This window comes from Panicum virgatum, chromosome 3K (genome assembly GCF_016808335.1).
Source record: "Panicum virgatum strain AP13 chromosome 3K, P.virgatum_v5, whole genome shotgun sequence".
NCBI classification, from domain to species: Eukaryota; Viridiplantae; Streptophyta; class Magnoliopsida; order Poales; family Poaceae; genus Panicum; species Panicum virgatum.
In genome coordinates, this window is record NC_053138.1 from 19,997,820 (window position 1) to 20,066,755 (window position 68,936).

At 45.7% G+C, this 68,936-nt stretch overlaps 7 protein-coding genes and 1 non-coding gene across 10 annotated transcripts; 5 read left to right on the top strand and 3 right to left on the bottom strand.

Annotated features, from left to right (window-relative positions):
* The first annotated feature begins 3,175 nt into the window (after positions 1-3,175).
* LOC120698205 (sulfite reductase [ferredoxin], chloroplastic) lies at positions 3,176-7,816 on the top strand. The gene is made up of 8 exons (XM_039981734.1): positions 3,176-3,465; positions 4,135-4,917; positions 5,021-5,317; positions 5,553-5,750; positions 5,985-6,119; positions 6,210-6,326; positions 6,440-6,598; positions 7,481-7,816. The coding sequence occupies exons 1-8, from the start codon at positions 3,304-3,306 to the stop codon at positions 7,538-7,540; spliced, it is 1,911 nt and encodes a 636-aa protein (XP_039837668.1). The 5' UTR covers positions 3,176-3,303; the 3' UTR covers positions 7,541-7,816.
* A 716-nt stretch (positions 7,817-8,532) lies between these two features.
* On the top strand, positions 8,533-10,806 carry LOC120698207. Of its 3 annotated transcripts, none has more exons than XR_005684755.1 (4): positions 8,533-8,790; positions 8,884-8,994; positions 9,162-10,333; positions 10,403-10,806. XR_005684755.1 is itself a non-coding variant. In XM_039981735.1 (3 exons), the coding sequence occupies exons 1-2, from the start codon at positions 8,894-8,896 to the stop codon at positions 9,853-9,855; spliced, it is 795 nt and encodes a 264-aa protein (XP_039837669.1). In that variant the 5' UTR covers positions 8,797-8,893; the 3' UTR covers positions 9,856-10,333; positions 10,403-10,806. The 3 variants fall into 3 exon arrangements, 1 of the variants encoding a protein (XP_039837669.1); XR_005684754.1 differs by having other exon boundaries at positions 8,534-8,790; positions 8,880-8,994; XM_039981735.1 differs by lacking the exon at positions 8,533-8,790 and having other exon boundaries at positions 8,797-8,994.
* A 2,269-nt stretch (positions 10,807-13,075) lies between these two features.
* Positions 13,076-14,763, bottom strand: LOC120698208 (serine/arginine repetitive matrix protein 1-like). Its single transcript, XM_039981736.1, has one exon. The coding sequence runs from the start codon at positions 14,348-14,350 to the stop codon at positions 13,454-13,456; it is 897 nt and encodes a 298-aa protein (XP_039837670.1). The 5' UTR covers positions 14,351-14,763; the 3' UTR covers positions 13,076-13,453.
* Positions 14,764-16,029: 1,266 nt separating this feature from the next.
* On the top strand, positions 16,030-23,015 carry LOC120698209 (secretory carrier-associated membrane protein 3). The gene is made up of 12 exons (XM_039981737.1): positions 16,030-16,187; positions 17,004-17,102; positions 17,388-17,450; positions 18,034-18,067; positions 18,481-18,603; positions 18,926-18,988; positions 19,096-19,189; positions 19,285-19,330; positions 19,436-19,503; positions 21,638-21,686; positions 22,387-22,452; positions 22,596-23,015. Exons 1-12 carry the CDS (start codon positions 16,131-16,133, stop codon positions 22,680-22,682), a joined length of 849 nt encoding a protein of 282 aa, XP_039837671.1. The 5' UTR covers positions 16,030-16,130; the 3' UTR covers positions 22,683-23,015.
* Positions 23,016-52,886: 29,871 nt separating this feature from the next.
* On the top strand, positions 52,887-56,480 carry LOC120698210 (H/ACA ribonucleoprotein complex non-core subunit NAF1-like). The gene is made up of 3 exons (XM_039981738.1): positions 52,887-53,793; positions 54,240-54,317; positions 55,029-56,480. Exons 1-3 carry the CDS (start codon positions 53,017-53,019, stop codon positions 56,271-56,273), a joined length of 2,100 nt encoding a protein of 699 aa, XP_039837672.1. The 5' UTR covers positions 52,887-53,016; the 3' UTR covers positions 56,274-56,480.
* A 213-nt stretch (positions 56,481-56,693) lies between these two features.
* On the top strand, positions 56,694-59,620 carry LOC120698211. The gene is made up of 6 exons (XM_039981739.1): positions 56,694-57,249; positions 57,906-57,983; positions 58,232-58,266; positions 58,349-58,404; positions 58,834-58,941; positions 59,107-59,620. Exons 1-6 carry the CDS (start codon positions 56,797-56,799, stop codon positions 59,163-59,165), a joined length of 789 nt encoding a protein of 262 aa, XP_039837673.1. The 5' UTR covers positions 56,694-56,796; the 3' UTR covers positions 59,166-59,620.
* A 402-nt stretch (positions 59,621-60,022) lies between these two features.
* Positions 60,023-60,094, bottom strand: TRNAD-GUC. Its single transcript has one exon. It is a non-coding gene; the product is annotated as a tRNA-Asp (tRNA).
* A 419-nt stretch (positions 60,095-60,513) lies between these two features.
* Positions 60,514-67,246, bottom strand: LOC120698212 (probable 1-acyl-sn-glycerol-3-phosphate acyltransferase 5). The gene is made up of 4 exons (XM_039981740.1): positions 67,084-67,246; positions 62,094-62,825; positions 61,597-61,727; positions 60,514-61,103 (listed from the first exon to the last, which is right to left on the bottom strand). The coding sequence occupies exons 2-4, from the start codon at positions 62,720-62,722 to the stop codon at positions 60,664-60,666; spliced, it is 1,200 nt and encodes a 399-aa protein (XP_039837674.1). The 5' UTR covers positions 62,723-62,825; positions 67,084-67,246; the 3' UTR covers positions 60,514-60,663.
* Positions 67,247-68,936: the final 1,690 nt, after the last annotated feature.

Here is a 68,936-nt window from a genome sequence, read left to right on the forward strand (position 1 = left end):
AGGAGTTGGAACTCACTCTATATATATGAGAGGAGTTGGAACTCCCCTCATATATAAAAGAAGCTATAGTAGAAACCGTTGGAAACTATTTGCTCTATTGCTCCCTTGATATGCGGTGGGGGAGGGACAGAGGGCTCCGTTGGAGCCCCTGTATTGTTGTTGTACTGGTGGTGGCGTTGATCCGTGTCTGGCAGTGCCGTGCGATTAGGTGGTTCTCTTCTCTCGCTGGAACAGCGGCGCCGAAGTGTTAACAGCCTGCATCCCGCACATACTCGACTTGACAGCTAGTACTGCGTTGCTGTTTCAGCTGTCAGCGTGTCACTGTCCGGTTTTTTTTTTTTTTTGAGATTAATCACTGTCCGGTTTCGTGAGCTGATGGACTTGGCCATTTGGCATCAGCCTGAGCAGACATGGTGGGCTGCCAGCCTGCTATAGTATTTGCTAGGCGAGGCCCATACTGTTGGATCGTGATCGAATCCACGGCGCCGGTGCCACAGCGGCCCAATGATTTTCTGGATGCGCACGGGAACTTTGTTGTTCCGGAATTCGGCCCGCAGTTTAACTGACGCGGGCCGTGGCTCCGCCAAATGCCGCCGGGAGACGCGAAGGGCCGGCCGACGGCTGGCAGTGAGGGAGGAGGAGAGACGGGAGAGCGGCAGGGCTGCCAGGCGAAAAAAAATCCAGCCGTATGACGTACAGTATTGTGATCTTCAGAAATGGCCCAGCAAGCAGTGAGAACTAATGATCATCTTTCCCCCCATTTTTTATGCCTCTGGCCCTGACAACGATTTTCCTAGGCTCCTTTAAAAAACGATTCTCCTAGGCTACCAGAGCACTACTAATTCTTTTTGAGAAGGAGCCTGCCAGAGTTTGACCCTGGTTTCAACCTTGTAGTTGTGCAAGAAAGCATTGCTCAGATCATATGCTCCCTCACCCTCTCAAAAAATCCAACAAAAACCGATTATCCGTACTCAACTGTCGCTAAGATTCTGACGCGCACTCCTGAAAACGAAAACGAGGGTGACGTCGACCGTTAAGCCTTGACACAGCACTAGCCAATAGGCATCCCAGCAAAAAGGAAAAGAAAAAAAAAACAACAACGTGCGGACGCAGAGCTTTGTGCCACCACAGGGAATCAGCACCGCGCATGTATGCACGTACGCATCCAGCCGCGGCCGTGCTATTCCGAATTCCTGCCAATAATTAAGCTGACACCCCCAAATTTGCCTCAAAACGACCTGCAAATTGTCCGGTGCTGCGCCTTATCCTAGCGCAACAAGGGACACGGAAAACAAGCGTCACGCGGCAAGCCCAGCCCTACCAACGGATCGGATACGGATACTACTGATATCGTATTTGTTTTTATATTTATGTTCGAATACGGAGTCGGATACGAATAATATTAGTTTTTGTCGAATAGAATTGTAATAGATATTGACATCATAAAAATGTTACTTTTGAGCATTCAGATACGGATCAGTTACGGATATTAAATACTCGGAATCAGATACGGACGGATAAAAATTCTTTCATAACGGATCGAATTCGAATACGGTCGAAAAATATTCGTACCATTTAGATTCCTACCTGTCACTGTGCTATGGCTGGGCATTCGGGTAACCCAAAAATTTTAACTCGGGTTTTTTGGGTTTTCGAAATTTCAAGTTTTGAGAACTGATATCCGAAATAATAGAAACCCGACATTTCGGGTACCCAAAAATTCGGGTTCGGGTTCGAGTAACCCCGAACTACCCGATTTCAAGCCGGAGTGCTACAGCCTGCAGCAAGAGTGGCGGCGGCTCCGTCAAGGTGCCCCGCGGGGCAAGAGGCGGGGGCGTCGGCGGTGCGACAAGGGCGGGGTCATGTAGGCGCTGTGGCGCGGAGTTCGGCGGCGGCAGCAGCGCGGCGGGGGTGGGCACGAGGAGGCGCAGAGACTGACGGGGCGGGGGCGGCGGCGCCGATTGCTGCGGCTGGTCGGGGGCGGGGGGTGTCGTCGCGTCAAGGAGGCGCCGCGGCGGGGCTCGTGCGCCGGCACGCCCTGCCGCAGTGCTGCACGGGTATGTGGCACCCGCCGCTCGGGGCAGTGCCTGGACGGTGGCGTGGTGGAGATCCAGCCATCCAGGACCAGGTGCGGGGGCGGCTGTAGGGAAGGGGGGTTTACTCAGGTGGGTGACGACGTGGTGTGGGGGTGTTGGGCTGGTGGGCTGCTTAGTGTTAGGGTTAAGAAGTTTGGTAAGCTGGGCTGCAGTGAATAAACATATTTGGGCTGGGCTGTTTCGGATAGTTCGGGTACCGTGGTTCGATATCCAAAGTACTCGTAATAATTTCGGGTACCATGGGTTAGAATCCGAATTAGTGTTCGGGTTTTTCGAGCTTGGATTTTTCGAGTTCAGACTTGGGTTTTTTGGGTACGGGTTTCGGATTTCGGGTATTTTGCCCACCCATACACTGTGTGTCACGGCATCACACCGGGAAACAGAAGGCAAGCGGCCACACGAGATCCAGGTCCACTGTGCTGTGCCACCAATGGAATACTTGCCTCTGATCTCATTTCTGACCTCACTTCCGTTCAGCGCGGCTGCGCGCGGAAAGCGAATAGGGAATGTCGAGTGAGGAAGGAGGAGGGGAATCCAGCTTTTGGCAACGAAAAAGACGTCCAGGTTCAATGCACCCACACAAATCCAGGGCCATCCCGGTCGCGCCTGCACGGTCGGGCGGGCCTGCACGGCGGCGCATCTTGGCCGCCCCGTGGTGGAGGCGAGCACATAAAAAAAGTTCGTCGAAATCCCGAAGCTACGGGGCAACGGGGAGGGCTCCCCTGATTTCACCGACGCGTGGGGCCGAGCTGTCCAGGCCTGCCTGTCAGTCCCCCATACGCGACGCGTGGTCGGCACAGTCGTCAGGTGTGGACCCCGGGATTGCATGACCGCTGCCGTTCCCCTCTTCCCCACTGCAAACCCCGCCACGCTCCCACACCCGCACCGCGTGCATACATCCGCGACCCTGGAGTGTCCCTGACATGTGGGTTCGACAAGTGAGTCTACCAGGCAAAAATCGGAGCTTTTCCATAGACCACGTCCATGACCATGATCTCCGGTTCTCCACCCACTTTCCCCGGTAGGGCCAGGGTCGCTCGTCCCGTCCCCAATAAAGCCCCGTACCCGTCGTCTCGACCCCCCGACCGTGCGAAGCGCCCGCCCGCAGGCCGCAGCGCCACGAACAAATATCCTCCGCCCGCCCGCTCGCTCGCTCGCCACTCCGCCGCCGCACTCCCGTCCAACCGCTGATTCCGGGCTTCCGGCGATGTCGGCGGCGGTCGGTGGCGCCGAGTTCCACGGGTTCCGGGGCGCGGCGGCGCAGCTCCCCAGGTCGCGGATGCTCGGGAGGCCGCTCCGGGTGGCGCCACCCGCCGCCGCCCCGGCGGGCGGGGGCGCGTCCTCGGGCAGCATACGGGCCGTCTCCGCGGTGAGCCTGCATCTCTAGGGTTTCATGCTTTTTTTGTGGGGAGGGATTCCTCGGGTCGGGCCGTTTGGAATGGCGCCATTTTACGGGATCGTGGTTTTTTTTAAAGGGAATTAGGAGGTGGTCTGTTGAAAATGATACGGCGAAATGTGATTCGAACCTGCGCTTTTAGGTGGATTTTTTGTGGGTTTAACTTGAGTATGATTTACGGTTCGCTTAACGGTGTTAGTGATTTTTTTCCAGTGGTGGTGTCGGATCGCGTGTCGACTGTTATTATTATGATTCTCTGGAATTCATTCTTTCTGGGAGGGATTCTCAGGAATTCTAGTTCTATTACTAGTAAGGAAGTGAGAAATTTTATAAAATCGGTTGTTATTTCAAGTACTGTTGTTCTATACGAGGGTGGCTCATGTGAGTTCAATCAGATAAACTCTTGTGTTCAGTGCCAAATGTTGCATTTGAAAACGTTAATTAACTCCAACCCGCCCCCACCACAAAAAGGGGGATGCCTAATATTCGTTGTATTTTGTTCCTTGCAATGTTTGTTGGAAGTTTGAACTGTTGCAGTAGTAATACTTTTTTTATTTCACTTCGTAACAGAATGCTATGCTATTGAACAACACTTGTGTTACCTGAGTTCTTAACCCGTTAGCATGTGACTCGTGCCTGCAGCCTCTGAAGAAGGATGCAGCTGAAGTGAAGCGAAGCAAGGTTGAGATAATTAAGGAAAAGAGCAATTTCCTCCGGTACCCTTTGAACGAGGAGTTAGTCTCAGAGGCCCCAAATATCAACGAGAGTGCTGTCCAGTTGATCAAATTTCATGGAAGCTATCAGCAGACTGATCGGGATGTCCGTGGGCAGAAGAATTACTCTTTTATGCTCCGGACAAAGAATCCTTGTGGGAAAGTTCCAAACCAGCTTTACTTGGCTATGGATACACTTGCTGATGAGTTTGGCATTGGTACACTCCGTTTGACCACAAGGCAGACATTCCAGCTGCACGGCGTTCTTAAGAAAAACCTGAAGACTGTTCTCAGCACTGTCATAAAGAATATGGGATCAACGTTGGGTGCTTGTGGAGATCTCAATAGGAATGTGCTTGCACCTGCAGCGCCTTATGTGAGAAAGGATATCCTTTTTGCTCAACAGACAGCAGAGAACATTGCGGCACTTCTTACACCACAATCTGGAGCTTATTATGACCTGTGGGTGGATGGAGAGAAGATAATGTCAGCTGAAGAGCCTCCTGAGGTCACAAATGCCCGCAATGACAACTCACATGGAACAAACTTCCCTGACTCTCCTGAACCAATCTATGGCACCCAGTATCTGCCGAGGAAGTTCAAGATTGCAGTTACTGTCGCTGGTGATAACTCTGTTGATATTCTGACGAATGACATTGGTGTTGTTGTTGTTTCAGATGATGCAGGAGAACCTGTTGGCTTTAACATCTATGTAAGGCCTACTAAAAACATTCTGCAATCCATTCAGCCTTTGATAACATTTTTTTCTTTCATGTTAATTTATTTTATAATGTCTCTCTTGCCCTATCTTCCAGGTTGGTGGTGGCATGGGAAGAACACACCGAGTGGAAACTACATTCCCTCGGCTGGCTGATCCATTGGGTTATGTTCCAAAAGAAGATATATTATATGCTATAAAGGCCATTGTCGTCACACAGAGAGAAAATGGAAGAAGGGATGACCGCAAGTATAGTAGGATGAAGTATTTGATTGACCGTTGGGGAATCGACAAGTTCCGAGCTGAAGTTGAAAAATATTATGGGAAGAAGTTTGAAAGTTTCCGGCCATTGCCTGAGTGGCAGTTTAACAGCTACCTTGGCTGGCAAGAACAGGTATAATTCGCTATAATTCTTTTGTTGTCTTGGACAATTCAAGATAATGTGTTCTTACACAACCCGCAACTCCCAAAATGAAGAAAAGAGACTTGTATAATCTGCCTTTACTTTGTGCTCCATAAGAAGCGAATCTGTTAAGTTAGCTAATTGACCTACATGCTTGCTCAGTCACAACATTTTTAACCTAAATTAGATATCTTGAGCTCTGAGTTACCTGTGTTTTGTCTGCTAGGGTGATGGGAAATTATTCTATGGAGTGCATGTTGATAATGGTCGTGTTGGTGGGCAAGCAAAGAAAACTCTACGAGAGATAATTGAGAAGTATAATTTGGATGTTAGTATTACCCCAAACCAAAATCTTATTTTATGTGGGATCGATCAGGCATGGAGAGAACCCATCACTAAAACTCTTGCTGAAGCTGGCCTGCTGGTAAGATTTGCTTTCTCTTTCATATAGCTGGTTTGAGATGCCTTTTTTTTTGTTTCTTTACATTCTGTTCTCCTTGTTCTTCTACCCTAACTACTTCATACATACTGAGGCTTTTCTCACAGTGAAAAATCCATAAAAAGCTATAGGCAAGCAAGATTATTTTCTATATAACTATATCTGCAACATTGTGGTATGCTGGTGGAATAAGACTGAAGTTGGTATTCACGTGTATAGGAGCCAAACGATGTGGACCCCCTGAATTTAACTGCCATGGCATGCCCTGCCTTGCCACTGTGCCCTTTGGCACAGACAGAAGCTGAACGTGGGATCCTACCAATTCTTAAACGAATTAGAGCAGTTTTTGATAAGGTACTTATCTGTTATGTTGTCGAAAATCACTTTAGCACATGTGCCGTATGTATTGGAACCTTGACATTTCATATTACATCTGCTTAATAGGTTGATATCAAGGATTCGGAGTCTGTGGTTGTGAGGATAACTGGTTGCCCTAATGGATGTGCTAGGCCATATATGGCTGAGCTTGGCTTTGTTGGTGATGGCCCGAAAAGTTACCAGGTAATAAGAATAGTGACAAAAAAATATTTTGGTTACATTCACTTGGCAAACTTAACTTCTTTGGTTTTGTGTTCCTTTCGTATTTATTGTACTCTACTTTACTGTGAGCATAGATCTGGCTGGGAGGAACACCAAACCAGAGTACCCTAGCAGAATCATTTATGGATAAAGTGAAGCTTGATGACATCGAGAAGGTTGTAGAACCTCTGTTCTCCTATTGGAATAGTACACGCCAAGAAGGTGAATCGTTTGGAAGCTTCACAAACCGAACAGTAAGTGGATTCTACTCTCTGCTTATATTGTTCCTGTTAGCAATTCAGTCTATTTGGAAGGTGAATCATTTAGATTTCACTCTCAGGACTGCCCTCAAGCTTCATAGTTTTTTTTTTCCTAAAAAAAATAGTCAGATCAAGCTCAGAGCAAGTATTTCTTATGCGTCCTAACTTCTATTAACACTAGTACCACTTAAATAAGTGGAAAACCAATTAGATTTTGTGATCGTCACTATTATGTAATGTATTCATCCTGCACTTTTAATCTTCACATAATCAGGCGAAGCCGAGAAGGGCTGCATGAATATTGTTAATGATTAAAAAAATCAGCATTATTGCACCTCTGTTCTGTTTTAATTTATCGTAATACTCTTATATCAAGCTGTGTGTCTTCGAACGCATGGTAAAACAGCACCATGGTGCTGGTGGAGGTTTGTCATGCAACAAATCCTATGTTTTCCAATTTCAACGAAAACATATATAGGCAGAATGGAATTCTTAGCCCATGTCTGTCATCATTTTGGACTAGTAGTACATCTTATTCTTTGATTATGTTAATTGATTTGTTGGCCCTTCTACAAAGGCAGGATCACGGTCATTGAATGCTAGGCTTTTCAGCAAAGAGGGCATGATCTTTTGTTTGAAACTTTGAATGTGCGAATGGGGCTAGCTTTTTTCAGTAAACTAGTGAAGTTGACTGCTGATGTGTTACAATCTCTGTACCAGTGGCTTCCTCCTGATGAAGCTGGCTGCTTAAATGTTGGCACGTTGCAATCTTCATTCTGCATATGATCTTTTGGCGCTAGCTGTCTTGGTCTTTTCCTTTATTTTTCTCTGGCATTTTCTTTTAATTGATTGTCTTTCCCATCTCTCTCATTCCAGGGATTCGACAAATTGAAAGAGGTAGTGGACAAGTGGGCAGAGTCACCATCAGCCGCATAAAGGATCGCTTTTGTCAGATAAAATTCCTGGCTCGTAGCACAATTTTTGGCTCCGGGATTAAAGCGTGCCGAAAGGCTCTCCAGATAAACGAGAAAAGAGGTTGTCAACCCCGTTGGCAATAGAAAACGAATGCTCGTTTAGGATTTGTTATGCTTGTTGGGTTGTGTGATCAAAACAATTTTGCGTGTACTTTGAAGGAAAGCCTATGTTGACTTGAATAAATTCCTCGCAAAGTTGTGGCTGAGAATAAATTCAAGGAGGTATCGAGTTCTGTCATTATTGTCCTGACTGTTGGCCACTGCCCAGAGACTGAACCAACCGCCCTCTGGTGCGGGTTGGTTTAGCTTTGCAGTGGTTCTGTCTGGGGACTGGGAAGACGCATGTCGGTATTTGTAATCCTGTGGTTGTTTTTGGGCCTGGCCCGCATGAAAAACGGACCTGGTTTGGGCTGGGGCCCTGCAACAATATGTATTGTTGTTTTTTCTTTTCTTTTTTCTTTTTTTGCTGCGCGTGCAGTGCAGACCTCGCACGCACAGGCAGTGGAGTCGCTGTATCCCAGAATCGAAAGGGGTATAGCTGCAGCCTGCAGCGCTGGAAAAGCTGCTGCTCGCCGAGCGAAAGGCCGGGCCTGACGAGCTCGGTGTCACCACGCGCGTGTCGGCACGCGAGTGACCTTTTCCCCGCGTCGTCTGGATCGAGAAACTGCCACTGCTGCTGCCTGCTGGCCGCAACCCAACCGGGGCGGTCGCCGCAGCTGCCGCGCCTGCGCCTGCACCCGTCACCCCAGGCTTCAAAAACGGTTTTTTTTTGTCTACCGGACATTCCCAAAGTATGGTTTTGTGCGGCACACATTGCTGTTTTTGTTTTTGTGCCATGAACACTCTAAATATATCATTTAGCTGCTTGCACACCAGCCACATTAAAAAAGGAATTTGCAGCAACCGAGAGGGCAGAAGCTTTGTAAACGGACGACATTGCCCTTGCTATATTTTGTGGTTGACGAGCAGCAGCTGCTAACCTTATCTCTTCTTGCTTTTCTGTTCCGCACAGACGGCGGCGACTGAGCTGCGCTGCCGTTCCTGGCTCCTATGGCTGCTGCCGCGCTGCGCCGCCGTTCCGGCTCGTAGCTGTTGGCGCCGGCGCGGCGAGCTTCCTTCGTTCCCCCCGGGGCGCGCGGGTTGGCTGCGCGAGCAGGGAGGCAGGCAGGGCGCGCGTCCACCACGTGGGAGCACAAACACCACCACCCTAAGGTATGGATTCGATTCCTGTTCCGCCTCCGTGTTGCTATGCTTGCTCGGCGGGATTTGGCCCCGGATTCTGAAGGGAAAAACTTGCGAAGGCAGCTGGGATTCGATGCCGTCGAATCGATCCCCAAATCATCATCCTCGAGTTGGGCGGCTACACAGTGTGGGATCTCCAACAAAATCTTTGGACATGTCATGGGTTCCGGATGGGTAAGATTCGAACCCTTCTTTGTGCATGTCCTCATTTAATTTCAGGTCTAGGGTTCAAAAAAGAAAAAATAGTAGAATTGGGGATATAAGTTTGCATGATCTGTTTGGTTCGATTTAGTCTGTGATATTAAATTTGTCTTAATTTCTTTTACATTTGCTTCCATTAGGATGGACCGTAACACAGCCTGTAGGTTTGCCATTCGCATACCGGGCTATGAGGAGCATGGTACACATGTGTATCATGTTACCTGTGATAAAAATTGGGTTCGCGATAAGAATACAATTTTGTGGATGGATTTCTATGCTGATCTAAATGTCGAGATAAAGCGAGGTAGTAACCAAAGTTTATCGGTAAGCTTTTGGGACAAGGTTGCATGCAAGTATATGGATATTGATTCCGACTCATCATTGCTTGCCGCAATTGATATGTACTGGGACATTAGAAAGCTTCCTCTAGTAGTTTCCGTGATTAACCAGCCTAGTCATGAAAATAAGTCAGCTACTGATCTTACTATTGTTGATATGAAAACAAGTCAGCTATTGATATATCCTATTGAAAACAAGTCAGCTGTTGTTACCAGTGTAGCTTCTAACACTGAGGAAATGCCTACTAATTATCTTGCTTATGACACTGAGGAAAGGCCTACTAATTATCTTGCTTATGACACTGAGGAAAGGCCTACTAATTATCTTGCTTATGACACTGAGGAAAGGCCTACTAATTATCTTGCTTATGACACTGAGGAAAGGACTGCGGATGATCCTTGGGGTGAAAATGATGAAATAGAGTATGTTGGTGTAGATGATGAGCCTGTTGAGCCTAGTTCAAAGCGGCATATGAAGGTTGGATTGAACCAATAGCAGATCGAACACATTGGCCTCAAGTACACCTAGGATTCAAGCTATGGCCTCCACAACTCAAGAGAGCAGCAGGTAGACCAAGGAGTAGGAGAATAAAAGCAGTTGATGAGGGTGGCACAAAGAAAAGGAAGAAATGCAAGAGATGTGGTCTGTTAGGACACATGCAAAAGACTTGCAATGAGACTGTGTATGACTCAGATGCTCCACCGCTTGCACCACCAAAACCTAAGAGAAACAAAACCAAGAAGAAGAAGGAAGCAGCAGCCAGTCCAAGTACACCTAAAAGAAAGAAGCCCAAGAAGATGAAGGAAGCAGCAGCCAGTCCCAGTACTCCTAAAAGAAAGACGGCCAAGAAGATGAAGGAAGTGATAACAGAAGTAATGCCCAGCCCAAGTACACCACTTAGGTTGCAACAGGCACTAGCAACACCATCAAGCCCATTTGACCTAAACTGTAGTCCTGCAGCACTAACTCGGAGGTAAATACCTACACATTTTTCTTTGACTAATATCCTGATTTTTCCCCTAATCCTTGTTATCTTTTACAGCCGAGCTAAGAAAATTGCAATGGAGGAGGCTGAGGTTCATGGTAGAATGGCGCTAGAGCATCTTATGCAGTTCTGATATGTATGCTTTTGTGTGCAAACAAACTGCATAAAGCCTTTTGACATGCTAAATTAATGTAGGGTACCCATTAATGTAATTTGAGATGTGAAGACTAAGATTAGTGACATGATGATCACTTATTCCATACTAAGATTAAGATTAGCGACATGATGGTCACTTATTTTGTGACATGTTATGTTGTGTAAGAAAATATTATATGTGTGACTACACTGATATAGTCAGTTGGTGCGGTTTGATATTGCACTTGTCCAATATATTAAAAAACATGATATTTTACTACTGGAAGGCTGGCTGGTGGCCTTCAGTCCCAGATTTTGGTGTATTACATGGTCATGGGCATTTCAGTCTTTTTACTAGGCAACCTGTAGCTTCCCAAACTGAGAGGCTACAGGTGGAGGTGGTGTGCTTCATACAAAACCATATTTTTTAGTGCCCATGAGACTAAATCAAAGTGTGGAGTGTGTTGTACACAAAGCCACCATTTCAGAATGTCCAGCAGACAAAAAAAACCCTCAAAAAAGGCTGGGGGCGAGTGGCGGGCAAAAGCACGGTCCCGCTGGCTGGCTGCCGCTCACTGCGCCTGCGCGCACGCCGGCCGCGTCGGGGCTGGTGACGCGCGCCGCCCGCGTCCGGCGTCCCACCACCGTTTTGGTCCTGGTAAAAGATCCCGCCCGGATGGCCGGCCGGCGCGATCTTCCCCCGCCGTACTCGCGGCGCGGTGGAGCGGAAAGCGACCTCTCCGTTCGGTGGAGTGCAATGCAGTGCACCGGCGGCCAGCCCAAGTAGCGCGGCCGCGCGGCACCCGGTCGAAGGCCTGCTGCACGGTTGGTTGAAGTCTACAGTACGACGGAGGCACGAGCGACGGACAGGCGGGGAGGTAAGGCAACGGCCACAACGGCGACGTGTCGGGCGCGATTGGAACAGGAAAGGGAACGAGACGGGGAGCACGAGCGGCGGACAGGCGGCCGCGCGTGCGAGTCATGATACGCGCGCGCGCGCAACCCGTGTGAATGTGTCATCGGGTGTCCTCTGTAATCGGGTGACTCCCAAAGGAGAGCCCTGACCCGCGCCGCGGGGCGCGCGCGTGTCGTCGTCGTCGCTGACGATGACGATGACGACGCTGAGCGCCGCACGGGAGTCACTTCGCGCGTCCCACGGGCGGTCCACGCCCCCCCTGTTTGTCGGTGCCAAGCCCTCTCAGGAAACGCGCGAACTAACGACCCGAGCATGGGCAGAGCTCGCATGACGCGACGCGCCACCTAAACCGAGACCGAGCTCTTAAGCTTCATCAGGTGAAAATCAAGCGACGCTTTCGAGTCTTTGGCATCAAACAATGTAAAAAAAAACAGTAGCAGTAGCCGTGTAGGCGGAGCCCAAGCACTCGAGGTACGGGTTTTAAATCCCGACCGGAACCTGTCCGGATACCGCGGTTACCAGTTAAACCGGTCCGGACCGATTCCGATTCCGGCCGGTTTTAAATCGGTCCAAATTCAAATTTTAAATTTAAATTTACAAAAAATAAAAAATTTCCAAAAAAATCTAAAATTACTTCAAGTTGCGACGAATCTAATGGTGTCAATCTTTTTTTCAAATATTCGTTCATTTAGTATATTTTGCGAGTATTTGAAGTTAAACAAAAAAGCGTGCATACAAAAGTATACAAATACAATATAAAACATGTTATACATTGTATTAATATAAAATTAGTACAAAAGAGGGTTGGAGGGTTCATTTAAGCTAAAACATGTTATACAAACATTCAGTTAGTATACTTTGCGGGCATTTGAATTTAAATTAAAAAAGAAAAAAATTAAATTTGACCGGTTACCACTCAAACCGGACCGGTAAACTCGGTCAAACCGGTCGGCTAACCGGTTTCCGGAAACCGGTTGAACTGTCATTTTTTTTAAAATTTGAATTTGGCCGGTTTTTTTCGGTAACCGGTCAAACCCTGGAGGGCGGAGGTTTTCCGTAACCGGTTTACAGGAAGCGGTGGTTTTGTCAGACCGGTCGGTAAAAAAAACCTGGTACTGCTAGCATCTACCACGGCACTGCAGTGGCGACAGCTCTCTCTCTCCGAGCATCGCGTGCGCTCGTCAGCCGCGAGCCCTTTTGGCGCGCCTGGCCCTGCTGCGGCAAGCAGCATTGAAGGAACGGGGCAGTGCTCGGGTGCAACTGCAGAGCAGGGGCCCGGCACACCATTGAATATGCGGGTACGAGGTATCCCCGTCGCATTTGGATCGGCAAGTCGGTTGCACGGGCCAGCCCATGGCAAGAGGGACTTTATGTTGGATGAGTCTCCTCTGCAGTACTGCAGGGAGAGACTCTCCCACTGACCTTTGGCCCCCTGAACCATAGGACCCGCAGGTCAGTGGCACCGAGTCCCTCTGCAGTACTGTAGAGGAACCGGCTTCTTTTATGTTGGCTATTTCTGACTAGAATAGTAGCTGTAGCTGCTTGCTGCTGCAGCGCCGTTGATGAGCAGAGTTATTGAACTGGCCCGTGCGCGCCATGGCACCATTGAATTGACAGGAAGGAAATCGTGATGGGCCACACACGAAAGAACGACGTGGTTGCTAGATTGTTTTTAACGGTAAAGCAACACAAATGGGGTACCTTTCTTTGCAAAAGAAAACCGAATGTTACGTTACAACTAGACAGGCACTGATCGGAAAGATACTCTACAGATTACATGGAGGGCACTGAAATAACATGAGACACTCACACACTACATAAAGCACGTCAGAGCCTTCTGATCTGCATCAGACGGCACTACTGAAATAACCTGGGAGTAATTTTTCTCCCGGGGGGTAAAAAAGACATCCCAGGGGGAACGTTGCCACACGAGATTACTCACCAAATTACGCTGCTGCTGTACCAACTTACTCCTGGTCGTACTAACTACTAACTGTGGAGGGTAATTAACTGACAGCTGAGACGGGGAGACCGGAGACGGCAGAGGATTAGCAGCGCTACAGGAAGATGAAGCACTCCATGGCCACCAGCGGGTTGTCCAGGGACTCCTTCCCCTCGCCGTCGCAGGAGGTGGCTGCGGCGTTCTCCTCCTCCGCCAGCGGTGCGGGCGGTGGGGACGCAGAGCTCGCGGGCGCGTCCGGCTGCTGCACCGGCAGAGCCGGCGGCGAGAGCCGGGGAGGCGCCGATGCCTCCTGCCCGCGCCGCGGCGACGCGCGGCCGCACGGCCTCGGCGGGACGGGCGGCTTACGTTGCGTGCCGGGGGGCGCGGAGGCGGCACCCGCGCCCGCGCGGCGCTGCTCCTGCGTCCGCTTCGCCGCGGGCGACGGCGACCTCCGGCCCGGCCGCTCGCCGGCGTCGCGCCGCCGCGGCGGGGGCGGCGGCGAGGGCGACGCGCGGCCGACACCACCACCAACGCGACCGGCACCTGGAACAGGGGAAGAGCCGCCCCTGTCCCGCCTGGCGAGGCGGGCGGCCTCGCCAGGCACGGCCGCCGCACGCCTCCTAGCCGACGCCTTCGCCGGCGACCGCTCGGGCCCCGCGGCGGTGGTCGCGGCCGAGGACTCGGACGCCACCTCTGACTTCTCGTCGCCGGAGGGACCGGAACGGGTTGGCCCCACCGCCCGACGCGCCCTGGCACCGCCACCATCCTTCACCCTGGCACCGCCGACCTTCGCCTTGGCCACGGCCTCCACAGCCTCTTGCCCCGCCGCCTTGGCCACGCGCCTCGGCCTGGGCCTTGGCTTGGCCTTCGGGGTCTCCGAGAGCACCTCCTTGACCGTCTCCTCCTCCTCCGGCGGCGGCGGCGGCGGGTCGCGCGCCTCCGACCGCCGCCGCGCAGCCTCCCCCACGGACCTCGGCGACTCGTTGCACTTCTTGCTGACACAGCAACCCATTGCCTCCCTTGTCCTGCTACGCGCTTCCTGCAGAGTGTAGAGCTAGGCAGCCATTTCCCGCGAGCTCTAGGTGCTGTGGAGCGGGGGCGGGAGGAGGGGTAGTTCGGGAAGCAGCGGCGAGAGCGTCGAGGGGAGTGTGGCGTTGGGTTTCCCTCCGTTGTGCTTTGAGTTGTGTGAGAGCAGAGCCGCTGTGGTGGGAGACCGGGAGTCAAAAGGGCCGGGGCCAGTCGCTACTAGCGACCAGGGTTTGTTATCTCTGAAGCGTGCTTAGATTAATCGGTTTGAGCTGTCCATCAGTGAAATGGATTTGCAATCTATAGTACCAGCAAAGGCTGTAAAAAAAATAATGTAATCAGATGAGAACTGGTACGTCTCTAGCTCCAAGATCTTTAGAAGCATGGCATGCGTATCTTCAGAAATTCTTGAAATTAGAGCAATGCGGGGACATGTAAGGTGTTTGGTTAAACGCTTTTTTATAATATTATTGTTGAAGTAAACATATATGTCCAAATCACTTTATTTTATAATGCAAACTTCGAATTCTGTATGGATCCCTTACCCTCTCAGCTACAGCCGTCCAAATAGGTCCTACTAAGTCAAGAAGAGAATCGTATGAAAAACTTTAAGATAAATATTTAGTATTGAAATAATGGAATATAGGAGAAGGCTTCTCCTACCGCTGATAGCTTATTACGAACTATTTCAGCTTCACCTATTATACGCAAATTGAGATACTGTAGCGTGAAGCAGTTTTATAAGTCAGTTTCAGTGGGAGTTTCATGGACACAGATGCCTAGACTGAGAACTAGATAATCGTGGCAGATGTGTTTCATGATGATGAAATTCTTCTCACATCCCATGAAACTCCATCCTTCTCTCTCCTTGTCATGTCAGCAAAACTGATGATATTTAATGTCATGAAATCCTCTATAAAACTCCCACTGAGACTAGCCTAAAACCCATGCTAAAATGAACTAGAAACTAGGTCAAATCAGTTTCCTTAGCTTCACTAGGTTTGACTTTATTAGTGAAGCTGCTTTGGGTAAAGCTATGCCAGTTTTTTAGTTTCATCGACTTTGACTTCACTAGTGAAGCTGTTTTAGGTGAAATTAGAATCTTCCTGAAGAGTTAGCTGACGTGTTGATCCAATACTTTTTTTTGAAAAGCCTGATCCAATATTCAAGTTGCTTATTTAATTGGAACAATCAAAGGCGAAACCAGCAATTGCGGCCACCAGGGGGCATCACCATTCCACGACGGGGCCAGTAACATTCTTTAACAGCAATAAACTCAGAAACTTTGTATAGAATTATTGGTATTTCGTCAGGGTTAGCTGACCCATGGCAAGCCTCAAGCTCTGCCCTTGACTCCATTGCTTCGATCATGTAAAAAAAAAAAACTCCATTGCTTCGATACAGAAATAGAACAAGTACGAAGATTATCTCCTCCAACAGTTCGAATTTTGCTAGAGCTGCCCAAACATAAACACATTTCCTCTACCCGCAAATAAAAAAAATAAACAAATTTCCTCGCAATGTGGAAAGGGACGCCACACCAACACGGCCCCGCACCGTACGGCCACTCTGGCCTTTTGGATACCCGGTCCCACCTAACAGGTTTAGTTGACCCCACCTGTCATGCAGAATGAATTCCGTAAGTGACGGCCCCCCTCGTTTCTCTTTCCGCGTACTCGAAGGCAGCGCGGCAGGGAGCAGTACGCCACTAGCGCAGCAGCGGTTCGCCACCACCCGACGCCGGAGGAGGAGGCGGCGGCGAGGCGATGGCGGGGAAGCACGGCCGCAACGGCTACGACGACGACGACGTCAACCCCTTCGCGGTGAGTGCTCCTCGCTTCAGCATCTCCGCCACCCTGACTCCACGGCGTCTCCCCTCGCGTAGATCTCGTTGCGCCCCGCCGGATCCGATCAGCTTCCGCTGCGCTCGCATTTGGGATCCAGCCGCTCCATGGTCCATCGTGTGCCAGATCTGAGCGTTAGAGGGGCACGCGATGGCGAGATGCAGATTTGCGCGCTTGGAGTTTTGTAACCACGTGCCCTGCGTAGGGCGTAGGCTGCTCGTGGAGCGGTTGCTTCCTCCTAGATCTGTGCGTGCCCTTGTAAGGAACTAGGATGGATAGCCAGTAGCTTGTGCCGCGAGGTTGTATGTGAGATATGCGGTTCTGCATTTAGCTAGCTTAATTGTTGTAACTTGGGATTTGCTGTCATTAGCTTGGTACGGCGATGTGGGGGCCTTAAGCTGTGATGCATGGGCATTTCCCAATTTTGCTGACCTGATGCCATGTTATGTGGCTAGCTAGGTTTGGATCACTCATGTTGTTTTGGACATATTGCACTTGTTTATTGACTGTTTTGTGGTGCAAACTTCAACTTGCAAGTATAATCATGGGGCAAGTCTTTAGCCCACTTGAATTGGAAGAACAGTTGGTGTTTTCATTTCACTCAGTTTATTTCACATGCTTTTCATTATGGTACTATATGTTGATTGTTCTACTTAATGCTTAGTACCAGGTTAGTTATATCTGCTCGAAAAAATAGTATGCTTACTGAGGTCACTTGCTCAGAGACTTCTAATTTGGAGTTGTTTTTTGTAACTCTATAACTGATTTGTCTTCCAAATCTCCCCTATTCTTCAGGGAGGAAGTGTTCCACCAGCCACCAATTCTCGGCTCTCACCTCTATCGCATGAACCAGCTGATTTCTACAATGTAGATATTCCTCTTGATTCAACAAAGGTGCTTCAATCTCCTTCAATCTGGAGCCCTGTATAGTTGCACTAAATGAAAGTTTTGAGAACCCATTTTTCATCAAGGGCTAAACAAATAGAGTTAACTGAGCTTCCTGCTCTATCAGGGTACATGCACACTTCATTATGATTTTTTTTTAATTTTCTTGTCGAAATAGCTTATACAAGTCATTCACTGTACTGTTTGTATGCCAAGTTAGTTTTGATTGTTTATCTGATTAGTTTATTTGCTGATGATTCCTCACATCATACATACATCAATATCTACATTTAGGATCTGAAGAAAAAGGAGAAAGAGCTCCAGGCTATGGAAGCTGAGCTAAACAAAAGAGAGAGGGTATGTGCTTATGATTGCAGAATTTTCAGTTTTTTTGTGCCTTTTGCCAGCGATAGCAGCTCTGATGAATAAAATGAAAGTTGTGTACAAGATACAAGGTTATGTTTCATAAACTATTCTATGATGTGCAATTTATTTGCTACCTGATGCACTGCTTTATTAAGCAATGTGTTTTGTATCCAATCAATGAATCGAACCATAAATTATACTTTTATTGCCAAAACATTCCTACTCCAGGCAGTACTCAAATATTTCATTTGAGAGATTTGTTTTGCTCTATATATGTATGATTTATATAATTATATTGATGGCTGAAGCACTCATTCGCCATACAGTACTCAAAGATTTCATTTGAGACAGACATGTTGCTTTATATGTATTGTGTGTTGATTTTTTTTATTAATTTTTTATTGAGATATCAGAGAATTTTGAGTCGAAGAAGGAAATTTTCTGTTTTCGGCTTTCCTCCGTGTCTCATGTGTTTGAAACTTTGAATCCATGAACCATTTTTTATTTACTTTGTACATAATTCGTTCTCTAAAATGCTGGTCTGATTCCTTCTCATTTGTCTCTATTGACCTAGGAATTGAAAAGGAAGGAAGAGGCGGCATCCCGAGGTACATTGCATCCTGTTTTGAAATAGCTGTTTATTTTATTTTTTTATGTTTGTAGCTATAAATTTTTGAACTCATAAGAAAGTTATCTGCAAAGTTATTGAGGAAATTTACTGAGAACCGATATCTGTCACTCAACTTATGTAAATCATTTAGTGCTATTTCTATGCTCAGTTATCTCTGATATTTGCTGAGAAGATTACTTTTGTAGGTGGTGTTTACAGAGCCCATATGTATGTCTTCTAGTTTAGTTTGTATGTAATTTGGTCATGTTTCTGAAAAAAGATGTTTCTTTTCATAAAGCTGATTAGATTGGGCACTTGTTGTGTTGCCTACCATTTGTGGCCAAGCAACATGAACAAATCTTCCTCGCTATATATTTTGACTAACATTTATCATCATGTTTTTTTTTCTAGCTGGCATTGTGATAGAAGAGAAAAATTGGCCTCCCTTTTTCCCTCTCATCCACCACAACATTTCCAATGAGATACCTATCCATCTACAAAGGATGCAGTATCTTGCATTTTCGTCGTTTTTGGGTAAGCTCTTAATGCCCGAAATTGTTTCTCAGTACTAGTATGCTGTGCTGCCTCACCTTTTTCTTTCTGGCTTGAGTATATGGCAGTGATTTTTTTTACATATTATGCACTAGTAGTGTTACTTCCAGCAGGGAGTGATGACAGTAAGCTTCCACTACTTTGCTTATTGCATAGTAAAGGATATATCGTGGTCATTTAATTGGTGGACGCAGACTGATAAATTCTACAGAAAAAGAATTATGATAAATAGTGGCATTTTTCTTCATTTGGTGTACCATTTCTTAAAAGAGGCTCTCTTATCCAGTACTTGTTTCTTATGCAGGATTGATAGCATGCCTATTTTTTAATATCATTGCAACTACAACAGCATGGATCAAAGGGGAAGGTACTGTTAAAATGTACCTTATTGACATCTAGAATATCTTCTTCCATCAGCACTTATTACTTTACTGGTACTGACACTTCAATCTAATGTGATTCACTCTACAAAAGGTGTTATCATCTGGTTGCTTGCCATTATCTACTTCATATCTGGTGCACCTGGGGCTTATGTGTTATGGTATCGCCCTCTTTATAATGCAATGAGGTTGAGTCATATCTGCTTGATAATACATCTTTTTTTTTTCACCTTCACGATTGTTCCTTGTGACCATATATCGTTTTTGTGAATTTCTATTTCAGAACTGAGAGTGCTTTGAAGTTTGGGTGGTTTTTTCTGTTTTACATGGTAAGATATTGACATGCAATAAAATAACGATTTTACACAGTAGCATCTTAGCATTAATAATGCATAAAGTTATTGCGTGGCTTGCTGACTCTCTTCCGTTTCCAGATTCATATTATCTTCTGTGTGTGGGCAGCTGTGGCTCCTCCATTTCCTTTTAAAGGAAAATCCCTGGCGTAAGTCTCCTATACTACTGAAAGTATACTTGTTTTTTACTTCCTGTGATTCCATAACTCATAACTGTCGTAAGTTCTATAGGAAGTTACCTTTGAAGAACCATATTTATCCCTAGTCATAATTGTTTTTCTTAGCAACAGTTTTACTCCATAAAAGTTAAATTTCACTTAAGAATAGGTTTAAGATGTTGATGTTCGAGGTCAAACAACTAAGTTCATTAACCCACTCATTGCCTTCTACAAAACTATTGTCAGTGTTGATCTCCACAAGGAATAGTTGCTGGTATACGAGTTGCCCCAAATTTTCAGTATAAGCACACAGACACATTCTGTGATCCTGGAAGTGGATATGTCATATAGAATATAACTTAAAACAATGTCCTAAAGTTCGGATACTATATTTCTTGCTAATCATGTCGCTCTTATGCTTTGCCAACATTATTTTACCCGATATGCGTCACTTAGGTCGTAAGAACCCCTATGCCACAAGTGCTGAACTGGTCATACAATTTAAATGGAATTATCAGCAGTAGTGATAAAGTTTGGTTGTTGTTAGCACCACTGATAAATTCTGGTTACCTCTAATCTTATCTGGCTAAAACGTTGCTTTTGAGTCTTCAACAACAACAACAACATAGGCTTTTTTCCCAAGCAAGTTGGGGTAGGCTAGAGATGAAACCCGAAAGAAATAAGTTCAAGGTTCAGGCACATTGATAGTTAGTCTCCAAGCACTCCTATCCAAAGCTATCTCTTTAGAGATATTCCAATCCTTAAGGTCTCTCTTAACCGACTCATCCCACGTCAGTTTAGGTCTACCTCTACCCCTCTTTACATTATCGACCCGCTCATGAACCCCATTACGCACCGGCGCCTCAGGAGGCCTTCGTTGGACATGTCCAAACCATCTCAGCCGATGCTGGGCAAGTTTCTCCTCAATTGGTGCCACCCCAACCCTATCCCGAATAACTTCATTCCGGACTCTATCCCTCCTTGTGTGCCCGCAAAACCACCGCAACATCCGCATCTCTGCTACACTCAGTTGCTGGACATGTCGCCTTTTTGTAGGCCAACATTCAGCACCGTATAACATCGCCGGACGAATTGCTGTCCTATAGAATTTGCCTTTTAGCTTTTGTGGCACCCTCTTGTCACAAAGGATGCCAGAAGCTTGTCGCCATTTCAACCAACTAGTTGAAATTCTATGTCTAACATCTTCATCAATGTCGCCATCCTTTTGTAGCACTGATCCTAAATACCGAAAAGTATCATTCTGGACCACCACTTGCCCATCTAGACTAACGTCTCCCTCCTCATGCCTAATCGCGCTGAAATCGCACATCATGTACTCGGTCTTGGTCCTACTAAGTCTGAACCCTTTCGACTCTAACGTGCGTCTCCACAGAAATAACTTCCTATTAACCCCTGCCCTACTCTCGTCAACTAGCACCACATCATCAGCAAAGAGCATACACCAAGGGATCTCACCTTGTATATCACTTGTGACCTCATCCATCACTAAAGCTAATAAATAAGGGCTCAATGCTGACCCCTGGTGTAGGCCTATGTTAATAGGAAAGTCAGTGGTGTTGCCATCACATGTCCGGACAAACGTCGTCGCATCCTTGTACATATCCTTAATGAGGGTAATGTACTTAGTTGGGACTTTGTGCTTCTCCAAGTCCCACCACATGACATTTCTCGGTATTTTGTCATATGCTTTCTCAAGGCCAATGAAGACCATGTGCAAGTCCTTCTTCTGCTCCCTATATCTCTCCATCAATTGTCGTATTAAGAAAATCGCCTCCATGGTTGACCTTCCAGGCATGAACCCAAATTGGTTTTGGGTCACACTTGTCACTCTTCTTAGGCGATGCTCGATAACCCTCTCTCAAAGCTTCATCGTATGGCTCATCAGTTTAATCGCACGGTAGTTAGTACAACTTTGAACATTGCCCTTGTTTTTGAAGATATGTACTAATATACTTCTCCTCCATCTATCCTTGTGACTTGAGCTGCTTTTGAGTCTTCATTTTATCAAAATCGTACATTGACCTTTTTACTGCAGTATGTTCTATCTGTTTACAGTGCATATGAGGCCTTTGTGGTACTAAATATTTCTTTGCTGTTTCATCAGTGGAATTTTGCCAGCAATTGATGTCATAAGCAAGAGTGCTATTGTTGGGGTAAGTCCATAAGTCTATCAGTATTTATCCTTATACTGCTGGGTTATTAGGTTTATAATCTGGAGTTCTGGACTCACTATACTAGTATACTTATATAGCCTTGCTATACTCAGTTACACCTATGAACAGCAGTGTGGTGTTAAACTGCATTTACAGGAAAATCCTTGCATTTTGATTGGTCTTGTGTCCCTGCTCAAACATATTGACTCCCATAAGGGCAACTCCAGTGTTTAGCACCTTTGCTAACCTAAGGCGGGACCCACATAGGAAAAGTTATGTTGGCAAAATTTGCTCCAGCGTTTAGCACTTACATAGGTCCCACCAGATCAAATATTTAAATGGAAAACTCTCTCCACCAACTGAGCAAACGGGGTCGGCCCGTGAGTGGATCAGCTGGGAGTTGCTGCAGCCTGCAGCAGAATGGTCAAAGAGAAATGATTTTTTATCCTTTGCACCGGGTGCAAAACAGAGCATCGGGTGTCAACATTTCCTAGTTAGCACTACCTGCTCCAATGTATTACACCATGTCTTTCCTTTTCTCTCTCCTTCACACACCCTAAAAAATGCAAGCACTTGTATGTAGCCTTTCTGCCAGCTTTTGTTTGTGCATGCTTCATCAATGCTGCTGCATTGAATAGTTATATGATGGTTGGCTTATTTAGTCTCATGCTGATTTGCAATTATTTAATCCATTTGACAGATATTTTATTTTGTTGGATTTGGCTTGTTCTGCCTTGAATCACTTCTGAGCATCGCTGTCATTCAGGTTGGCCGAATCTTTTCTTTACTCAAACGAATCCTTCATTCTGTTATAGCCCAGGGATATTTGTTCTCATGTAGCCTTTTCAGTAAGGAAGTTCATTATGCTCTTCATATCTCTTTATCATTGAATTATTTGGCTCAATGCAGCAAGTATACATGTACTTCCGTGGAAGTGGAAAAGCTGCAGAGATGAAACGTGAGGCGGCACGTGGTGCTCTAAGTTCTGCCTTCTGATGAACATATGGCAGTCTGATTACAGCCAGTTGATGGATAGAAGGAAACCGGATGTGTCATTTGAGGCATGGGGTCTTGACGTCTTGTACATCACTGCAGTCGGCGCATTTGGATCATGGAAAGCGTACAGCTGATCCTCTTTTTGCTCCTATGTAAGATACGAACAGTCCTCGTACGGATGTTTCTGGGTGTTATCGGTTTCCATTTCTTGCCACGGTTTAGATATGGTTGATAGGCAAAACGGTGGATTTTGTTGGTGGAATAGTAGGATATAATGTATCTATATACGTTTGCATTGCGTGTGATGTGTGAGTGAGATCGCTTGGTTTATTTCCTGGCGGCTTCTGTGTTTGTTGGCCAAGACGATTCTTCATCCTATGTACTGTGGTACATAGGGATGCAAGTTATATTTATTTTGGGTCATTGGATCAATTCAAAATTTTGATAAAATGAATTAGGATGGCATTGTGCGTAATTAATTTAAGAAGAGAAATAAACTAGGATGACATGCCATTGTAATTATTTAGTTGGCCCATAAAACACCATTGGGTATTCACTTGCATCCCTAGTGGTACAGGATGGTCTATCTATCCTTCCTATTTTATACTGCAACTTGTTTCAGTGTTGTTAGAATTAGCTTATATTAGCGATCAATAAGTGGCACCCTATGAGACACCTCTTAGTAGATAGATATGATCCTTCCCGAAAGGGTTTGAACCTTTCATGAAGGGGCCTAAACCTTGAAGGGACATGTCCATCACTGTGTATAAATATGCAATCAACCGTTCATTCAATAGGGGTTTGAACCTTTCATGAAGGGGCCTAAACCTTGAAGGGACATGTCCATCACTGTGTACAAATATGCAATCAACCGTTCATTCAATCAATCGATGAATCCTTTGTTCATTTAATTCCAGACTCTACTTTCTACTTAACACGTTCACCATGTACGGCTGGCTTCTCAGTCAACCAGTTAGTAGTGTTTTTCTCTCCTACTAAATCAGCACAAACCACCAGCCAGTGATACTTTTCTCTCGCAACAAATCAGCACCATCCACCAGCAACAGCCAGTCGAACAGAGCGATTATCAGTCACGTATTGCTCTTTAGTGGGGTTACCGCTTCCAACATCAGCGCACAGGGTTCACCTCTGGGTAGTGCTGCACAGTTGATGAGGAGATACTCCTCAACGACACGCGCCGCCTAGAGTGCATCTCCGATGCTCTGTTTGCCACAGTGGTCCGCAGACGCTCTGCCTGCGCTCTCGTCATGGCGAGCAGCTCCTCCAGCCCATCAGCGTGGCTCGGCAGTGCTAACGTGTATAATTTGTATGATACTTATTTGTAGTGCATAGTCAGGGGCGGAACCAACGTGGAGGTAGGGGGCTTAAGCCCCCCTCCCCGAGAACTCCATAGAAAGAAGAGAGGAGGGAGAAAAAGAGGAAAGAAAGAGAAGAAAGGGGGGCTGAAAGAAGGAGAAGAGAGATAAGAGCAACTCCAACCAACCTCTTATTCAACCCCTCGTCCTAAGTTTAGGAGAGAGAAACGTAAAAATAGTTACTGTGCATAGCTATTCATTTGTAATGGAAAGTCAAATTTACTTGGTTCAGGGTCATCAATTTTACTCTGAAATGGATCAGGAATATCATATAATAAGGGAGCGGAGCCAAATTATTAATCTTGAGTAAATTGCACTCCAGGTCCCCAAACTTATCCCGAAGTTTCGCTTGGGTCCCCAAACTCGCAAATCGTGCATCTGGGTCCCTAAATTCAACTTTGCGGTTCATTGACAGTCCAAAACCTGCCAGCGCAGCAAACTTTGGCCACGTGGAATGCCACGCGGGACCTGATGTAGGGTGCTTTTGCGAAAACCCCCTTCCCTTGTAGTTTTTGTCAAACCCTAGTCCCCCGCCTCCTCGCCTGCCCCGGCTGAGAGGGGAGAAAGGCGACTGGCTGCAGCGGGGTTCGGCGGCAAGGGGGAGGTGGCGGCGGCGAGGGCAACGGGGTTCGACGGTGAGGAGCACGCAAGGGGACTGGAGCTCCGCGAAGCATCGCACATTGGAGGCGGCAAGGAGCTCGATGGCTCCGATTCGGCGCATGGAAGGGGATCCAGCGCCTGAGTATGGTGAGATCCTTTGCCCTGGTAGAAGCTAGGGTTTGGTAGGAGTTCGGAAGGTTGGGTTTCGTCTAGGATTGCTGATTCCAGTCCTGATTTCGATTTCATTTGTGTTTAGCTTCAGTTCTTGCACTTTCGATTTCGTTGTAGGCCCTAAGTCTACAGAGTTCTCAGTAGAGGTCCATCATGCTGGTTTTTTTCTGTGGAATTGGGATTAACCAGACGTATGTGGATGGACAAGTTTCTTGGTTTGATCACTGTGATAGGGAAAGTTGGTCCTTTTTCTGGATTGAAGAGATGATTGCAATGCTAGGATATGATGTGAGTTCACCCAAGCTTAGGATCTATTGGTTGCTGCTTGGCAAGTCTGTAGCTGATGGCTTAAGGATTGTGTCGGTACCCTGTAACAGGGATACCCACTCTTACTGCGGGAAGGCAGGACCCGCATAGTTATCCGTAACTGCGCGCAAAGGACGGAGTAGCCAGGCCCCACGGGTCAGGCTCTTTCCTCACCAAGCCAATGGCCCCGGACCCATCCTCCGCCGGGGTATGGGTCCGGAGACGCCACATGTCCCTAAGGAAGGGAAACTCCGAGCTGACAGCCGAGGCCTCGGACCCCCCATAGGGGTCCGGGACCTCCTGCCTCCATCCGGACCTCCCTTACCGCGTGGAGGTCCGGAGCCGCCACGTGGCCCGGAGGCACGGGCGCGGACTCGTGCGCAAGTCTTCCGCTGGAAGACTCGCGCACCCACCGCATTTAATGCAGATGGTTGAGGCGTGCTCTATCGCCACAGCACGCGGGACAGCCTTTGTCAGGCCTCACTGTGCACCGCGTATTACCAAGGTACACAGTGTAGCCGCCTGTGCCGCACCCGCGCAGAGCCCGTCTGCCGCATTAATTGGATACAACGGCACGACACTTTTCCATCATACCTCCTACGCCGCAAGCTACGCGGCCCGTTCAGCTATGTGGCAGGCAACGCCACTAGCTATGCCTGACGCCGCTCCGACAAGACAGCGCCTGGACACGCCGGACGGAGGATTCCGGGAGCAGGCAATGGAATCCAGAAGAGGGATCTCCTTCGCCTGCGACTCCATGATTATGAACAGTACGTTAACTTGTACTGCATCGTTGGGCCCACCTGTCGGGGTCCCAACGGCCATGTACGCGCCCCCTTTGAGATATAAAAGGGGGCGCTCGCTGTACAGAGGGGGGCTCTCCAGACACACACAAGCTCTCGCGAACTCTCTCGAGGCAAGACAATACAACACACAGTGGACGTAGGATATTAGGCTCCGGCGGCCCGAACCACTCTAATCCCGCTGTGTTCATCGTGTTCTTGAGCGAGATCGAACTAGGACTAGCTAACCCCTGAGTACACACCCTCTGGGCTTAGGCGGGTGCCTTCCGCCACCCGGCTGTGGTTTGTAGCACCACGACATTCCGAACCACTCTAAATCCGTGTGTTCTTGCGTTCTTGCCCCGAGGCTAGATCGACCTAATAGCCTAGCACTCCCCCGAGTACTCCCCCTCAGGGAAAAGGCGGGTGCGTTCTGCCACCCGGCTGTGGGCACCCCCAAAAGCCCGCGACAGATTGTGAGCTCAGATGAAGAAACAATAGTGATGAGGCAGATAACTCATAAGGTTAAGAACTTTGTATTGTACTTTGATCACCAGAATCAAGTTGCAAAAGCTTATGATGATATTGTGCTGGATCTAATTGCTGTACTACCAAAGGTGATCAGTCCCAAAAAGTCTATTTATGTAGAGAAGAAGGAGGGTGAGAAACTCCCAGCATTTTACAAGAACCTTAAGTCCAGTTTGGATGACCAAGTGGCAGAAAGTGAGCCTGAAAGTGATGATGAGGAAGACTCTGACTTTGTGGATAGTGACTATGAGGTTGAAGATGAGGATGATGACCTTTTTGTTGATAGTGTGGTGGAGGAGTACATTGATGATGGTACAGGAAAGGGTAAGAAGATAGGCACTGAAGATGTAATGGTGTATGATGCAGACCTGGATTATGATTCAACAGATGATGAATTGGAGCTACCAGAGTCATCTCATGGGAAAGGATTGAACTTGAAGTTCAAAACCTTTAAGGAAGAAGACATGGAAAATCCTATTTTTAAGGTGGGGATGTTGTTTCCTTCTGTTGAGATGTTGAGGAAAGCTATCACAGAATACAGTTTGAGGGAAAGGGTCGAAATAAAGATGCCAAGGAATGATAAGAGGAGGGTTAGAGCACACTGTGCAGATGGGTGTCCATGGAACATGTATGCATCCTTTGACAGCAGGGCTAAAGCTTTCATGGTGAAGACCTATTGTGGAACTCATAACTGTTAGAGAGAGTGGGTTCTCAAGAGATGCACTGCTAGATGGCTGTCAGAGAAGTATTTGGAGACTTTAAGAGCTGATGAGAAGATGAACTTGACTAATTTTGCCAAAACTGTCATGAAAGACTGGAATTTGACACCCTCAAGGACCAAGCTTTGGAGAGCAAGGAGGATGGCACTGAACAAAATATATGGTGATGAGGTAGAACAGTACAATGAGCTCTGAAATTATGGCTGTGAATTGAGGAGGACTAATCCTGGAACCATATTTACTCTGAACCTGAGTGAAGGCCATTTCAGTACATGTTACATGTCCTTGAATGCTTGCAAGAGGGGGTTTCTTAGTGCTTGTAGGCCAATCATTTGCTTGGATGGATGCCACATAAAGACCAAGTTTGGTGGACAGCTCCTTACTGCTGTTGGCATGGATCCAAATGATTGCATATACCCAATAGCAATTGCTGTTGTTGAGGTGGAGTCTCTAGCAATCTGGAAATGGTTCTTGCAGAAACTTAAGGAAGATCTGGGCATAGATAACACCTACCCTTGGACAATAATGACAGACAAACAAAAGGGGCTAATTCCTGCTGTGCAGCAAGTATTTCCAGAGGCTGAGCATAGATTCTGTGTGAGGCACCTTTACCAAAACTTCCAAATGCACTTCAAAGGGGAGAATCTCAAGAACCAGTTGTGGGCATGTGCTAGATCCAGTTCTGTAAGGAAGTGGAACATGAATATGGAATTAATGAAGACTCTGGATAGATATGCCTATGATTGGTTGGAACAGATGCCACCTAACACTTGGGTGAGGGCTTTCTTCAATGAGTATCCCAAGTGTGACATTCTCCTAAACAACAATTGTGAAGTATTCAACAAGTACATCCTAGAAGCCAGAGAGTTGCCAATTCTTAGTATGCTGCAAAGAATTAAGGGACAGCTCATGACCAGGCACTACAATAAATAGAAAGAGATGCTTGAGAAATGGAGTGACTCTGGTAATGTGTGTCCCAAAATAAGGAAGAAGCTGCTTAAGAATGCACTGTTTGCCAACACTTGCTATGCAGTTCCAGCTGGTGAAGGTGTTTTTGAGGTGCAATATGGTGACTTTCAGTACATTGTAGACATTATTGGTAGACACTGTGACTGTAGGAGGTGGGATCTGACAGGATTACCATGCACCCATGCAATCTCTTGCTTGAGGCATGAAAGAATACCCACAGAATCAGTTGTGCCTAAATGCTACTCTGTTGAGGCATTTGCTACTGCTTATGGTTTCAACATATGGCCATGTGCAGATAAGAGTACTTGGTTTAATGTTGTTGGTGCCCCAAAAGTTCTGCCTCCAGTGTATGAGAAGAAGGTTGGGAGGCCAAGAAAGTCAAGGAGAAAGCTGCCTCATGAAGTTCAAGAAAAAGAGGGGTCCAAGATGACAAGGCATGGAGTGGAGATGCATTGTTCACACTGCAAGGAATCTGGCCACAACATTGCAGGGTGCTCTCTGAAAAGGGTTGGTCTTACGCCAAAGCAACTGCTGAAGAGGAAGGCTACACCAGCACAAACAGACAATGCTGAAGACCATGTGTTGATTCATGTATTAGCATACCTCCCACCATTTCTGGTGTCATGTTATCCAAACTTATCACTACATCTGTTTTCAATATTGTAGGAAGTGCACAACCTCAGGTACGTAGATGCAATGCCAATCCAGGAACAAATTCCTAACCCAATGGCAGCTCAGATGAGTGAACTGGTAAGCAATCATGCTCTAACACAACTGGTAACCAAATTGTCTAACACATTTCTTGATGACCATTTTTTTTGCAGCCAACACAAACAAGCAGAGTTGGTGAAAGAGCAGAACCTCTTATAGACTGTGACTTCATCCAGTCCAACCTACCTGCACTAAGACCCACCACAGCAACCAAAGAAGGCAGAGCTAAGATGACCAAGAAGGCAAGAAAGAACCCTGCACCAGAAAAGAAGAAGAAGAAGAAGCAGCCACCAGCAGGAAGGAAGAAGAAAACAGTTGCGGGAAGGAAGGATTAGGCAATTAGTTCAGACAATACTTTTGTACAGCCAGGATGCAAGCTTTTGTCTACGCCTCTATGAAGCTTTTGTATAGCACATAGTTGTCTTTTGTGTACATCATATGGAAAAGAACTCTATGGGAAAGCTAGGATAGGATATGCTCACATCTACTATTTTGATGTCCAAACTCTGACAGTAAGGTACACAGTATGGTCCAAAATCTGAAATCAATGACAGATTGCAAGCTACAATGAATGGATGCTTAATCTGGTTCACTGTGTGCTCTCAATTCATGAGACAATGAATGACATTGCAAAGATATTTCATTAGCTGACCATAGAGTTCATACATTGCACTGCATACATAGCTACATATAGAGTACACATGCTACTGATTCTGGGATACATTTCCAAACACCTGCCATTACTAGGACACAAGGTTACCAGAACTTGTTTCTTTCACTTCATGAGGGTAACAAACAAGTTCAGCACCTGCACTAACATCACACAAACACTAACAATGCACAGAATCTTCATCCAATTCACCACCTCTTTGCCACCTTCACTTCCTTCTGTTTGCAATCCAATCCGGCCCATAGCGCTGCCACCATCTTCAACTTGTGCCTGCATCGTGCCACCATGACCAAGGATTCTCTTCTGCTCCAGCACCTTGATGTAATCCTTTTCCCAGTACCAAAATGGACAGCCGGAGCCATCCATCTACATGGCGATAACTCAACAAGCACAGCGTCCACCTCAATTCTGCATTACCGAGGAAAGATCACTCACCTTGTAGAACGGACAGCAAAAGAAGAGTCGCCCTTTGCTCCACTCCTTCCGCGACCGGCGCACCATGACTCTGGCCCCTCCGCATTCCGTGCACCAGATGAGTGGGAGCTGACTGCTCGGATTCGAGGCCGACGCGCTCGACTCGCTGTGCATGGCACCTGCAAGGGAGGAGGCGGCGGCGGCACCACAGGTGGCAACAGGGGAGGCGGCGGCGGCGGCGGGACCGTGGCTGTGACAGCCCAGATATTTAATTATAATCCAGGGTTGTTAGCACCAAATCATACATCATTAACCAGTAAACTTTGAAACAAATGCCTGAATGTCTGTGTGTCTATGTGTATATGTGCATAGGTCGAAAACTTTAAATAACTTTTAAAGTGATGCAAGTTTGCATATGAAATTGAATAGGCATCTCACTAACGTCATGACAAACCAAAGTGTAGTTGAAGTCAAAGGGAGAAAATAAAATTTTGCACATGAAATGACGAGTCATTCAAATCACAATTTTCGAAGATTTTAACTATCATTCAAATTTTAAACAAATATGCTTTGGAAATAATTTCTAAAACATAGCTCAATAAAATTTTGCCCAAAACCAAAGTTGTAGAGTTTTAAATGTTGAAAAACTTTTGTGTTCAAGGATTTTCGAGTTGCTACACAAAAATTAAAGAAAAAATTGAATTCAAACTCGAATAGGGCAATAATGTATTTTTCCTCAAGAATTTAAATTTAACTCTTTAACTAGGCTTCAAATGAGTTTGTGCCTGAAATGAAAGTTGTAGGCTTTTGAATTTTTGAACAACTTTTGTATTCAAACTTTTTCACGTTCCAATTGAAAATTTTGGCAATTTGGAGTCAAACTCGTTGACTCCCTCGTCTCTCTCTGCTCTCTCTCTCTCTCTTCTTTCACTCCCGGCACTCGAGAGCAGAGCAGAGCGCTACGCTGCCGCCTGCCGCTGCTGCATCGTCGCTGCGCACGCACACCTCGCCTGCTCGCTGCCCGGCCATGATGCCCCATCAAGCACGCACCACTGCTGCCATGATCGCCTGCACCGCCGCTGACTTGCTGCTCCATCGAGCACGCGCACGCGCCTGATTCTCGACCGTCTTTCGATGACAAACACTCGGCGCCGAGCCCGCCGCTCGCCGCCTTGGCTAGTCCCTGCCCGGCTCCCTATCCGAGTTGCCCGGCCTCCCTGCCCGCGCCCCACTCCACTTCCCTCCCTCTCCCAGAGCCTCTCCTCCTCTCCCTTGCCGAGGAACGCCACCCGCCATCCGCCATGGCCGCCCCCTAGCGGGTCGCCGTGAGCTCCCCTCTGCAGCCCCTCTCCTCCCTATTTATTTCGCTACCCCGTGTTCCCGCTCCTCCCGTCTCCATTACACCCCAATCCAAGCCCCCACTCCCCTCCCTGCGCCCTGGAACGCCACCGCCCACGCCATTGCCGCCGCCGAGCACCACCCCATCGTGGAGCCCCCTTCCCCGCACTTCCTCGCCTCCAATTAACCCCCTAGCTATCTTCTCCTCGCTTCCATGAAGCTCCCCGACCCCTCCACCGCCCCCAAGCCACCGGACCGCCGCCGCCCGCTGCAGCCTCCGCCGCCGCTCCCTGTGCGCCGCCGCCGCCGCTCCCTGTGCGCCGCCGCCGCCGCTCCCTGTGCGCCGCCGGCGTGCCTGCTCCGGCCACCCCGAGCCCAACCGAGAGTGTCCCAAGGTTCCTCTCGCCCTCCTCGTACTGTCCCCCTCCCCTCCCTCGCCGCCGGCGACCAGAATCGCCGGATTCTGGCCGGCCAAGCTGCCTCCCCTGCTCAACTCTGGCCAGGGGCCATTCTGAAATTTATTTTAATCTTCCAGGGGCCCAACTGCAAAGTTTTGTTTTCTTTTTCTATTGTTTTCAAAAACAGCAAATTTTTAAATTCGGTTATAAATCATAGAAAAATCGTAAAAATGCAAACTCAACTGTTATGGAATCTTTGCAAAGAGATCTACAACTTTTGTTACATGCACTTTTTCATTTGCTCAATAGTTTTTGCTTTATTTAAAATACAAAGAATAGGTAGCTTTTATTGTATCTCAAGTTCTATGCATGTTCTAGTAGTCATCTTTGGCCAGTGAGTTAGACACTAGAAGTGTAGCTTTGTGTAAAAGTTTCATAGTCAGTTATCATGCCTAGCTATAGATGTTTTAGGTCTTGCTTTATGCCTAGGTTAAGTAGATTTATTTATTCAAGTTGTTATGCTATGTTTCTTCAGCTGCAAATTCTATAGTATATCTATGCCATGGTATAATTACGGTAGAAAATTTTTGGAACTTTTTAGTTAAGTGTAACTGGCCCCACAAATTAATAGCATGAGTAAATGTGCTAATTCAAGAAAAATAGCTTCTGCACATGTAAAATTCTAATAATTTTTCTATGGGTTAACATTGAGTATAGAACCATGCTGGTAAAATATGAGGCTCTGGAACTTGCTATATCTATTTGTAGGATTTAAACCTGATTAATGTAGTATTATTTTGTCCTATTTATCATGCTCTGTTACTTGCTCCTTTAAATCTGAAAATTTTACAGTAGACTTACCATAAGTTTAGAAGCACTCAGTAAAAATTGTAGCATCTTTACTTGTAGGGTTTGTTCTGTATAAATGAATCTTTATCCTAGCAGTAGCTGTTTAATATATTTTTACTAATTAATATGCTCAATGAAAATAACTGAAAATTTTATGGTAGGTTTGTACTTAGTTAATTGGATCTCCATAAAAATTCCATTGTCAGAAACTATACCTATCATCTGTTTTGAATATTCCATGCTTGCACTTGAAAATAATCATTCCTAAAAATAACAAAACCCTCACTTACTTGATGAGGTTAGTCAGTTTAAGTTAAACCCAATAAACGACTGCCCCAATGAGTTATAACTAAATTGTTGTACAACTTTATTTGAGCTTGTTAGAGTGCAACCTTGTAGCGGAGTGCTTGATGTTTCTTTTCCAACAAAAACAACTCACCATATGCATCTCATATAGATTTGACTGCTCTCGCCGACGGTACATACGAGCTGGTGCCGGAGTCCGAGAGTGAGCAGCGTGAAGCTCAAGTGAATTTAACTAAAGCCACTGAAGACCCGAACCAAGTTTCGGAAGAGCCCAAGGCTAGTTACACTCAGGAAGGCAAGCCCCGGAGCATGACCTACTATTTTCAACATTATGCCACTTATTGTTTCTATATACTTGTGCATTTAAGTTTACAGGAGTTGATTGAAACCTTAGTTGCATGATCCTAGGTACCTATGTTTGAACACTAGTACGTGTAGGTCGCTAGATAGCTATGCTAATGATTCGGTAGAAGTCGAGTGATTTCCTGTCACTCACGAGCTTATAGGAGTTGAATGTCTACTACATGCTGCAATCATAAGGTCCATGGGCGGGGCTATGGTACTTGTGGATGCCCCGTCTGTTTAGTGAAAAATGTTAAGGCCGCAGTGTGTGGTAGTGGTGGTTAAGCGTTTGAACGTACTAACCACATGCCGAGAATATGGTAATCGGTAAGCTTAAGTACATGATGGAACCAGCCGTGGAACATACTCCCCACTGTCTGGTCTTTGTTCACGCACGGGTGCAGGGCACCCTAGGGCGGTGGGCCTGTTCCATGCCCGGGGAAAAAGCGGAAAAGTCGCGTGGGTGACCTCATTCCCCATGCGTGTGTTTAGGTCTGCCTGGCCAGGTTAACAAATTCGATTCGAATCGTCTGTTTCTCGTGGATATTGAGACTGCTTAACCCTTTTGTCATATAGAGTAAGAAGTGGAACAATGATGATGAGGAATATGGTTGAATGATGAAAAATAATTGTTTCCCACCTTGTATGCTATTGAATAGATGCTTACTTAGAATGGTCAATTGAACAAGAATTTTGAAGCTAAAATTGGAAATTAAGGATTTACTCTTAGTTGCTTTTCGGCGAAACAAACCCCTCCAGCCAAAAGCCTTGCATGTCTAGGTAGTGGGCTAAGTATACCCATAGTCGGGTAAGTCTTGCTGAGTATTAGTATACTCAGCCTTGCTTGTGGCTCAACTTTGTTTTCAGGTGCTACGTTTGTGTAACACCTTAGGTGTTAGCACAAAATCAATGTACCTTAGTTAAAGTTAAAAAGAAAAATTTGAGAAATTAATTCAAAGAGAAAGGATCAAATAAAAGACAAATCATACAAAAGAAATTAAAGGAAAAAGAAAAAGGAGTGAAAAGCTACTTCAAAAATGTGCACAAAATTTTTGTTGGCTCATGAGAGGTGTTTCAATTGACATGTGTTCAATTGAACTTCAGCCAAAATCAAGTCAAAAACTGAATAAAACTAAAGCCCTTTCGTGCAAATATGCAAATGTACCAATAGTTCAAAATATGAGTTTCAAATGAAAATTTGCATAACACGAAAGTTGTAGATCTTGAAAAGTTATACAAAAGTGGTATTCAACACTTTTCCTTTTGAGTCCTCCAAATAGGAGATAATTTCAGTTTACCGAGAGGTCCCTGGAATTTTCAGAAATCGCAAAAGAGCCCCCATCTCCATCTCTCTCCCGGCTGGCTCTGTTTCGCCCGCCGCCCGCCGTACGCCGCCGGTGGACTTCATCCACCGCGCGCCCGCGGCCAAATGGACCCAGGAAGTCCCCCAGCGCCACCTGGCCCGCCCCTTGGCACCTCCTCACGCGCACACGCGTCCCAGGCCGCTCCCCGAGCCGCCACGACACCCCCCCGCCCTGCGCCGCGCCGTTGCAGCTCCGCCCGCTCGCCGTCGTGCGCCCCCGACCCAAATCGACCTCCCCCAGTCGCTACATCCCTCGCCCAGGAGCTCCTTGGCCTATAAAGACCCCCAGAGCTCCACCGTCGCGCCCCTTCTCCTCCTTCTTCCTCCCGCCGCTCCGCCATGGCCGCCGAGATCCAGCTCGCGCGGACCGGCTAGCCCAGCCCCACATTGCCCCCTCCGACCACCGCAATAGCTTCGCCACCTCCTAGATACGCTCCACGCGCGCGGAATCGAACCCAAACCTCCTCCCGACGCCGTTCCCCTTTTGCGCCGCCGCCGGCGAGCTCAGGCTCCCCGCGGACCGGCCAGCTCCGAAGGAGACTGAGCACAACAGCTACCCCAGAAGCTTCCACGAGCTCACGCGGTGCTCGTGCGCGCCCTGTTTCTCTACCCCGAGCCCTCCTTCACCTCCAGCGCCGGCGAACCGAACAACCGACCCGCCATTGCCGCCGACGAGCTTGAACCCGTGCACCAAACGCTCGAACGTCGACCAGGGTAGGTGTTCCTCGAACCTTTCTCTCCCACGCGCCTCCCCGTGGCAGCCCCGGTAAGCCCTGCACCGCAGAACACCACCGGCAAGATGCCACGGCGGAGAAGGCCGGCGAAGGACCCGGTTGTAAATTGTTTTTTCGTTTAAGGGTGTTTCTGCAAGTTTTTCAGTGTATACCAGTGAACTCCTAAAATGCGAAACAAATCACAGAAAAATCGGAAAAATGCAAACTCAACTGATCTGGATTCCTTGTAACAAGATCTACAAATTTTGTAACATTCACATTTGCAGAAACTCAACCGAATTTAATCTAGGGAAAAGAATAAGAAAACCACCTTATGCATGTTCATGAAGTTATGCCCATCAAATGACCTTGATTTTTTGGATATGTTGTCATTAAGGGAATTTTAAGATCACAGTAAAATGATGGCATCTTAGGGCTAGATTTACTATTTTTGTTCTGAGTAATCTACAATGTTTCTGATCATTATTTTTGGGCACGATCTTGTCTAGAGTATGCTCTACCTGTAATAAAAAGTTCATAAGCAATACTGGTTAAATGCACCTTGAGAAATTTATGCAAACTCATGCTAAGTTCACTGAATAACTAATTTATCATAGTGAGTTAAATCTTGAAAAATTTTCTGGAGTATGTTTAACTCATGGCTAGTCTCTGGTAAAAATTTGAGAGCCATATCCCTAGTAAAACTCTCTGTAGAATTAATCTTATTTAAAAGCTTGCTGTTTTTGTTCTTTTTATTACCTCAGTTACATAAGTGAATAAAATCTGGAAAAATTTCAGTGCTGAGTAGATACTATGAAGTTTCTCTCATAAAATTTGTAGCACCAGAACCCATATTAAACGTTCTGTACAAAAAGATGAAGTAACTAGAGTGATCTACTTGCATGAATAGTTATAGTTTTTGCTTTATGGTTAAATGCTGAAATCTATACCATAAGTACTTATTTTGAATCGGGGTTACTTTTGTGTTTCCTCACTAGCTCATTAGTGAATTTGGGTTGTTACGAAATAATGAAAGCATGCTATGTATTGAAATTAAGAATGGAAACCAAAACCCCACTCATTCATGGAGAAACGTAGTTATGTTTACTACTCTATAAATGACTGCCCATGAAATAAACTGTTGAGATCATCACTAAAGTAACTTTTGTTGGACTACAACTTTATCGTGAAGGAAAGAAATTGTTATCCATGAATAACTCATAATCTCGCATTGCATATAGAAACGGTTAATCTCGCGGACGGTGACTACGAATTGGTGCCCGCGGACTCTCGTGCGGAGCAGGAGGTTAATCTGAACTGTACTAACTTGTCTCAAGACCTGGGCCAAGCCCCAGAGGCTTTTCTGCCTGACAGTGCCCAAGAAGGCAAGCCCCGGAGCATAATCCCACTATTTTTCCAAATTATCATTCTGCTATCTATTTATTAATGTATGGTAATAGTTGGTTTTCTGCATTTAAGTTCTCTAGGCGTTGATCGAAAACCCTAGATGCATGATCCATAGGAACCCATGTTTGATACCGGATCTTTTTATCGACTAGTTGCCATGCTAAATAGGTACGGTAGAAGTCGAGTGGTTTCCTGCCTCTCGCGAGCAAATAGGAATTGTACTGACATTAATTCCTGTTGAAATGTAAGGACAACGGGCGGGGTTGTGTAGTTGTGATACCCCGCTAGTGTAGTCAAAAATGGCTAAGGTCGCGGTGTGTGGCTCATTTCGTTAAGCGTTTGAAAGTACTAGCCACATACCGAGAAATATGGTAATCGGTAAGCTTAAGTACCTGATTGGACCGGCGAGTGGAACGATCTCGCACCCTCCTGGTAGAAGTAGGGTTTATTTTTATGTCGCGACGTACGGGTGCAGAGTGGTCGGACTCTGTAGTCGGGGAGGGTGTTCCGGATCCACGGACTGGAAAGAAAGGGGAAAAGTAGCGTGGGCGGGAGCGAAGTCGATCCCCATGCGTGTGGTCTAGGTTCCCCTGGCCAGGTTGAAACTCGATTCGGAATCGTCCGCCTCTCACGGCATGAGATTGCTTAATGTTTTCGGTCACATAGAGTAACAAGTGGAACGTGATGATGATAATACTGCTGGTTGATTAAATGTTTGCTCTACCATGTTTGTGTAGAGTTAGTTGCAAATTTAGAATGGTTAAACCCACTAGAATCCAGCTAAGTAAAACCCGAAAGTAAGGATCAACACTTAGCGGCATTTTTTGGCAAGCAAACCCCACCAACCAAAAAGCCTTGCATGTCTAGTTATCGGACTATGTTATATCCGGAGACGGGTCAGTCTTGCTGAGTATTAGTATACTCAGCCTTGCTTGTGGCACTGTTTTTCAGGTACTAACTTTGAAGATCTGTTTGCAAGTCTTACTTGGCCTTGTACTCTGCCCCCGGGTTGGTCTGTTGAGTGGGATGGCCCTTCAGCTGGTGCTAATCACCCTCCCGCTGAGTGACGCATTCGTACGGGCTTTATCGATGCGTCACGTTATCTCGCTAGTTATCTTTACTACTTTCGCTGAACATGAGACTTAAAGAATTGAGTAGTTGGAACTCCGCAGTACTTTGCTACTCTGAACATGGTTTGTAATAAATTTTCTTTCCGTTGCAGTCACTCTGAGATGTATGAAATGGTTTGTGTTGTAATCTCTGGGCTCACCTTCGTGTGAGTGTTGTCTGCTGATCCTGGAATGGCGTGGCTTTTATCGAGGCTTCACTCGAGGAACTACCGGTGAGTGCCAAATTAGGTCAGAGTTGCTTAGCTACAAAGATCAGTGCACCCGGGCCCATTAGTTTTGGGTGGTTCCGCCACAGCTGGCATCAGAGCTCGCAGACAGCCTACCAGAGATGGCAACCTCGGTTTTCAAACCAACAATTTAAAACTTGACTTCAAACTACTAAAGTTTTTGAAAGAGTTTAGGACCTCCAAGGACAAGTCTAGGACGTAAAGCCCTAGGGAATCTTATGGGTATAATCAGGTGGCTTATTTTGTATGGCTAACTCCCAGCACATTACCTTTTAGTATTTAAATTCTGTAATTTAAATTTTGCAACTACATCATCGCCACGAAGGTATGCTTACTCAGTCAGCTGAGGGAGTCTGACCTTCCCGTCGGTGATGCGAGCCGAACGCTGGAGCTCAAGCAGTGGCCTACTTGAGCTGCTGCCCATATACCAACATCGGTTGAATATATGGGGAGTAATGGTTCGAAATTGGAATTCAATTCCCCGTCAAAGACGGTACTCAGTCAATACGTTGTTTCGATAACGTATGCTTAACGTTGTCCATACGACGGTAATGGTATGGATGCCGATTCTATAGTGATCGGTAATGTATGGGGACGCTTTCGTGAGTGCTGGCACGAAAGGTTCATTTTATATACTGTCAATCTTCTGCAGGTACGCTAACTCGAAATCGAATTATAGGCTATCTAGCTATATCGAGTAGCTATATAGTGAGAGACGTAATATGTATGCCACCAAAGTCATTGCGTAAGACCAAGGTTACTTGGCAATTTTTCCTTGGTGAGGACGTATAGGTTCTGCATTCATTCTCAAAAAGGTTAGCAAATAACTCTCTGGAGAAATCGCAAGCAAATCAGCTAAAACACTATCCTAAGGAGTATCCAGAAAGTCTGCAACCTGGTTTCCACGAATTTTTACTTTCTGTTAAGTTACTCAAATCGACTTGGGGTAGTAATACTAAATGATGTTTCCTAAGTTATCAAGATGCTGTAAAAATTTGAAAATTTTTGAAGCCTTCTAGCATGGTATTTGTATTTTTAGATCAACCCTGGGTAAAACTGTTAACTCTGAATAGTCTGTACAACTGATATTTTTCGACCCTTATAAGTTGTTCAAACGAAAAATCGTTCAACATGAAAGTTGTATAAAACTAAGTGATGATCTTACCCTAAACATTTGAAAATTTTTTGACGTCTGGGTTGAGAGTTATAGTCAAAATACACCCTCTCTGGACACTCAGTTTTCCTGGTTGACATCACTCTGAATACCTGACCATATCACCCCCATGGAATCCGAATTGAGCTTAGTGATGACTAGATGAATCGTTCCTTAATATCAGAGGGATCTTGTGTAAATTTTTGAGAATTTTTGAAGTAAGTTATCTACAGTTTTGGCCATTTCTTTCACTGTCCAGAATTAGCAGTTCTTGTTACCATCAGCTGATCCATCGGTCTTTTGTTGGGACAGATGGAAGAGCTGCTGGTCGTTGACGCGCAGGGGCACGTGCACTCCGCTTGCCTGCACTGGGACGGGTTTCCCCGTCGTCTTTGGGAGCTTTTGAGTGCAGCCGGTTACCCCCAGCCACCGGTTTACGATGGCCACGAGTTTGTGGAGGACGGAGTTCGTCGCTGCAGTGTGACGATGGTGATTCCGCAGCACCCGCTCAACGGGTGGGAGCCGATCGTGACTCAGATGGTCGGTCACTACCTGCTGGACACTTGGGAGCTTACCGCCATAAGGGCGATGACCACTTTTTGCTCTTTTCACCCTCTGGAGGTGGTTCTGACTGCGTTCGGGTTGTTCCCTGCACCTGACCCGGCAGACCCGCTTTGGCTCGACCGGATGGCACACGTGGACGTGGTCGCTACCCTTGACCCGGTCGGGGCACTTCGGACGACCGCGATGTGCTTGGACGGCCTTTACAGGCTTCACACTTACCAGAGTTACGCCGTCGCTCAGTTGGTGGATCACGCTCAGGCCTTGCACCTGGCGGTCCAGCTGAGAGATGGGCAGCTTCAGGAGGCTAGTACCGAGCTCGAGAGCAGGGCTACTCTTATCGCCCAGCTCCACGGCCAGGTTCACGAGCTTCAGGACACTGTGTCGGATCGTGACGCTATGATCAACTTCTTGGAGGACCAGTTTCACGACCTGCAGCTTGAGTTGGACGAGGCCCAGGGGCAGCTCCACGCGATACAGCACGCGCAGGATGCCCTTCACGCACCTCCCGACGAGATGCAGGTGGACGAGGAGGAAGAGCCCCAGGAGATCGAGGGCGTTTCAGAGATGGACTCCGAGGACCAGGCGCCGCAGCCCGCACCGGTTGAGGTTCACACTCCCGCGGCGAGCGAGGCATCGGTCAACATGTAGGCCGAGGCGCTGTTTCTTAGCTTTTGTAGACTCCTCTTAGTGTAGCCTACTTTTGGATCATGGCTACTAGGCTAACTTAGAGTTGAGTAACCCCCTTAGTACTGATGTTAGGAGTGACCAAGTAGAAATGAGAGAATGGTGGATGTAATGAACCCCTAATGCCACTAATGTAAATTATCAGTGATCTGTGAAAAGCTGAAAGCAGCAGCAAGTTCGAATTTTTACCCTCTTTTCCTTTCGGATTTAGCTCCGGAGTTGAATACCAAAGTTGTTCCAAATTTCCTCGGGAACATGCTCGCAAAATTTCAGCCCAAACGGATTAGTATCGCGGGAGATAATCGCAAATTACAGAAGCTCTATTTTCTGTGAAACAGAAAAACCAGAGGAGGAGTAAATGAATTTTTCGACTAACCTAATCTGGAAATCTGACTTTGTGATGACTACCAAAGTTGTAGCTGATGAAATTATCTATCTCCTGTAAAAATTTTAAGTTTATATCATGTACGGAACTCCAGTTATGAGCGTTTTTGTATCACTAGTTTTCTGCACGACGTGATTTAAGCAATTCTGAATATTTACATGTCATCTTGAGTTGAAATTCCCATTCGAGATGATGATAATGATGAATCTAATGCGAAAGTACTCACATTTCAGATGGTGGGATCGACTCGAGGCACCCCTAGTGGTTTTGGAGCCGGGGGGAATGGCGATCCACCTCCACCTCCTCCACCAGTGGGTATTGCTGAGGTTCTTGCCGCCCAGACGGAGATTTTGCGGCAGCTGGTTCAAGCTCAGCAACAACCGCGGGGTGGGCATCATGCTCATCACGCACAAGAGGCGAGCTACCAAGATTTCCTCAGCACTCAGCCTCCGCTGTTCAATAAAGCGGATGAGCCTCTGGACGCGGACGCTTGGATTCGCACGATCGAGTCCAAGTTTTCTCTATTGACTACTCCTTGTTCCGAAGCGAACAAGACTCGCTATGCCGCGCAACAGCTTCGCGGAGCAGCTCGTATGTGGTGGGATCATTACCACGGGATGCTACCGGCTGATCATGTGGTGAATTGGGATGAGTTCAAATTGGCTTTTCGAGATCATCATATTCCAGCTGGACTTCTTGACCGTAAACTCAACGAGTTCTTGGCTTTAACACAGGGCACTCGTACTGTGGTGCAGTATGCCCAAGTATTTCATCAATTGTGTCAATATGCTGGACATCACGCGGACACCGACGCTAAGAAGTGTGAACGCTTCCGTCGAGGCCTTTGCACCAAGTTACAGGAGAGGCTAAATCTTGTCCGAGCAGACTCATTCAATGAATTGGTGAATATGGCTATATCTCAGGAGGATCTGATTTCTGCACACCGCGCTGAAAAGAAGCGCAAGGCACCTGCTGGACCCTCGAGTGCCTCTGCACCGAGGTATCGTATTGTGCAAAATAACCCACCCGCACCCTCTCAGAAGGCCCCTCAGCCATGGCGTTGGATTATTCGGCCTCCTCAATAGCAGCAACAGACTCGATTCGGGTTTCCTCAGCAAGCTCGAATTGCACCTCAGCAGCAGCAGAACGGCCCTAAGCCGAATGCTCAGCCAGCCGCTCGCCCCGATAATAATAACCGCTGTTTCAGATGCGGGAGTCCGGATCACTTTGCCAAGATGTGCCCCCAGGCGGGACAATCTCAAGGGCAGGCTTCTCGCAGAAATGATCAGCGCAAGGGCAAGAGGCAAACCATTCAAGTCAGGCAGGGTCGACTTAACTTCACCAACCTTGCTGACCTTCCTGAGGGAGCACCAATCATGTCGGGTACATTCTCTATAAACCAACACCCCACTGTTATCTTATTCAATTCTGGTGCATCTCATAGCTTCATTAGTTCTAAATTTGGAGCAAGGGTTGGGTTAGATTTCTGTCACACAAAAGGGTCATTCATGATATCTACCCCGGGTGGTAAAGTCGCATCAAACCAAATCGTTCATAATGCGCCACTTAGTTTGGGTAGTAAAACTGTTCCTACCACTTTAATCTTGTTGCCACTAGAAGGTATGGACATTATTCCGGGAATGGATTGGATGAAAAGACATGGGGTAATGTTAGACATCCCTTCCCGAGCCGTTGAAATAAATTCTCCAACTCATGGTCATTCGGTTCTATATTTACCACATCATCAATGTCACAACTCTTGTGCCTATGCCATAAAAGATATTCGTCTCGAAGATATTCCGGTAGTCCGTGAGTATGCAGATGTTTTTCCGGACGATTTACCTGGTATGCCGCCAGACCGGGATATCGAATTTGTCATTGAACTTCAGCCTGGTACAGCACCTATTTCAAAAAGGCCGTACCGAATGCCGCCTAAAGAATTAGCTGAACTAAAAATCCAGCCACAAGAACTGTTGGACAAGGGTTTTATCCGCCCAAGTGCTTCACCTTGGGGCTGTCCAGCATTGTTCGTAAAGAAGAAGGATGATAGTCTGAGGTTGTGTGTCGATTACCGGCCTCTCAATGCGGTGACCATCAAAAATAAATATCCACTCCCCCGCATTGATGTACTGTTTGATCAGTTGGCTGGGGCAAAGATCTTCTCCAAGATTGATCTCCGTTCGGGGTACCATCAAATTAAAATCCGGCCTTGTGATATCCCCAAGACTGCCTTCTCAACCCGATATGGTCTCTATGAATATTTGGTTATGTCTTTCGGTCTCACCAATGCTCCGGCTTATTTTATGTATCTCATGAACTCGGTATTTATGCCGGAACTTGACAAGTTTGTCGTGGTCTTTATTGACGACATTCTGATCTATTCCAAAGATGAGGCAGAACATGAGCAACATTTGCGCATTGTTCTTCAACGTCTTAGAGATCATAAGCTGTACGCAAAATTTTCCAAGTGTGAATTCTGGCTGGACACAGTCAAATTTCTGGGTCATACTATATCTAGTGAAGGCATTTCAGTTGATCCCAGCAAAGTACAAGAAGTGATGGACTGGAAACCTCCTACTTCAGTTCATCAGATCCGCAGTTTTCTCGGCTTAGCGGGGTATTACCGCAGATTTATTCCAGACTTCTCCAGAATTGCTAAGCCCATGACAGAACTACTAAGGAAGGATGTCAAGTTTAAATGGAACGCAAAGTGTGATGAAGCATTCCATACTTTGAGAGCACATCTAACCACTGCACCTGTCTTGGCTCAACCTGACAACAATAAACCCTACGACGTTTATTGTGATGCTTCAGGCACTGGTCTTGGTTGTGTTCTAATGCAAGATAATCGGGTTATAGCCTATGCTTCCCGAGCTCTTCGGCCACACGAGCTAAATTATCCTACTCATGATCTTGAGCTAGCCGCAGTTATTCGTGCTCTCAAGCTTTGGAGACATTATCTTATGGGCACTCATTGCAATATTTATACCGACCATAAGAGTCTCAAATACATTTTCACTCAAAGTGAGCTAAATATGAGGCAACGAAGATGGTTGGAATTAATCAAAGATTATGACCTGGAAGTTCATTATCATCCAGGCAAGGCTAATGTTGTAGCCGATGCGCTCAGTCGCAAGGTTCACTGCAATTGCCTTTCAGTGGAGTCGTACAATGACACATTGTGTGCTGAAATGCAAAAGCTGAAATTAGAAATCATCCCTCAAGGTTCTTTGAATCATATTTCGGTGGAACCGACACTTCACGACAAGGTCATCATGGCACAATTACAGGACAAAAGTGTTGGTATCATCAAGCAGAAGGTAGTAGAAGGTGAAAATAAATATAAGTGTTTCCGAGTGGACCATAAAGGAACTTTGTGGTTCGAGGATCGCCTAGTCGTTCCCAAGAATCCTGAGCTGCGGAAACAAATCCTGGACGAAGCTCATCTCTCTAAATTCTCTATTCATCCGGGTAGCACCAAGATGTACCAAGATCTCAGGCAAAATTTTTGGTGGACTCGCATGAAGAGAGAGATTGCCAAATACGTAGCAGAATGTGACACCTGTCAGAGAGTGAAAGCTAGTCACTTGAAAGTCGCCGGAACTCTCCAACCTCTACCAATTCCGTCTTGGAAATGGGAAGATATCAGCATGGATTTCATCGTGGGCTTACCAAATACTTCTCAGCATCATGATTCCATTTGGGTCATTGTTGATAGGCTCACGAAGACCGCTCATTTTATTCCAGTACATACTGAATATCGAGCCAAGAGATATGCTGAAATCTATATTGATCGGATTGTCTGCCTACACGGTATACCCAAAACCATTATATCGGATCGTGGTCCTCAGTTTGTGGCAAGGTTTTGGGAGCAACTCCACGAGGCTCTCGGAACCAAATTAATTCGAAGCTCAGGTTACCATCCACAGACTGACGGACAGACCGAAAGGGTGAATCAAATTCTTGAGGATATGCTTCGAGCATGTGTCATCCACTATGACAAGAACTGGGACAAGTGTTTATCCTTGGCTGAGTTTTCTTATAACAACAGCTATCAGGCCAGTCTGAAGATGGTACCATTTGAGGTCTTGTATGGTCGACGGTGTCGAACCCCTTTGAGTTGGTCCCAGACTGGGGAACGTCAAATATTTGGACCCGAATTAGTGGTCGAGGCTGAGGAGAAAGTAAAAATAGTACAAACTAATCTCCGAGCAGCCCAGTCTCGGCAAAAGAGTTATTTTGATAAAAGAAGGGATCCTCTGAAGTTCATGGTTGGTAACCACGTCTATTTACGGGTGTCCCCAACTCGAGGCGTTCAACGTTTCGGAGTCAGGGGTAAGCTGGCACCTCGCTATGTCGGGCCATATGAAATCATTGAAGAATGTGGACCCGTGGCTTATCGTTTGCGACTTCCTTCACGGCTCGCCGCCATCCATAATGTTTTCCACATATCCCAACTCAAGAAATGTGTTCGAGTTCCTACGGAAATCATTGATCAACAGGAAATTTTAGTGGAGCCCGATCTCTCATATAAAGAATATCCACTCAAAATTCTGGATCAAAAAGAGAGAGGTACTCGTCGAAAGGTGGTAAAAATGTATAAAATTCAGTGGTATCATCACACTGAAGAAGAAGCCACCTGGGAGACGGAGGATTATCTTAATCGACATTATCCGGGTTTCCTTAGCTCTACCTCAGGTACATCATTTTCCCCACCTCAATTCAATCATCCAATCTCGGGACGAGATTCTTTTTAAGGGGGGTAGGTTGTAACACCTCAGGTGTTAGCACAAAATCAATGTACCTTAGTTAAAGTTAAAAAGAAAAATTTGAGAAATTAATTCAAAGAGAAAGGATCAAATAAAAGACAAATCATACAAAAGAAATTAAAGGAAAAAGAAAAAGGAGTGAAAAGCTACTTCAAAAATGTGCACAAAATTTTTGTTGGCTCATGAGAGGTGTTTCAATTGACATGTGCTCAATTGAACTTCAGCCAAAATCAAGTCAAAAACTGAATAAAACTAAAGCCCTTTCGTGCAAATATGCAAATGTACCAATAGTTCAAAATGTGAGTTTCAAATGAAAATTTGCATAAAACGAAAGTTGTAGATCTTGAAAAGTTATACAAAAGTGGTATTCAACACTTTTCCTTTTGAGTCCTCCAAATAGGAGATAATTTCAGTTTACCGAGAGGTCCCTAGAATTTTTAGAAATCGCAAAAGAGCCCCCATCTCCATCTCTCTCCCCCGGCTGGCTCTGTTTCGCCCGGCGCCCGCGGCCAAATGGACCTAGGAAGTCCCCCAGCGCCACCTGGCCCGCCCCTTGGCACCTCCTCACGCGCACACGCGTCCCAGGCCGCTCCCCGAGCCGCCACGACACCCCCCCCGCCCTGCGCCGCGCCGTTGCAGCTCCGCCCGCTCGCCGTCGTGCGCCCCCGACCCAAATCGACCTCCCCTAGTCACTACATCCCTCGCCCAGGAGCTCCTTGGCCTATAAAGACCCCCAGAGCTCCACCGTCGCGCCCCTTCTCCTCCTTCTTCCTCCCGCCGCTCCGCCATGGCCGCCGAGATCCAGCTCGCGCGGACCGGCTAGCCCAGCCCCACATTGCCCCCTCCGACCACCGCAATAGCTTCGCCACCTCCTAGATACGCTCCACGCGCGCGGAATCGAACCCAAACCTCCTCCCGACGCCGTTCCCCTTTTGCACCGCCGCCGGCGAGCTCAGGCTCCCCGCGGACCGGCCAGCTCCGAAGGAGACTGAGCACAACAGCTACCCCAGAAGCTTCCACGAGCTCACGCGGTGCTCGTGCACGCCCTGTTCCTCTACCCCGAGCCCTCCTTCACCTCCAGCGCCGGCGAACCGAACAACCGACCCGCCATTGCCGCCGACGAGCTTGAACCCATGCACCAAACGCTCGAACGTCGACCAGGGTAGGTGTTCCTCGAACCTTTCTCTCCCACGCGCCTCCCCGTGGCAGCCTCGGTAAGCCCTGCACCGCAGAACACCACCGGCAAGATGCCACGGCGGAGAAGGCCGGCGAAGGACCCGGTTGTAACTTGTTTTTTCGTTTAAGGGTGTTTCTGCAAGTTTTTCAGTGTATACCAGTGAACTCCTAAAATGCGAAACAAATCACAGAAAAATCGAAAAAATGCAAACTCAACTGATCTGGATTCCTTGTAACAAGATCTACAAATTTTGTAACATTCACATTTGCAGAAACTCAACCGAATTTAATCTAGGGAAAAGAATAAGAAAACCACCTTATGCATGTTCATGAAGTTATGCCCATCAAATGACCTTGATTTTTTGGATATGTTGTCATTAAGGGAATTTTAAGATCACAGTAAAATGATGGCACCCAACCAAAGCAGTATCATATGGGAACAATCAAGATTCTCTAATCTGTTGTTAGCATTTTCGATTTAATTCAGGAAAATATACACATGAACTTGCTCTGAAAATTTTACTACAGCCTTGTGCCACTGAATCCCTGCTAATCTCTAAATTTCAAATTTATTAGAGTTCATGTCCTATATACCATGATTATGCTGGTTTAATCAACTTAATTCCTCATATATATAGTTCTTATGCTCAAAAAAATCTATATTTATTTCTGGAGTCTCTTTTTAGCTCTGTGTTCCTGTCTAAAAATTTTGAGCTGCAGTTACTGAGTTTTGCTTTATTGAATAATCATGCTTAGCATCTTAGGGCTAGATTTACTATTTTTGTTCTGAGTAATCTACAATGTTTCTGATCATTTTTTTGGGCACGATCTTGTCTAGAGTATGCTCTACCTGTAATAAAAAGTTCATAAGCAATACTGGTTAAATGCACCTTGAGAAATTTATGCAAACTCATGCTAAGTTCACTGAATAACTAATTTATCATAGTGAGTTAAATCTTGAAAAATTTTCTGGAGTATGTTTAACTCATGGCTAGTCTCTGGTAAAAATTTGAGAGCCATATCCCTAGTAAAACTCTCTGTAGAATTAATCTTATTTAAAAGCTTGCTGTTTTTGTTCTTTTTATTACCTCAGTTACATAAGTGAATAAAATCTGGAAAAATTTCAGTGCTGAGTAGATACTATGAAGTTTCTCTCATAAAATTTGTAGCACCAGAACCCATATTAAACGTTCTGTACAAAAAGATGAAGTAACTAGAGTGATCTACTTGCATGAATAGTTATAGTTTTTGCTTTATGGTTAAATGCTGAAATCTATACCATAAGTACTTATTTTGAATCGGGGTTACTTTGGTGTTTCCTCACTAGCTCATTAGTGAATTTGGGTTGTTACGAAATAATGAAAGCATGCTATGTATTGAAATTAAGAATGGAAACCAAAACCCCACTCATTCATGGAGAAACGTAGTTATGTTTACTACTCTATAAATGACTGCCCATGAAATAAACTGTTGAGATCATCACTAAAGTAACTTTTGTTGGACTACAACTTTATCGTGAAGGAAAGAAATTGTTATCCATGAATAACTCATAATCTCGCATTGCATATAGAAACGGTTAATCTCGCGGACGGTGACTACGAATTGGTGCCCGCGGACTCTCGTGCGGAGCAGGAGGTTAATCTGAACTGTACTAACTTGTCTCAAGACCTGGGCCAAGCCCCAGAGGCTTTTCTGCCTGACAGTGCCCAAGAAGGCAAGCCCCGGAGCATAAACCCACTATTTTTCCGAATTATCATTCTGCTATCTATTTATTAATGTATGGTAATAGTTGGTTTTCTGCATTTAAGTTCTCTAGGCGTTGATCGAAAACCCTAGATGCATGATCCATAGGAACCCATGTTTGATACCGGATCTTTTTATCGACTAGTTGCCATGCTAAATAGGTACGGTAGAAGTCGAGTGGTTTCCTGCCTCTCGCGAGCAAATAGGAATTGTACTGACATTAATTCCTGTTGAAATGTAAGGACAACGGGCGGGGTTGTGTAGTTGTGATACCCCGCTAGTGTAGTCAAAAATGGCTAAGGTCGCGGTGTGTGGCTCATTTCGTTAAGCGTTTGAAAGTACTAGCCACATATCGAGAAATATGGTAATCGGTAAGCTTAAGTACCTGATTGGACCGGCGAGTGGAACGATCTCGCACCCTCCTGGTAGAAGTAGGGTTTATTTTTATGTCGCGACGTACGGGTGCAGAGTGGTCGGACTCTGTAGTCGGGGAGGGTGTTCCGGATCCACGGACTGGAAAGAAAGGGGAAAAGTAGCGTGGGCGGGAGCGAAGTCGATCCCCATGCGTGTGGTCTAGGTTCCCCTGGCCAGGTTGAAACTCGATTCGGAATCGTCCGCCTCTCACGGCATGAGATTGCTTAATGTTTTCGGTCACATAGAGTAACAAGTGGAACGTGATGATGATAATACTGCTGGTTGATTAAATGTTTGCTCTACCATGTTTGTGTAGAGTTAGTTGCAAATTTAGAATGGTTAAACCCACTAGAATCCAGCTAAGTAAAACCCGAAAGTAAGGATCAACACTTAGCGGCATTTTTTGGCAAGCAAACCCCACCAACCAAAAAGCCTTGCATGTCTAGTTATCGGACTATGTTATATCCAGAGACGGGTCAGTCTTGCTGAGTATTAGTATACTCAGCCTTGCTTGTGGCACTGTTTTTCAGGTACTAACTTTGAAGATCTGTTTGCAAGTCTTACTTGGCCTTGTACTCTGCCCCCGGGTTGGTCTGTTGAGTGGGATGGCCCTTCAGCTGGTGCTAATCACCCTCCCGCTGAGTGACGCATTCGTACGGGCTTTATCGATGCGTCACGTTATCTCGCTAGTTATCTTTACTACTTTCGCTGAACATGAGACTTAAAGAATTGAGTAGTTGGAACTCCGCAGTACTTTGCTACTCTGAACATGGTTTGTAATAAATTTTCTTTCCGCTGCAGTCACTCTGAGATGTATGAAATGGTTTGTGTTGTAATCTCTGGGCTCACCTTCGTGTGAGTGTTGTCTGCTGATCCTGGAATAGCGTGGCTTTTATCGAGGCTTCGCTCGAGGAACTACCGGTGAGTGCCAAATTGGGTCAGAGTTGCTTAGCAACAAAGATCAGTGCACCCAGGCCCAGTAGTTTTGGGTGGTTCCGCCACAGTTTGAAGATCAGATAGCTAGCTTGACTTGGCCGTGTACTTTACCTCCTGGTTGGTCGGTGGAGTGGGATCCGACTCCGGCCAACGATGACAATGTCGAGTGATGTCATGTACGGGCTTCATCATGACATCTTGTATCGTCGTTTAGAACTCGCTTCATTTCCGCTGCAGTTGAACTCTGAACTACTTAAAGTTTGACTTTCAAGTACCTTTCTGAGATTTCAAACTTGGTTTGTAATAATTAAGTTAAGACTCTGTAATGTAATATATTTGTGAAATGTTGTACTCTCTGGACTCACCTTCGTGGGATTTGCATGTAAGTTTTGGGTTTTGATTACAGCATAAGTGGATTCTTCGAGATTTTACCCGACAGCGCTGCCGGATTACTCCGTCTGAAGTGCGTGATAGCCGGCATTGCCTTTAGGATGATGGTTAGCGCACTTGAGCCGGATTAATTTGGGCGGTTCTGCCACAGTGGCTACGGTGGCGGGGTGAGCGAAGGGGAGCAGAGCAACCCTATCCAATTTGGGGATGGCAGGAGAGGAGACGCGGGGGACTAGGGTTTGACAAAAACTACAAGGGAAGGGGGGTTTTCGCAAAAGCACCCTATAGCAGGTCCCGCGTGGCATTCCACGTGGGCAAAGGGTGCTGCACTGGCAGGTTTTGGACTGTCAATGAACCGCAAAGTTGAATTTAGGGACCCAGATGCACGATTTGCGAGTTTGGGGACCCAAGCGAAACTTCGGGGCAAATTTGGGGACCTGGAGTGCAATTTACTCATTAATCTTCGTTCTTTTGGAGGGCCAAATTTTAGCTCGCAGCTTTTGTTCTCTATTACACACATCGAGAACCTATGGGATGAAAACGCCCACCTCACCAGGTTGCCTCCCGGCCACCCTCGCCCAAGGAGTCTAGATTAAGTTAAAATAGCAGTAGGCAGGTCATAGACTTGATGAACCAGTTCAACACTTGATCTATCACTCATTCACCCTAGTCTTTTACTCTTCTCAATCTCCAAGCAAAATGACAGGAACACAAAACAATAAGTAGCAAGAGATAAGCATATCATTTATCGCTTGTGCTTGGCACGTCTGCGTCGCCGTCGCCCTGGACGGCTTGCTCCCCCGTGCCGGCATTGCCTCCTCCTTGGCCAGCAACTTCGACATTGACAAGCTCGAGCAGGTGGTGCACATGGACAGCCACATCGTAAGCCGCTTCTTCTCGGCCTCAGGCTCCAGCGGGGCTGTTTTTTTCCAACATCAGCGCAGAGTCGACCTTTGGGTAGTGGTGCACACAACTGACGAGCGGCACGCGCCGCCGAGCGCGAATCTTCAATGCTTTGTTCGCCACCGTGGTCCGCTGGCTCTCCACCTGCGCCCTCGTTGTGCTGAACAACTCCACAAGACCTGGCTCGTGATGCAATAGTGCTAAGGTGCAAAATCTGTATGATACTTATTTATAGGGCATAGCTAGGGGCGGATCTAGCGTGGAGGCAGGGGGCTTGAGCCCCCCTCCCCGAGAACTCTATGGGAAATAAGAGGAGATGAGAGATAAGAAGAGGAAAAAAGAGAAGAAGAAGAAGAAAAGGTAATAGTAACTTCATGTATCATTCCCAAGCATTGCATGAATATGCATAACTTCACTGAATGCGTAATTATGATTCCTTCGAATCACTTAGATTATCTACGAAGATAACATGACTTGTATTGCTTGGATGATAAAGGGTTACACAAAAGCAGTATTACTAAACATATTGCTCAACGTCTTGCAAAATTGGATTATGAGATAATCTCGTGAATTTCGCTCACAAAGTCATAACCGACAAATACATTTTAGAAATGTAATTCTGAAATCAGTATACAGGTACTTTTATTTTTGCAAGACTCAAGGGGAGACTCTCCTTTAGTTATAACATATTCAGACATCATATTGTACTCTTTTTTTTTCTATATGAGTTTTTTCCTCGGAACAATTTCTCATAAAGGTTTTAATAAGGCGATATCAATACAAAAATATAGGTCATATCTCCTATTTTCCTATCGGTGTTTTTAAAGGTGATAGTTAAGACATATTGGATGTCCATCTTCTATTTTCCATACAAGGGTTTTTAAGAAGGTATCGAAGACATATTATTCCTCCTTATATTTTTCCCGTTGTGTTTTGGGGGAGGTTATTCGAATACAATCCACAGTTCATGTTATTGATCTCCAAACTTTTTTATGATTTTTCTTTTCAAGGTTTTCTCATAAAAATTTGCGATGAGACAATAATCTATATATGCTATATCATTTTCTCCTATTTTCTCATGGGTTTTGAAGGACTTTTAATGAAATATCAATATATAATTTGGTTTCTCCTCAGATTTTTTTCCACATGATTTTTGGAGGAGTTTTTTCATATAATAATCAAGGATGATTTAACATCAAGAGGAGTGTTAGAATTAGTTTATATTAGTGATCAATTAGTTAGCACCTCTTCATAGAGAGGCACCTCTTAGTAGATAGACATGACCTTTTATGAAAGGGTCTGAACCTTTGGCCAAGCGGTCTAAACCCCGAAGGGATATGTCCTTTGGACACACCCTTTCACCATGTATAAATATGTAACCGATTGTCATTCAATCGATCAATGAATCATTTGTTCATTTCATTCTAATCTCTACTTTCTACTTTAACAAATGCAACGGTTATGTCGTTGTGTTTCGCTGACACTGCGCTGTAACCTCCTATCACGTTCAGGAATGCTGAAAGTTAGAACCTCAATCCTTTGTAATTTGCTCACACGGTATTTGGACATTTCCTAAGGAACACAGGAGATTTTAGGAATTTTGGATGTTGATGTCCATTAGCAAGAGAATGACGGAGATGCACTGTTTTTTAAAAAAAAACGAGGGAGATGCATTGTAACTTGCATAAACACACTTTTCCAAAGAAAAAAGAAAAAAAAAAAGAGGGAAAAACTGGTGAAAGAAGCCTCTAGCTCCATAAGGTCCTGCCTCCAAAATCCGTCCATACCTGCCGCGGACCGCGGTGCCGCCACAACGGAAAACCCTAAACCCATGGCGCCGCCACCGCAAAGCCTCCCTCTCCGTCCCCAAAACCCCAGCGCCGCCGCCTCCCCCACCCATGGCGCAGCATCCTAAGCCCCCTTCTCCCTCCCCGCGCCCGCCGGTCTCGGACTCGGACACCGGCATCGGCTTTGACCCCGTCGAGGAGTGGCTCGTGGACTTCGACCCGGCCATGTCGGGCGAGCTGGGGAGCCCGGCCAAGGGCCTCGGACCCGCCGAGGAGGAGGCTCTTCCTCACGCGCCGGCGCCGACAGCGAAGACCTGCGACGACAGCGCGGAAAAGGTCTCGGATGGTTCGGCGGCGCTCAATAGCTGTGAGTTCGGTATGAAGCCGGAGCCCGTCCTGGCCGGAGATTTTTGCGGCGGCGAAATCGGAGAGAAGGCTGAGATGGTGGGCGGCGGACTGGACGTGCTGCTTGCCCCGGATCAGCTTCTGGCTTCGGGGATTGGTGATTTGGCTGTGAAAGAGGATGTCTCGGAGGGAGCAGTTGCTATGGAGGAGATGGCTGCCGCGCCTGCCGATGTTGAGATGAATACCACAGTGACAGGCGGCAAGGAGGAGCAGGAAAGCAGCGAGGAAGAGTCGGAGAGTAGCGAGGAGGAGTCGAGCGAGGCTTCCTCGAGCAGCGAGGATGAAGAGCATGGGGACAAGAAGGATGAGGAGTCGAGTGAAGCCTCGTCAAGCAGTGACGACGAAGAGCTGGAAGCCATGAAACCTGGTGGTGCTGGTGGCAATAGCTTGGAGGCCCTCCTTGAGGAGGGTGAATTGATGGTTGGGAGCGATGAAGAGGATGAGGAACCAAAAGGCCGCAGCAAATCCAAACATGAAGCAGAGGTATCGAGCTGCTCTTTCCTGTGATTGCATCTTCATTGTTACTCATTTTCAGTGACATTTTCTTGCTGCAGTGGCGTGTAATCATTTTTTAATGGGTTACAATTATGTTTCTTGCTGAGAAAAAATTTGTGTTGCATAGTCCCTCCGTCCCTTTGTAATCGTCGTTTGGGAGTTGTGCCCCCCTCACAAGCACGGATTCCTAGCGACTAATAAAACGGGACAGAGGGAGTAGTTAAATTCTTGAATAGCTTAAGCCTATCCTTTGTGTAGTAGTAATTGTAGAAACCATGTGGCAACATGCCACTGTATTGCTATGTAGTTACAATGCTAAAGTCAATTGTCACAAGCAGCACGTTTAGTTGCTACAAGGACATACAAAAGAACATAAGCTGCCTTTTTCAATCTTTTTTTCGCTGTATGTGTATTCTAACATATATACCTCGCAGGTCCTTCCTCCAGTCCCAAAGATTGAAATACAGTTGGAGCCACATCATCAGACTCTTCCAGTAGGGACTATCTCAGCGGTAAGTCTTGTACCTCCTGAGCAGCTTCTTTTGTGTTTTATATTTATCCCTGGGGAGCTGTACCCTAATGTTTTGTTTTGGGGAGAAACCTGTATTCTCCTTCTCTGAGTACATTTAACCATCTCGTTGTTCCATCTCGTGGTTGTCATTTGTTGAAAAATGAAAATAAAGCTATTTCACTTCATAGTTTTAGGTGAAAAGCACTAGTGATTTTTCAAAAACCAATGTACTGAATCCTTTGTTTATGACTCCGTTGTGGAATTTTAGGCCCTCCTGCATATTTGTCATTACTTCAAAACCATGAAATTTAAGCTGCGTGAATTGTTGGTAACCAGACCTGTTTCTGGTCATTGAGGTTCCCTGACCACCCTGAGAGGCAAAAAACTAGAAACAAAGATAGAATGTACTTAGTTTCTCTGTTGTCATGACTACCCAGAGATTCAGATGAAATCTACTGAATCTTCTTGGATACATCTTTTCCTTTTAATATCTGTATACTTGTGCAGAGTCATACCATAACAATGTATTTACCATTTAGCGCAATCTGAAGCATGTTGGTCCCTGGAGTTCGGTAGTTGTTAGCATTTTCAGTAATATACTCTCAATTGTGTTTGAGGTTTTATAGTGTGGTCAATTGAGGCATACATTTGTGAAATGCCACTTTGCTATCTATGAGTGTTTTGACTGTCTGCCTGTCTGCTATCTATCCAGATTATGGGTGAGAGAGTGATTGTTGAAGGATCAGTCCAACACAATCCACTGAATGAAGGCTCAATTCTCTGGATAACAGAAAGCAGGATGCCCCTTGGTATTGTCGATGAGTTGTTTGGACCTGTAAAAAATCCGTACTATCTGGTGCGGTACAACTCTGAGGAAGAAGTTCCTGCAGGGATCAGTGCAGGAACCAGTGTCTCTTTCGTAGCAGAGTTTGCTGATCACATCCTGAATATGGATCTCTATGCGAAAGGTTATGATGCATCCGCAGACAATGACAACCAAGAAGATGAACCTGAATTCTCTGATGATGAGAAGGAGGCCGAGTACAAAAGGTCACTGCGCCAAGCAAAAAGGCAGACTGATAGACAGCATGAGCCAAAGAAGCATTCTGGCGATAAGAAGAGAACACAGCCCAGAGGTGGCGGCTTCCAAAAGGACATGCCACCAAGGAACCGGGATGCACCAACACCAGGTCAGCAGTCACATCCCTGGTTTCATTCCTCAGACATGGCTCCTGCAGTTGCTGAAAATAAGACACGCTCATTGGGGCCTCAGAACGCTCCTATGAGTGCTCCAGCCATGCTGCCATCTGGCCCAATGAATCCTGCCATGCCATCACCTGTTCATCTTGCAAATCAGATGGGTGGCTGCTTCATCAATCCAGCACAGCAGTTCTTGCCCCAGCAGCCAAACATGGTTTGGCCTGGTGGGCTTCCTCCACCGCCCCATCCGAATATGGGGCTAGACGGAGCTGCCCTTGCTGCCAGCATCATGCAGAACCTCCTTGCTGGAGCAAACCAGTTCCAGCAACAGATGCAGAACCAGAACTTTGGCGGTTTCCCGAACCAAATGCCCATGCCCTTCCGGCAATTCATGCCCCAGACTGGAATGCCCGCAAATCAGTTGCCATTCGGTGGTGGACCCCCGGTGGGGAATTCCCTGTTTGGTGCAGCACCTCAAATGCCTATGGGGCAAGGCAACTTTGGCCAACCGCCTCCACTCATGGCCTCCGGGAATAGGCAGGAACAGGGACTACCCCGTCCTGGATTCCCAGATGACTCACGAGGATTCACAAACCCAGCACAACCCCATGGAGATGGACCTGAGCATTCGCCTCCGCAGTTCAGTTCTGGGCAGTTTAATCAAGGGAGCTCGTCCTTTCGCGGCGGAAGGCAGCAGCGCGGTGGCCGGCATTCTTCAGGCAGAGGTGGCGGCCGAGGTGGCCGGCATCGTAGATAGGTGTCTTGCACCCAGACTCGGGTAATCTAGCCCCTTGTAATTTTGACTTCATATCGAACTTGCGCCAGGTATGCGTGTCCCCGTCTGTTTTTAATCGAGATACTGGGTTGCTGTAATGCGAGAAAGTTGTTTCTTGTAATGAAGTTTTCTGCATCGATTTATACGGTGCTAAAATATATATCCTGTGCTTGCCGCATAGCGTGCTCATATCGTTGTCCGTGTTATTTATGCTGAAAAGAAAAGATGAGTGCTGTGATTTTTGGATTTTTATTTATGATGAAAATGATAAATGTTTTTCCTGGCGAGGAATAAACCTGTAGAAAAATAGAAGCTGGCAAAGCAGTAATCTCTAGCAAACACTTATCCACTAGAAATGATCCCGTTTTCAATCCAGTTGAATGTCGTGTCTGGATTCTGGAAACCGACTGCGTGCGGAAGAGTTCTTTTCCGGTTGCTTCTTCCATTGTCTTGTCCCAACTCCATCTCCGCCGCTGCAAACCCGTGCTGCGTTTTCACCACATAAATGCGCGAACATCAAACTCAACTCAAATGGGGGAAAAAATTGAATTTAGAAGAACAGTTGCGAAGTGATAATCCCTTCGCCTCCATGGCCTTGCTCAAGCCTGCTCTCCCTGCACCTCCCCCGCTCTGCTGCTGTTCGCACGCCTTCCTCTTCCCAAGGTTCAGGAAACTGCCTCCAAGAATCTCAAATGGGTCTTGCTCCGCGGCGGGACCGTCGGTGCGGACCGAGTTCGTGGGGAAAAGCGGGGCCTTGCCTTGGAGAACGGCGGGGCGACAGCGGCTGCGACTTGGCGCCGCCGGGGCCGGGAGAGGCCCCTTCTTTGGCGGCGGCGGGAGGCGCATGGACAACGGCATGAGTCGGGTCGTGGGGAACCTCGCTTTCGCCGCCGTCCTGACGTACCTCGCCGTGACAGGCCAGCTCCGCTGGGTTCTTGACGCCATCGTCTCCCTCTGGGTACGAGAATTCTCTTGCTGCCGCTGAAAATGAGTTGTAACTGGTTAGTTTTCCTAGTGTTTATTTCGATGAGAACATCTGGATTAGTGGCACCAAATTGTATTAAACCTTTTTATTTGCTTCTTGCCATTGTCGATGCCTGGAGGTAGGAAGCAAATGTCAGCTCAGCTAAAATTGATACCTGGTATTGACATCCAAAAATGCGTTGCAATTTTGCGCCATGGTTTTCCAGTGCGTGTTGTAATAGATAGTTGACCTCAAATTTCCTCTCTCCAAGTATTGTTGTTTAGTAGAGCTAAGATGTGCTGCTATTGACTTACTAGTCCATAATTCTGCATTACGACATTGACTCATGGAAACATATAGCATTTGGACTCCATTGAACCTAGAGATTGGGTATGACTGTATGAGGATATCTGAAACCTTGATTTAGCTTACTCTATGGCGCTAGTAACATTGATAAGTTTAGGCTAGCGATTTGCATATCACAAAAAGGATTGGATCTTCTCAAATAACATTGGTAAGTTTGTATGACTGAAATATGGCTTTTAAATACCACAAAAGTTCATTTATTCTTCAGATCTTTCTTCTATTTTATGATTCTAATTGGTTAATTTGACAATATTTTTGGATGTTTACATCTCTTGTGACAACAGCTCCTCATGATACTGCTGCCTATTCTGGCTCTGGGCGCATTTTTCTTCTTTGCAGGACAAGATATACTCCAGGGCGATGTAAGTCTCCCCATCAATTTGGCATTCAGTGATCCTTCTTTCTAATTATCACCTTCCATGTACTTGTAGAAAAGGTTTCTGCATAATCCTCCCAACGTCTAAAACATTGCTTAAAGTTTCTTAGGGAAAGGTGATAGGTTTAATGCCAATTAGCATCTTTTATTCCTACCCCAGAAGAAGAAACTCTGCTGTCTGTGCACAATTCTGTTAATGTTCCCTCATTCATATCCTGTTCCTTTTGTTGGCAGTGTCCAAACTGTGGAAAAAGCTTCCAGATATTGAAGTGAGCATAAACAGAACTATATAAACTTCTATTGCAGATTTGTACTTAAGTTGAAATCTGATTAGCTTAATTTTTCTTATAGGTCAGCTTTAAAAGATGGACCACAACTCTGTCCTTATTGTACTCAGCCTTTCTCTGGTATGCAATATTCTTTTGTTCCAGCTTACTGTTGAGTTGTCAAACTTTTCCTCTCTGTTTTTATGTCATAGAAGAACTGCTTCTTGAGCGCACATATTTTTTGCATAATCACATTATTGATGCTGCTACTAGAAAATCATGTTGAACCTATGGTTGTACATATGTTAATGTACTGTACATACTATACGACAACAGAGCTGTGTTGATCTGGTTGAAGCATTCATAGTCATCACTTGTGTATGTATTATAAATTTGCAATTTAAAAGACCATGACACTCTGGTGATGTCATCAATCAATTATCTGCCAATTTATGCTATCTCAGCCAAGATAGAATGGAGAATTGTGGAATCGTCTTTGTTTATCATCTTTATTACGCCTATCTGTGTGGAGCATGAGTTGGAACTAATAGATCCTTGTACATGGTGCAGTTCAGGGCAACAAATTTGTTAGAGAATCTGCTAGATTTTCATCTGGAAGGGGTGCTACTGCTACAAATAGAGAAGTGTTCAATGAGTTCTTCAATCGTGGCATGAGAGGTCCCAGATGATTTTGTTTTCTTCTTAATATTTTTCTTTGCTTGCGTTTGAGCCAGCCAAAGTGACTGTTGAATTTCTTCTAAGTCACTTGTCAATGAGCTTTCTGCAATCTGACCGGATAATCATCACTTCATCAGTAACCACATTTTGGGCTTCTGCATGTAGGAATGGCCCCTTCTGGAACAATCGTGGACGTCGAGGCTGAAGTCAAGGATGTCGAATGATATCTCCGCAAGGTCCAACACAATATCAACAGTCATCAATATCGGTTCTTCTGCTCTTCAGTTGAATGCCAGTTTTGCCGCAGTCTATACAAGTCCGTAGCTGCAGCCTCATCATATATGTTTAAAGCAAAGATTGTGTCCCTATGTCAGAACTCAGAAGAAGCTGAAACTGGGTGGGCATCTTTTGGCTAGTGTTTATAGATTGACAATGCATATAGTAGCTGGGTAGCGTGACCGGAACAGATGAGTTGTGCGGAAACCGGAACAGGAGTAGGCACATGGTACGTTTAGTGTTTTGTGTGTACATGATAAATTGTAACGTGAGTGGTGGTGTAGGTGAAATTGTCGTAGATTGCTTTGTCTGTAAGAGACTTACAGTGCCACGGACCTGAAATTGCAGGCTCTCCAAAAATGACTTTCGTTTGAGGGAGATCCTCCCCATTCCTCCTTTTTAATTGATTGGTTTTTAGTATACCTGTAAAAAAAAGGTTACTAACATACTTCCCGTACTTCTGAAACATTGCTTCTTAAAGTTACTTAAGGGGGCTGAGGTTGGATGCTTGTTATTATTAATAATAACTACAGTTATCTTATTTTGTCAGAATAGAAACTACGGTTATCTTGTTCCGCCGGAGCTGTGAAAAAGGCTTCCACATGCTGAAGCGAGCATAAACGAAATTATAGCTTTGAATCTGGAACATTATTGGTAGGAACGGTTGTGTACTGTGTACGTATGGAACTCTAGATTTGTAGAACTGGAAAGAAAGGCGCTTGGAAGAGACCTGTGCGTGGTGTTGTCTTAAATAAACAAAAAAGCAAAACACACACACACACACGACTAGCCAGCAAAAAAAAAACGCCGTTGCCGGGGATCGAACCCGGGTCGCCCGCGTGACAGGCGGGAATACTCACCACTATACTACAACGACCTCGGTGACCATCTGGATTTGTCAGCAATAAAGTTCTTACCTTTCTCGTGGAATGGCGTCAAATTCTTTTAGAATAAAAAAATTTGCAGGTCGTGCGGTGGAACGACGAATGCGGCAGAACGCGATTTAATCCATCCCCGAACGGACCCTATCTTGGTACTGTGCTACAGCATTTTCCAGTGTCGTGGTTCAGACATGCAAGATTCTTGTCCCAGGTTTACCCCATTCAAGCCGTCAGAGTAAGTTGGAACGGCGAGTTGCAAGACGAGCGCGAGCTGAACCATCTCACGAAGCAGCAGACCAACCAGACACCATCATACATGGCGTGAGAATCACAGATCGTTAATAGCCGTTGCAAATTGCCACTGCAAGGCTGCAGCGCGACAATGAAGCCGAACAGCTGAACCAAGGGTCACGAGTCCAGGCAAAGAATACTCCCAGCAGCTGAACCAAACACAATGTTCCCAGTAACAGATACACCATGAACACATATGCACATACACTCCGAGCGTGGTGGTTACGAGCTGTGACATCCAGCTTCCAGCCTTCAGTTACAACACAAGTTACAATCAAGACACCTTCGGACGGGCGCTCACCTCAGGGGAACCTATCAGCTGGGGCAGATGTATAGAGTAGCAGGTCGTGACCGTAAGAAACACACAGCTAAACACTACGAAAACCTTGAACCACACGGACGAGAACAGGGTCAGGTACGTGAGGATTCCTGTAACACTGATCACCGCGGTGAAATTCGCAAGGCACTTTAGTGTTGACAGATCCCCTTCAGTCCCTTCATTTGGGAAGTGGCCTAGTTTCGAGAAATTGGACAGGAGCTCGTCCTTCAATCGGAACCGCTCGATCAACCAAGTAGCCACTTCGTCTTCTGATGTCGGTATGTCAGAGACTTGGATGCTGTTGATATGGATGTGGACTTCGGCAGGATCGATGCCATAAACGTTGTCCAAAAAAGTCGGTAGCCTATGTTTATATGCGATTGTGATATCATAAACTGCATCAATCAGCAAAGTACAAGTCATGCAGCCAAAAGGGTGAATCTTTGTAGCAAAATGTAGTGAACTATTCACACTCAACCAGGTTAAAGTATCATATCATTACCAAAAACTCCTACAGTTCACCACCTCAATGGTGTATATAACTTACGATGTTAATATGTTTGACAGTAAATGCCAATTGCAACATGGCTTCTTGGCTTTATGCACTACAGTAACATTTCCAGGATAGTGCAAGACTATTACGATATTTGGATTTTCATTTCACAACTTCCATGAATAGAGTTTTCAGGCAAACCAGCCAGCTGGTCCAACTACTAGTGAATTGAACTGTCCACTTGGCCAGAAGATTCCACAGTCCAAAGTAAGATGTCAACTTCTAACGAATGAACAGATGCTAACATGCAGTTCAGGACACAGCTTTTCAAAATAGTTGTTTGCCAATGCTACAATAATGAAGTGAGATTTCCAAAGGAAAGTATGAGCAGTTACCAGCATCTATAGAACTCCTCAGCTCTTGCAAACAGCAATTGAATCCCTTTGTCTTTGGAAGGAGTACATTTTTCAGAATAGGCAAACCATGCTCTACTGCGTACTCTTGACTTCTGATACATTTCTTCTCACTGAGACATTAATATTAGCACTAGTTAGCATCCAAATAGGCAGACATAGAGCACAGCAGATTCTAACAGATGTAGAATATTATGTATATACGTAGATAAAAAGGCAGGCATGAAGTACAGCAGATTCTGACAGATGCAGGATGATGTTGTGCATGCAATGGAATAATTAGCATGTATCAAGACAATGTACATGCATGTAGAATAAATACCAAGCCTGGATTCTAGGCAACTTGTGTTACAAAACGGAGAAATTCATAAAAGGTGAATGACTGAATATCCTTCCAGAAGCCCAAAATATAGAGAACCAAATTGTGCCAGTTATTTAGGCAGACATGTGGCAATAAAGTGAATGGGATGGGACCTTACGTATAATCAGTGCCTTCAGGAAAAACTGCCAGCCAAAGGGGATCCCTGGGATTCTTAAATTCTGATAGCCTCCTTCGGATGATTGGCTCATCAATCTCCCACTTGCGCTCTACTGGGATAAACTCAATAAGGTGAAATGACCAATTGAAAACAGGCAACTTCATCAAGCTTTTCTTAAGCATATACTTGATACACTGCAAACGGCCTTTCCTCAGTGCAAAATCCCACAAGTACATCCAATCAACCTCAGTCCTGTGGTTAGCAAACAACAACACGCGCCCTTTTGGGGGCACACTTTCACCAGAGAAAATAAACCTGGTCTTGTTAACCTTCTCGAACAAAAAGGGCCACAATGCTAGCCACATACCAAACAGAAAGCATGTTGATTTTCTGCTGTAATGCACACTGAACAACCGTAGGAGGAAAGTAGTAGTAGGTGACAGGTAAACCATCATCATGAATGCTGTTAATAGCATAACCACCAAACATAACACTCCATGGCATCGTCTCATTGGAGTCAGCGGACGGTGTCTTGGTCCGTTCTTCTCAGTGGCAGGACCAGGGGGATCAATGCTCTGCTTTCCATTCACATGATGCCCTTGGGAACTAGTTGAGCTTGGACACTCCATTGGGTATGGCTAGAATAAAAATCCTTCTCCCTCCAACAAATTCACATCCCCAGCACAAATGGAACCACCGTTCAAACTCCACATATGACGGGAGAAGTACGAGCTGAGCAGAGTCATTAGAGATTGTTGTAAGTATGGCAGTATCAGGGCAACTCAAAATAAAATAAGCTCCCCTTTGCTTGCTGATGCAAATAATGAGAGAAAATGGAAGAGCTACGAAAAAGCACGTCTATCACAATTGATGTGTGGTCGTCCATGGCATGCATTATATAATGCAAGAGCTATTATAAAAAAAAGGCATGCTAATTTCTGTCTATGACAGCATCATCCGGCGATTATGACTAAAACACAATTAGACTACACTTGACTAGTCCACACTTCTGTGCTACACTACACTGCAACGTCCCCATTCCGCTTTCTGCTTTTAAAATAAGGTAATGACTTTCTTACAACCTGCCGTATTTTTGTTGATCGGAACGGCCGGTTACATCTACGGTCCGCCTAGCATCATTTTTAATTGGGTTGAATCCTGGCGTCTGTTGACCTCCGCCCAACCCCAACCCACCCACGCCTCCCCATCCCCCTCTCGTGAGAGACTCCTCCCTGATCCTGCCGACGGACGCGCTTCCGTCCCCGTCCCCTGCCCCAGCGACGCCGCCGCCGCATCCCGTCAGCGCCCCCGCGGTGCTGCTCCGCCCATGGCGGGAGGCGTTCGAGCACAACCTCATGCCGATCTCTAAGGTCATCTTCCCTGAGGGCATGCTGGTGTAGATCCTCACCCTGCTCGGGGAGAAAGCTCGCCGTCACGGCCCCCGGCGGGCGCGGGCGCGCTGCAAATCCCGGCGGAGCGGTGGAGCTCGCACTCGGCACGCTCGCGGGCATGCTCCATCCCGAGGATCCCGCGCTCAGGGATGGCACCGCGGCGTGGGCACTGCGGATCCTGGTGGAGCAGGTGGCGCTCGTGCTCGGCACCCTCGCGGCCATGCTCCCTCCCAAGGACCCCCGCACTCGGGGATGGTGCCGGGGCGTGGGCGCGTGGGCGCTGCAGATCCCGACGGAGCAGGTGGCGCTCGCGCTCGGCACGCTCGCGGCCATGCTCCCTCCTGAGGACCCTGCGCTCGGGGATGGCACCAGGGAGGCCATGGCCGCGAACCGTCCACCACGGCGTTCGACGGGATCCAGGTCCCCAATCATTCGATCAATTTTTTTCACGAAAGGACCATGATGCTCGTTGGATTGCTATGTGAATGCGAGTAATTGATGCGGAACAAAATGTTCTGATTTATCTAGGCAATTCTTCTGATTTCATCCAAGCAATAATGTGTTCGTAACAAGGTAGAATAATGCAAGTCCTTAGGCAATTATCTCTTTATGCATCACTGTTTTTTTCGGCTGTACTACAAGTAATCAAATCATTTTTATTCTAACTATATTGCAGCTATCCAGCAGGAGAGGAGGAGGAGAGGGGGATTAAAGCTGTGCGGATCATGTATTGAGTTTCTGCCCACGTCGTCCAACCATGGGAAAATACAGTGGATTTTTGTGTGTACAAACCTCGGTTAGTGCATGGATCTTGTTTCCACTCTCGTATATGTTTTCTAATTTGCCTTTGTTATGCCGTAGTTTGCCTTTATGTGTGTTCTAATTTTTGCTAAACAGTGGTGATTTTTGAGACCCTGTATCTATGCTTCCTTAATCTGTCATTGTGGTTTTTCTGTTAAACTTTGCATAGTTCATTTGTAGAGTGTGACATGTGCTAGCAGTACTTAGTTGTATATTGGATAGGTATTAAATTTCACTTGTTCTGTATTTTTTTCTTCATTTTCGTTTCGCGTTCATTCTATTAATGTGTCTTCTTTCACTTTTCTACTGTATCCTCTAACTACTGATCTCCAATAATAATATGGACAGCAATAAGGCAATAACATGTGACTTTTTTTTGTCAAAGAGGAATGCAGTTTTAGTAGAACTCATAAGCATTTTAGTTGAGTTTGTTTATGTCTGCTTTTTCAATATGATATAGATAATTTATATCTGCACTGAAATATGACTTCAAAATATAGATAAATAGATCTTACTTTGTTTGTATGTATTAAAACGGGATACACCATTTAGGAAATGTAAGCATTTCAAGATTGCCAAATTATACACTTCGTGTTCTTAGGTTGCAATTTTTGTGGTCTTATAATCTGGCATTTCTTCCTACTGATTTAGTTCATGCTTAGCGCTTGGTTTTGGAGCACGCTCACACAAACCAATGATGCAACCAAGTAATCTATGCTCTTTTGAGTTTGAATACTTGATTTTTTTGTGTCAGAGAGGTACTCAGATTTGGCAAAACTAATACACATTTTAAGTTGGTTGTGTATTTTTCTCAGTCTAATATAGGCAGTTTATATCTGCATGGAAATATGACTTCAAACTATAGACAAATAGATCTCGTTTTTAGTAAAATGTAAGGACTACAACACTGAAAATGAATCATAAATTAGGTACACAAAATAGGAATTACAAGCATTTTTAAGATTATCAAATTATGCCTTTTATGTTCTGAGTTATCAATTTTTATTCTAATGATCTGCCATCTCTTCTTCTACTGATTTACTACCTATTTTGTTCTTGGTCTTAGACTAGGCTCACACAAACCGATGATGCAGATAATTCATGCCTTCTGGTCTTTTGAATATGCTTTCATCTATGTTCTAATTTGCTCATAATTATTTAGAACTAGCATATGAAAGTCTAGGAATTAGGTTGGGTGGGTTTTGATTATTTTTGCCTGCTCATATGTTTTAAACTGCTTCTGAGTTCATTACGATATGCTTACAACTTCTAGCAAAAATGCTTAATGTATTGTACAAGCGAAGTACCACCAAAATATAAGGTTCAGCAAAATGTTGTTCATTCATTGTGGGGTTGCTTTTCAGTTTTCTATACATACACCACTTGAGCTGTTCTCTAGCCTGATACAACTTCTTTCCTCCAATTATGCTTGACAAGCTCTCTGATTATTCTTTCCCCCTGTTGTATTTTTGCAGGCCATGAATAGAAATACTACACTATGTGATTGGAAGAAATATGATGTGTTCATTCATCTTTCGGACTATTTTGTTTCGCATGTGCAGTTTTCTAAGATGCATGGGATGAAATGTTGTAAATAAGTAGGGTTGCATGTTTGAGGAAGTCATTGCTAGGATCTTTATCATAGAATCCTTTCAACATGTAGTCATCTTGAGATTATACAGTCCAAATAGTTAGGGCAGGAGACAACTGAAAAATTGCTAGCCTCCGATCATGCAGTCCTTATGCTAAAACTAGGAAACTAAACTCATAGGTCCCTGATCTTGCAGTTCTGGGTCATGTATTGTATGATGAATCCTAAGCAATTTCTGAACAAATTTTGCCCATACTGTTTTTTCTGGTTTCTTGATAGTCATGCTTTCTAGCAGTGAACTGTAGGCAAATCAATAGGGTTTGTAGGTCTGAAAATTGTGTTGTAAGATGCATGATGTTGCTTGACATTTATAGTTCTTTTTATTTCCATGAGAAGCTGATGGTGAGCCATATCGAATGCTTGACAATTTGTATGTTGCCTAGTATTTTTTTTTGTTCTATGATGCTTATTATTTTCCTAAACCACATATCTGATGATGTGCTGAAATGCTAGTGAATTGCACGATGTATTATGTCTGGGCTGTTGATGGCGTCAGAGAAACAATGCAACCGCCGCAGGGCAAAAAAATGTAAAAAAGCAAATATGCTAGAATAGAAAAGTGCGCCACTAGTATTGATTACTTTCCAAATTAAGGGCGGCCGTACCGCCGGCCTAACCCGGATCCTTAAAATAAACACTTGCCAGTGCCGACAAATACAAAAAGGAAAGTGAAAAAATAAAACAAGAATTTGTGAACGGAGCATCCGTCCGCGTGTGATGGCAAAATGATCCGCTGATGAGGACAGCGAGCAAACCTGGGCAAACACTGCCAAAAGCTTGGCGCGCACAACCTCTACATCGTGTGCCACGGGAAAGCGTCCGGATCGAGCGCTTTCAGACAGGCTACCGCACCGAGCAAATCTGGGGGTAAAGGGCCATCACACAAGGACGCTAACGCTTCACCAACAGCGCCACCGCGGCTCGCTACCAAAAAGCTCCCCAGCTGAAATCGACCGCGCAAACCCGCCTGCCCAGCAAGCAGAGGCCAGCCAAGCGACTGCGTGCAATCGCATCTGCACGCAAAGCTCGCCCGCGCTGTGCGATGGGGCGCAAGGTGCCGGAGGGCATGCAGGGCCGTGCCAGGCCAGGCCCCAGGCCGCCGTCCGCAGAGCCGAGCGAGGTAGGAGGGACGGGAAGCGGGACTTACCGGGCGGGAGCCGCTGGCTGGAGATTCCGATGGCGATGGCGATGGGGAAGGGGAGGAGAGCGAGGTGGGGGGTGGGGTTTTGCGCCGCGGTGTCTGGGGCTATCGTCTCGTCTGGTCGGTGGAGGGGAAAGCGAGAGGAGTGGAGGGGGCAGCTGGGCATCCCGTTCCCCACTGCACAGAGAGAGAGAGAGGCCGCGTGTGTGAGCCGGCCCCGGGGCCGCGGGAGCACGCAATCCTCATGCCCCACAGGCCAACAGCAACAAAGGCGTAAGCTTTTCAAAAAAAAAACAGCAACAAAGGCGTGGCACGGTATGATACCACCGAGCGCGGATTCACCGTTCAGGCTTCAGACACACTGATCGGCTTGTACACCAACTTATATAGCGTTTCATTACATTATCAGCTTGATACCGAAGACCGGGCACGCATCCCTTTCCTTTTTCTTTGCAAAGAGGTGGCCTTTTTTTTCGACACGAGGCGCACCCCATTTCCATCTATTATATAAATATTTGAGTGTTAGAAGAAGTCACGTTCGCCAAGAGAGACTAGAAATTCCCACATTAATCTAAAAAAGAGAAAAATTTGGAATATTGGATTTTATAAAGATCTAATGGCTTAGATTAATCAAAGAGTCTATGCCAAATACAATCAAAGATATTTAGTTATTGTAAAAAAGAGTATGCATATATTAGATATAGAAAAGAAAAGTATTATATAAATATTTGAGTGTTAGAAGAAGCCACCACGTTCGCCGAGACAGGCTAGAAATTCCCACATTAATCTAAAAAAGAGAAGAATTTGGACCGTTGGATTTTATGAAGATCTAATGGTTTAGATTAATCAAAGAGTCCATGCCAAATACAATCAAAGATATTTAGTTATTGTAAAAAAGAGTATGCATATATTAGATATAGAAAAAAAATGTAAGATTAATACAAAGAGTCCATGCCAAATATGATCAAAGATGTTTAGTTATTGTAAAAAATAGTATGCATATATTAAATATAGAAAAAGAAAAGAATTTAAGATTAATTCAAAGAATCCATGCTGAATACGATCAAAGATATTAAATTATTATAAAAAATAGTATGCATATATTAATGATAGAAAATTAAAAGAATATAAGAGTAATAAGATCAATATATCTCTTTACTAATTTCTCATATGTTCTTTCCAAAAAAAAAGAAACAACAACCAGTCGTACTAATAAAATAGTAAATTAGGGCTTCATTTTTTCTTTTTATAAGGAAATAGTAGAGAGGCAAACGTCCCATCTTTAACTAATTTCATTGGCCGAATTGACCAGATCAAAACTACAACAAATTTATAGAGGGTGCAAATCATAAAAAGTAGAAGGGAAGGTAGAGAGGTTAAGGCTATCTAATTTCATGCACTAGGTTTAATTTGGACATCAATAAAAAATCATGTTTCTTGGAGTGTGCAATCGATCTCACAAATATGACATAAATGACAACAAACTGTACTCGGCAGTATATTAGTTTTGAAAGAAAAAATGAGGACAATTACATATGCATGTGTCAATTAAGCCAACCATGCAGCACTCTAAAATTTGTTTTGGATCATCATCATCTTCCTTTGCCTCGCATGTCAATCTTCAGTCTGTTTGCTTGATTCTTAATTACAAAACATCCTTGGTGAGAATGGCTCAAGGAGCCAAAGTCGAACTAGATATGTGGATATCGATTATCACATATTTGAGGCTTTTTTAGTGAATCATCATCCCTATTCTCCTCGTGGTCTTCATATTTGCTTGATTCTTTATTGTGAAAGCGTCCTTGGTGAGATTGGCTCGAGGAGCCAAAGTTGAACTAGATAGATGCATGGAGATTGAT

Coding starts and splice junctions, on each gene's coding strand:
- LOC120698205 (XM_039981734.1), top strand. CDS start 3,304: ATGTCGGCGGCGGTCGGTGGCGCCGAGTTCCACGGGTTCCGGGGCGCG. Junction 3,466..4,134: donor GCATACGGGCCGTCTCCGCG/GTGAGCCTGCAT, acceptor TCGTGCCTGCAG/CCTCTGAAGAAGGATGCAGC. Junction 5,318..5,552: donor ACCTTGGCTGGCAAGAACAG/GTATAATTCGCT, acceptor TTTGTCTGCTAG/GGTGATGGGAAATTATTCTA.
- LOC120698208 (XM_039981736.1), bottom strand. CDS start 14,350: ATGGGTTGCTGTGTCAGCAAGAAGTGCAACGAGTCGCCGAGGTCCGTG.
- LOC120698209 (XM_039981737.1), top strand. CDS start 16,131: ATGGCGGGGAAGCACGGCCGCAACGGCTACGACGACGACGACGTCAAC. Junction 16,188..17,003: donor ACGACGTCAACCCCTTCGCG/GTGAGTGCTCCT, acceptor CCTATTCTTCAG/GGAGGAAGTGTTCCACCAGC. Junction 19,331..19,435: donor GGTTTTTTCTGTTTTACATG/GTAAGATATTGA, acceptor TTCCGTTTCCAG/ATTCATATTATCTTCTGTGT.
- LOC120698212 (XM_039981740.1), bottom strand. CDS start 62,722: ATGGAGTGTCCAAGCTCAACTAGTTCCCAAGGGCATCATGTGAATGGA. Junction 61,728..62,093: donor CCTGAAGGCACTGATTATAC/GTAAGGTCCCAT, acceptor TTAATGTCTCAG/TGAGAAGAAATGTATCAGAA. Junction 61,104..61,596: donor GAGGAGTTCTATAGATGCTG/GTAACTGCTCAT, acceptor TGATTGATGCAG/TTTATGATATCACAATCGCA.
- LOC120698211 (XM_039981739.1), top strand. CDS start 56,797: ATGCGCGAACATCAAACTCAACTCAAATGGGGGAAAAAATTGAATTTA. Junction 57,984..58,231: donor AAGATATACTCCAGGGCGAT/GTAAGTCTCCCC, acceptor TTTTGTTGGCAG/TGTCCAAACTGTGGAAAAAG. Junction 58,267..58,348: donor AAAAGCTTCCAGATATTGAA/GTGAGCATAAAC, acceptor TTTTTCTTATAG/GTCAGCTTTAAAAGATGGAC.
- LOC120698210 (XM_039981738.1), top strand. CDS start 53,017: ATGGCGCAGCATCCTAAGCCCCCTTCTCCCTCCCCGCGCCCGCCGGTC. Junction 53,794..54,239: donor AATCCAAACATGAAGCAGAG/GTATCGAGCTGC, acceptor TATACCTCGCAG/GTCCTTCCTCCAGTCCCAAA. Junction 54,318..55,028: donor CAGTAGGGACTATCTCAGCG/GTAAGTCTTGTA, acceptor CTATCTATCCAG/ATTATGGGTGAGAGAGTGAT.
- LOC120698207 (XM_039981735.1), top strand. CDS start 8,894: ATGCCGTCGAATCGATCCCCAAATCATCATCCTCGAGTTGGGCGGCTA. Junction 8,995..9,161: donor ATGTCATGGGTTCCGGATGG/GTAAGATTCGAA, acceptor TGCTTCCATTAG/GATGGACCGTAACACAGCCT.